This window comes from Polyodon spathula, chromosome 1 (genome assembly GCF_017654505.1).
Source record: "Polyodon spathula isolate WHYD16114869_AA chromosome 1, ASM1765450v1, whole genome shotgun sequence".
NCBI lineage: Eukaryota > Metazoa > Chordata > Actinopteri > Acipenseriformes > Polyodontidae > Polyodon > Polyodon spathula.
Genome location: NC_054534.1, coordinates 75,890,985 through 75,963,073, shown reverse-complemented (window position 1 = coordinate 75,963,073; position 72,089 = coordinate 75,890,985). Strand labels below are relative to the sequence as shown.

At 37.3% G+C, this 72,089-nt stretch overlaps 2 protein-coding genes across 3 annotated transcripts; one reads left to right on the top strand and one right to left on the bottom strand.

Annotated features, from left to right (window-relative positions):
- The first annotated feature begins 5,898 nt into the window (after window positions 1–5,898).
- LOC121322472 (pituitary homeobox 2-like) lies at window positions 5,899–16,836 on the top strand. Of its 2 annotated transcripts, XM_041262518.1 has the most exons (4): window positions 5,899–5,956; window positions 6,207–6,338; window positions 13,928–14,130; window positions 15,617–16,836. In XM_041262518.1, the coding sequence occupies exons 1-4, from the start codon at window positions 5,911–5,913 to the stop codon at window positions 16,175–16,177; spliced, it is 942 nt and encodes a 313-aa protein (XP_041118452.1). In that variant the 5' UTR covers window positions 5,899–5,910; the 3' UTR covers window positions 16,178–16,836. The 2 variants fall into 2 exon arrangements, with proteins under 2 accessions (XP_041118452.1, XP_041118462.1); XM_041262528.1 differs by lacking the exons at window positions 5,899–5,956; window positions 6,207–6,338 and adding an exon at window positions 12,652–13,168.
- Window positions 16,837–40,039: 23,203 nt separating this feature from the next.
- Window positions 40,040–69,843, bottom strand: LOC121322466 (glutamyl aminopeptidase-like). Its single transcript, XM_041262505.1, has 20 exons — window positions 69,001–69,843; window positions 67,633–67,774; window positions 66,990–67,121; window positions 63,681–63,801; window positions 63,329–63,483; window positions 50,031–50,144; window positions 49,266–49,400; window positions 48,685–48,750; window positions 48,016–48,081; window positions 47,395–47,546; window positions 46,375–46,457; window positions 45,708–45,841; window positions 45,328–45,383; window positions 45,001–45,151; window positions 44,116–44,189; window positions 43,911–44,015; window positions 42,297–42,467; window positions 41,863–42,003; window positions 40,840–40,921; window positions 40,040–40,743 (listed from the first exon to the last, which is right to left on the bottom strand). The coding sequence occupies exons 1-20, from the start codon at window positions 69,627–69,629 to the stop codon at window positions 40,600–40,602; spliced, it is 2,853 nt and encodes a 950-aa protein (XP_041118439.1). The 5' UTR covers window positions 69,630–69,843; the 3' UTR covers window positions 40,040–40,599.
- Window positions 69,844–72,089: the final 2,246 nt, after the last annotated feature.

The window sequence follows — 72,089 nt, the reverse complement described above, 5'->3', positions numbered from 1 at the left end:
CATCAGTTCGAGAGCTGTGTTTCCATCATCATATGCTTGTCACAGCAAGAGCTGTTTTTTTTTGTTTTTTTTTGTTTGTTTGTTTTTTCTTAACAGGGTTTTACTAATTTTAGCTCAGTGCACAAAGAACATTTCTGGTTTATTGGTCGCAATGAGAGTACAACTGTACTGCAAGAAGATAAAAAAATAGCTAATGTGCGAGTGAGGAGTCGTTGTTTATAGGGCTTCAGTTCGGCTGTGTAAACTGAAGGGCGGTGCACGATAATAATTTAACCTGCGCATCACTCACCCGCTTTATACCGATGTGCTAATTAGTTGTGATTGTGCATAAGGATCAGTCTTCAAATAGGTGTGGGAACTCTCCAGCACCACACTGATGATGTAGTCACTTACAGACAATTGTATTTAGCTCAAAGGTTAATTAAGCGGATAGTGCGATTAAGGCAGTAATGCAGGTGCTTTTAGAATATATAACGTTTATTGAGGATGCATGAAGCTGTCAGGGAGCTATACATGTTTTTAATATAGGAAATGCGTCCAATTTTATTTGATCAGAATGATGATTAGTTTATTTTACCAGTACACTTCATAGTAAATAGATTTTTAAATGAGTATAGGACGAGTAACGGCCAAAGAGTCAATTAAATAATTTAATTTTCATTCCAAATAAAAACTAAGTGTCGTTTTTTTTTTTTTTTTTTTTTTTTTTCTAAGAATCGAATGAGCAGCCCAAATTTAAGCTGCCCTCGTGAGTCTAGAATCCTTGAAATGTATAGAGTGATTTATTGTTAATCTTGTAGCACAACTCTGCGCTGTTTTTAAAATGATATCTGAACATGTATCGTTTTTCTTATGATTGTGTGGATTCGTTCATATTTATATTCTATATTTAATTACATGTTTTACATAAAGCGACTAAAAACATAGTACTTCCACCCTATATTGCAGATTCCACATTTCCCACTGCACGTGATAGGATTCCCTTGTGATTGTGAGCATTAATTAGTTGTATAATGGGGGTATGACTGACAATGTAAAATAAGGATTAGGCGCGCGAAACGTACGTTCGGCTCATTTGACTCACTCGAGATGCGAATGAAAATCACTCTGTATCTTATGTTTCTTTATAACACATTTGCATTTCCCACCAGCTGCTCACTTCAGCTGCACAAACTATCCCATTTAACACCTATGACAGAAAACACAGAGCCACGATTAATCTGATTCAAAGTTTACCAATAATAATAATAATAATAATAATAATAATAATAATAATAATAATATAATAGTAAGAAAGAGAGAAGAAGAAGAAGAAGAAGAAGAAGAAGAAGAAGAAGAAGAAGAAGAAGAATTTAAGCCTATATATTTCAACAAGTTAATTCGTTGATTGGGTTAAAATGTATATGTAAAAAAAAAAATAATACTACTACTACTACTAATAATAATAATAATAATAATAATAATAATAATAATAATAATAATAATAATAATAAATAATAATGGAAACGTATTGCTCTTTAAGAAATAACATATAAACAAATGAATGCAGTTTAGTTGTTGTGCTAGATCTACTATTTGAATTAAAAATGTTTTGCCTGTATTTATGCAAATATTGGCCTAACTGTGCTTAAAATTAATTTATGGTATTGGTATTTTTTGTCTTTATTTTATAACAATCATGTTAATAAAAATCAGTTTTTTTTAAAAAAAAAAACAATATAAGTGCGAACCAAAGAAGAGTCTTCGATAATATATCTGTCTCCTTGTGAGTGATTCCTGCTTACCTCTGGAAGAGAGGTCAACTAACTAAACTGTCAGGTAAACAAATGAACGTGACATTAATCCCAAAATATCTCAATGTTCACAAATGTAAAAACATGGAGAGAATTATAATCACAAACTAAATCAATCATCAGAATTATTATTATTATTAGTAGTAGCAGCAGTACGCTTTAAAAAATGTAGCTTAATATTGACTTAATAAAACTGTATTTGTAGTTTATTTCTACGGTATATTTCTGTATTATTTAATGTACTTTTTACACTAATATGAAACCACTTTTACCATAATTTAGAAAAACTGAAGAAAAAACAAACATGTCAATATTAAGGTTAATTTACCGTACAAATACGATATTTCACACACACACACACACACACACACACACACACACACACACACACACACACACACACACACACACACACACACACACACACGCGCACACACACACACACACACACACACACACACACACACACACACACACACACACACACACACACACACACACACACACACACACACACACACACACACACACACACACACACACACACACACACACACACACACACACACACACACACACACACACACACACAATGGCCTAATGGTGTTCATTGATATCGCCAAAGCTGTATATGCTAAATAACACCACCGACATTATTATTATTATTATTATTTTATTATTATTATTATTATTATTATTATTATTATAGTTTTGTTTCAGAGAAAACTTGCCAGATCTGCTTCCAATATCAGAAGAAATAACAGGCTACTGTAGACAATGTATTTTATTTTTAATACGCAAGACTAACCCCGACTTATTATAAGCAGCAACATTGCTATAGCTGTAATACGAGCATTGTTGTTTTGATAAAATAATAAGTGTGACATTACAGTTGCTACAGTTAAAAGCCCCATTGCAGAGCATGTAAATGGTCTGACTGATGGAGCGGCTCCAGTTATGTCAGGTTCAGTCATTCTTTCTAATTCTGCAACGAGAGGTTCACTGGAATCTATACGTCACGTCTTTCTCAGTGGAGACCGAGATTGAGAGAGATCGTCGCAGAATCAAAAGACATAGGCATCGTGCAGAATTTTACTTGTATGTTTGGAACTAACATTTTGATGTAATCGTATCTCTGCCGTTGTATATTGCTACTGCTTTGGATTTGTTTTCCCCCCACAATTCAAGCAAAAAAAGAATCTCTACAGCTGGAAAGTACAGAGGCCATCCTTGCAGCGATTTGAAATATTGCAAGTCAAGGAATTCGTTCCACTCTTAAAAATCTTCACTGGGTATGATGTGCAACTCTGGTCTGTCTTTCACCGCTGTTAAAGTTACAAAAACACAGTAGATAAGTGATTTCTTATGGGGTTTAGTTTTCATATTTGCCGATTACAGCGCCGGGTGTAAACCAGTTTCAATATTGGAAGTAATGTGAAGAGGATGCGATCTCTTTGTACCATCCCCCAATCTTAGTTTTCCAGTATACAGGTTCTTGCGTTTTTTGTTTAAAGACTAATACAGAAGGGGTCAACACAAAAACTAGAGTCCGCCTATTTCAAAACACTGCGCTGTAAATAATAATTGCAATAAAATGATATATTACCAGGTGGTGGGGCACTTACAAGGTAGGCCTTCATTTTATTTATTTATTTATTTATTCTTTTTTTCTTTTTTCAATAATGTGTTTTATATAAACTATTATTTTTAACCACTGGGCTGTCAATAGCATCAGTTCTTGTTACTTCTTTTGTTATAATTTGCACAGTTTTAAAAGTGGTAGACCTTTTTTTCTGCATCAAAAAAAAAAAAAAAGTTTTGGCGTTTTCCACAAACCCAACTTATTGTTTTCGGGATTTATGCAAAACTGTAGGCTATAAGCAATAGGATAAGCTTAAAATAGCACACTTTTTAAATTATTTCGGTATTGTAACGGTATACATTGCTTATGTATGTATATATGTATTTGTTAACAATTAAATACAGACATTGTACAATGTCAATATAGCTAATAACCACTTCTTTGTTTAGTTTGTAAATGTTACATATTTAAACGTATGCCGTGCATAACATTATTTAAACAGTTTGTTTTATTGCATGTATTATATTGACATATTACAAAACACAGCAGTGTTTAATGTGTCTATGGTGTTCTATTCACGTTTTATACAAAGTCAATATAATGGGCAAAGGGACAATAGTTCTCTTCAATGCCAATTGCATTACACTCAGGTGAACACACGTTTTCAGTTGTTTATGTATACATTGATTAGCTTGTTCACAGTTTCCAATGCTCTTTTTATTCCATACTGTGAAACTGCATTATTTGGTGGAAAAGTAACCACAAACTCACCTCTAATAAACTGCAGTGTAAAGGCGATAGGTGTTATCAGGAGGTCCAACTGCGGTTCAGTTGTCTTATGACACAATCGATGCATGTTTGGGGATTGAATAACAATTGGAATAAAAGTAGACAGAAATTTATAAATATATTTGATCTTTCGGATTTATGTGCAGATTTACACACTATGACGTGAAAATACACAGTAAAACTAAATTGAATTAAAAAATATAGATCATATGGAACACGTTATTAGTTCTGATTGTTCGAGAATTTAATTTAAGGCTGTTAAAACATCACAGTGTAAAATATAACAATACCAAAATGGGTTTATAATTTGTTGCATAAGATTTGTGCATTACAACGTATATTAGCACTCAATTGCTAACTCCGAGTAACGAGTTTTAAAGGCAGAATAGGGTGCTATTCCAAATGTAATAATAATAATAATAATAATAATAATAATAATAATAATAATAATAATAATAATAATAATAATAAAAGGTATGAACCCAACCTAAAAGGTTAGCATTCTGATCACTTTCAGACAGTAATTTTGAAAGTGCGTGTATAATCTGTTTGTTGCTGTTTCAAAAAAGTACAAATATAATAAAATGACAACATAACAAGATCATAGCGTTCAAGTTGTTATTATTTTGGTATTATTGATTAAACACAGCGTATCACATACATGATATGATTTATGAAAAATTATGAATTGTATATTATATAATTGTATAAGTTTTTTTGTTTGGTTGTTTTTTCTTTTCTTTTTTCTTTTTTTTTTTTGGGGGGGGGGGGGGGGGGGGGTAGAATAATATGCGATCCTTAAACTTTTATTTGTTTAAACCAACCAAGACAGCAATTATGCGCATATGCAGCGACAGAAGCAAAAAACGACTACCAGCATTATAACATGCAAATTTCCATCTAAAATTATCATAAGCAAACATTTGAAGCCTGGACTATATAAAATCCCATCTGTGTTACTTCATATCGAGTTAGCATAGAGCTGTGATGATGAATTTTGTAATATCCCACCGACAGACATCTCAATCAGACACTAATCCTGTCATTTTACTGCAGAATCATTAAATCTGGACCAGTCAAAGTGCTGCTCTTTGGCACAACAGAGGACCAAACCATTGCGCAGTACGTAGCTTCATCCTGCGTCTGTTAATCACATCAAACCTGTTGTCAACAGTAAAATAGATTTGAACCAACAAACAAGTTAGGCTTTTCGGTAGTACAGGAGATCAGTAACGACCAGCTTTGTTTACGCAAAAATATTGTGAACAACCGAAGAGTCTTACCAAATGATGAGAGGTTTTGGGGTGTACATAAATTATCTATACTGTATAATGAATGTGTTTTTTGTTGTTGTTGTTGTTGTTTTTTTTAACCATTAATCCCCAAATATTTGAACATTTAAACTATGTGTTACAGTTTCATTCCAATAATTAAAGGAGGTCAGGTATTTTTTTATGTATTCATTTTTTACTTACTTTGCTACCAGAAAGCCTTTTGCATCTAGTTCAATGGCATGTTGGTGTCAAATATATAAAAGCGGATTATTTCTAACAAGTGGCCCCTATAAGTATTTAAACGCAGGCCTACATAATTTTCATCACAAAATAAATACATAAATATAAATATGCAATATGAGACGAATTTAAAAAGTGTGGGTTTTTTTCTACAATTAATCAGCATGCAACGCCATTAACTGCACCTGGATCTCATGTTAATTTATTCTTTTGTAGAAGTGCTGAACTGAAAATGGATTCTGATTACGGGAAGGTTGTACCTACGTGTGTCGAATTAGGTAAGTAAAGGAAAATGCAGTGCTCTGTTCATGTGCATGAAAATTCCACACTTGGTCAGATAACAATGATTGTTTTGTGAGAACACAGAATTAAATTCGTGGCTGTCTTCTAACAACTGCTTGTACTTTCTCAAAACATGAATCAAGTTGTGGTTCCCCAAAATCTACTCAATTGTTATTTGCAATGGGTCATTTGTTATTTGCAATGGTTTGCATTACTGATGTGTATTTATCTGCACTCTCTTACCAGGGGTACACAATTCGACTGTTGAAAGCATGTTCCCAAAAGACTCGGATATAAAGACATCTGAATTATCAACTAGTGAAGCATCAAATGGCAGAAAAGACAACAAATGTGCAAGACAGCAGCAAGATGCAAACGGTATGAATATTGATTGCTACCAACTCTGATTGTTGCTTTTCGATTTCTTTTTATTTTCTTTACAACGAAGACAGTTTTTTGGGCATCATCTGAATTTCTCTCAATTTGACTGTTTCGTTTTACCAAATGCAGGCTACCTTGAACTGTATTAGAGTGGCCTCTACTGCTTACAAAGGATAGTACACCTAATTGCAAATCTCAATGGGTGTGCTTCTGACCGCATTTTAACTAGTGTATTTGTGTTCGAAGTGAACTCTTGATTCATTTTTCTGGTCTACACACTTAGCCAAGCAAGTTAAATATTATTTTTGTATGTAGACCTTTAATTAATGCATAATGTACATGCAATGCATCATTACAGCTAAGCATTCAGACAAATTTTAATCCAGATGTTGATAATATGAATATGATCACGAACTCTTTCTGCTAAATGCAGAAATATATGCATGATATGAAGATACATTCATATAAATAGAATACATTGTTTCTCATAACCTATATATTTAATCCTAATTATCCATAACATATTCAAATCGTCCTGGGCCTGTAAGTGAATTTAAAAAGTTAGCATATTTTTTACACCATTGTTTTTGTCTATTATTATTATTATTATTATTATTATTATTATTATTATTATTATTATTATTATTATTATTATTATTATTATTGTTGTTGTTGTTGTTGTTGTTGTTGTTGTTGTTGTTTTTATGGTCGTTCTGTGTTAACGAGCACGTGTCCTTAGTTGAATAACTTTATGGGTTGTGTGCTTTGGTAAGGAAGAAATTATGAGAATACACATTATAAAATATAATATGTAAATGTGATAGATTAACCGAACTTCCCAATATAGAGAAACAAAAACATCATAATTAATTTGCATTATTTATCTACACATATCATTCGCACAAGCACGCTTAATTTTCGAGTTGTCAGATGCAAAACTTGTGTTCGCCTATTCTGGTACAGAGCAGGTATTGGTATATTGAAATATTGAAATGGGTTTTTCTGTAAGCGAGGTTCTGTGATTTTTTTCTTATTCTTTGATCTTAAATCTCTCAGCTTAAATGTCAAGACACGGCTAGTCATGTCCATAATGTATTTGGGTGCTGGTTAATTTTAGCTGCGATTATCACACGGCAGGTACTGACATTTTAAAGACAGTTGTGTAAATTGAATCACTACCAAAATGACAACCTTGTTCTTAGGTGTAACTTTATCTAGTTTGTTTTTATAACAAAAAACATAAGATCTCTAAGACACATTATTAACGAGTAATCCCGCGCAGAAAAAAAAAAAAAGTTTTGGTATTTGCTTGATTTACTTTTTTTCTGTAAAAAGAATGCATTTTAAATGTATCCACTTTTGATAATAACGTTAAATTGTCCCATATATTTCTGGGAGTGTAGATATTTGTAATGCGGGTATTAACGTTGTATCTGGCATGGAGTAAACCAAGGACTGGACACGTGTACCACTTTCATCGTATGTTTCTCATTTATAAAATCATTTATGTTATGTGTATAGGAGTGATATTGTTACATCTTTGATTTTAATAATTTTGTGACACACACAAAAAAAAAATGTTTTAGACACTATTTACTGGGGACATCAACAAATAGAGAGTTGCTTACTCCTGATCTATTGTTTTCCACATCTTGTGTGTAATTTATGCGGCAGTTGTTAGATTGGCTCCAGGGAAAACTAAAAGTATAAGGAAAGCTTATTCGTGAGGAGGAATATACTAATGCAACAATTTGATGTCTTCTTAATCCTTTGTAAAAAGCTTTGTCGTCTTCTTAATATTGACTGAATGGATAATTAATGGCTCTTCATCTTGAAGAATATCCAGTAATCCAAAACAGGGAAAGAAAACAAGCCTACAAGAAAACAGCAATAACAGGAGAGTCTACCAAAGCACAATCTATACAATCCTCCTGATGCATATAGAAACCTAAAGAATAGCATAGGCTATATCCTATATGCTTAATAAACAGCTACAAAGAACTCGGGAAGGCTAATGTTTCAAAAAAGCGTTGTTATGTATTGTGTAGGTAATTAAGTAACATCAGACCAACTGCTTCAAATCCCGTACGTTTAGGCGGTGATCTGAATCAACTGTACACTATTCTCAAACTGTTTTGTTTTTGTTTTTTGTTTTTTCCACAAAACACAAAATACTTTTGACGCATATTTTATAGAATCACTGAAGGAATATCGTGCCTAGAGTACAATAATGAGGTTGTTTTGTCAGCTGACAGCCTGTTAAATATTATTTCGCTAGGGAAATAAAAGCTTCATCTCAGATTATAGGTGGGTATTTTTGGATTTATGCGATTTACAGGAACCATGACAACTAATGCTTTATCTTGCTACCCCAATGCTTGGGAAAGGGCTGGCAGAGTTTTAATCAAACTAAATGGGTTGCTGTTGTTTTTACCTTAAACCTAAATGATCTGTAGAATACAGCATAACATGCAATCCTGTGCAAGGTACCCTTATGTTTTCATGTTTTGTAGGGCGAGATATAAGATGGAAAGCGCAGGTATGGTAAAAATAATAGTAGTAACCAGGTTACAGTAATCATATTTTTTTAAAGCATTCCTTCCAAGAAGCATATCTATTTTAAAAGGGGCGAAGATTTTTGGTTCATACAATACGACTACGACCTCTGCTACTAATACGTTTCCTTGATAGTTAATTGATGCTATAGATAAACAAAGAGACATAGAAAGAATAATTTGAAAAACGTAATATTTTCAATTCGAACCCTTTGGTCACAATTCAGTTTGGTTTTGTGTTGAGGAAAGGAAGATTCAGGAAAACACTATCCACTAAATAAATTGTGAAAATAAAAGAAATATATTAATTTGATTCATTATCGACGATAATCTGATAAATCTAAATCCCTTCCTTAATGCCCTTTCCCTACTGACGGTGAATTGAATTGGGCACACAATTAAACAGGAAAATATGTTGTTGAAGTCTAAACAACGTTTCAGTTCCCATTTGAACTGGCAGGTATCCTATTTTTAAAACAATTACTGAGCTACCCCTTAAACCAGAGAGCAAGAAACGACCTGTCAGGCTGCATTACTAATTTGTCAGCTCTCGTTGTCCCAGAAGACTGTAAGTGAGGTGTATATCAAGGGTTTTCACGGGATTACGTCAATAAAGTATTAGTATCCACGAAGCATGCATGAGAACAGGCATGCAAGACATGTGAGGGCTGCATATATAGCAGTTGATAATACTCTAAGAAGTTCCGCCTTAAATACCTCTGTGGAGAATGCTAAAGAATAACGAAACAGAGAGGGCTCGCACATATACACCAAATACGTATGTTTTATTCCTATAGTTTGTGTACATTTATAAATTAACTTTTTTTAAGTATATATTTCTATATATGCCTATACGCACGTGTTTTATTTAGATCGTATTGTTATATATTCGCATTTCAGCTTTGTATATGTTTAGTTGCAGAAATAAAATATTCATATAATATGTTTTGCATCTATTTTCCACAAACACAATAAACAGAAAGAATGAAAACATCTCGCTGGTCAGCTTTTATACATTCATCTATATATTCCAATTAACATAAACAAGCCAACAAGGTTTTCGTTGGCAAATTGTTTATATGAATTTTAAGATGTGACATATCTCAACATTACCTTCGGCCTATCGATGAATAATATGTATTTAAAGGGTGTACATCTTTTTTACAGATTGTATTGTTTATTACACTCCCCCCCCCCCCCCCCCCCCCAAGAAAAAACGTAGTCCGATTGCCCAGCATAGTAAATACAATGACCGAATCAATTACTTGACTCGTGAATGTTTAAGCTAAATACATATTGTAATTGTTTGACTAGTGAGTAAGTAGAACGTTCTCTTAATATTTTACCTGTTCAGCAAATTCTAATATAAATATTAACATTTATTATATATTTATAACATATTTTAGCTAAATCCATAAAAAGGGAAAGTGATTTAAGGAGTGCGAGACCTGTGTTTAGTGTCATAAACTATTATATTGTTTTAGCTAAAAGTGCATATATGTTTATTATCAGTTAATAAGAAATACACGATTAACGCACCCAGTCAATATATTGTAAGTCTTATAGCGTTTAGAATGACTGCGGCCGACGTCCATTCTATTTTTGTCTATTATATTTATTTATTTATTTATTTATTTATTCTAAATGAAGGTGAATTGGTGATTTTCTTAGAATTGTCTTTCTTTATTCGTTATCTCGGTGTGAATAGCTGTAGGCAGAAAAGTGAGCACAAAAATGTATGGCAAAAGGCAGGTTGAGCAAAATACTTGCCTATATCAATGAACAAATATAGAGTGCCATTAATGGACCGCAACTACAGAAGGGAATGGAAAGGAGTCTTTATAAGAAGGCACTTGATTTGCTTGAGTTGCAGGTCAGCTGCTAAAATGTTAGGAAGGAAATATTTACTTTGAATATATGCTTTATGATCTTGGGGGAATGACAGAAAATTAAATGAGAAAACTGCTAAAACTCATTTAAACCCCCTGTTTAAAAAGACTTAAGCAAATTAGAGTCTTAGCAGATTAAAAACCACTACAAATGTAAGAGCATTGTCTCAATCAAAACGCTGTGGGGTCTGAAGGAGAGATACCCTGCCAAATCTCTAAATGTAAATTAATTAAGCGCTTACCACTAACAGGCTAAATAAGTGGAATCTAGTTTGTTGATGATTTTTGTTATTATGGGTAGCGTAAATATAAGCGGACAGGCCAGGGTTAGAATATATATATATATATATATATATATATATATATATATATATATATATATATATATATATATATATATATATATATATATATATATATATATATATATATATTATATATTGATATATTGATATATATATATATATATATATATATATATATATATGTCTGATTATATTTTTGAAACAGAAAAACAGGTATTCTAATTAGTATTAAAATGAAATTATACATTTGTCGCTATTCATTAGGAAGCTTGTGTCCATGCTTACTGTTGACAAGAGGTCAGGACCCATAGAACAAATAACGTATAGGTAAAGAAATACAATAAAAATAGTATTCCTTTTATTAGACCAACAGAGTTATAACAGAGTAACTCTTTAAAACCAAATGTTCCCGATTTAGTATGCAGCTGACAAAATAGGAATCTCACACACATCTTAATGTTTATTTTAACCGCTGGAGAACATTATTATACTCAGAACATTATGGAAATAGAAATGTGTCAAAATAGGCTGCTTGAGGTTTATGTTAAACTCTTAAACAATAGTTTTAACATGCAGTAATAAGTAATAAGAGGCTTTTGTCTTAATCTTGGAAGGTAAGGTTAAGCCCTTAGCTCTTTTTTCGAAAATAGCCAAATGCGTAGATTACCCTTTGCTTGTTTTACAAGAAGTTCTTAACAGACAAAAGGTAGTAAAATTACTATTTCCTTAATTGCGTTGCGTAGACCGTACGTACCGTCTTATTTTTCTTAATCCGTACGTTTCAGATGTTATAGGCCTATTGTTCTACTACAAAACTGAAGTCTGAAAATGAAACACAAATCTATACCTGCATTTTATTACATTTCTTATTTGTTTAGTTTCTGAACATTTTTGGTGAAGAAACTCGAGCATTCACAAAACCTCTCATTATCTCCATTAACTGATTATTTATGTATGTATGTATGTTTAAAAATTATTGCATTATTGCAGCTGACCTGTTTTGTATACAGCAGGTCTATTGCAGTTATCATAATATCTGACATGACAGCCTGTTAGCAGGTACAATATCTAAAAGAAAACGAAAAGGAAGCTTTACACAAACGGGTTAACACTGTTTTTTTTTTTTGTTTGTTTGTTTGTTTGTTTGTTTGTTTGTTTGTTTGTTTTTTAGTAGCCTAAGATGCATGTTCTTTTTTTTAAATGTGTTGAAATTTTCCCAATGATCGTAGTTTTTTGTAAAATATGTTGGTTTTAAGAACAATTGTTCATTAAATAAAGATGGACTATATCTCCTGTTTCTGCACCGAAAGTGGTTTGTTGCATTGTGGGTGCAGTATCGGTTCCTATAGGGTTCTATTAAACAGAAATTAAGCATTTCCCCTGGGGAAAGTCATTGGCAGGTTTTTTTCTCCTTAGTTCTGGTTGGTCAGGAAAAACGTCATTTCTGAATTCCTAACGAGTCTGTCAGGGAGTGGGAGGTGTTTTGTGACGTTTGGCTCTAGAAAGGTGGCTCTGTTAACTGAAGGCAAACAAGCAGCAGCTGAACTGAACAACGCATTAGTGTCTGCTTGTGGATATAATATCATCTACCTGTCCCTGTCACTCTGACACTACGACCACTAACACAGTGTCAGACAGGACATATACATATATAGGCTATATATAATTAATCCTATGTATTTTTTTATTTATTTATTTGCTTCAGCTTGCTTCAAAACACTTTTTTTTCAGATACAGATAATGCAAAACAGATAATGCAAAAGAAATCTTAAGCAGAGCGGTGTAAGCTATTTACTGGATGGGCTCCACCGCAAAACTTGATACACAGATCTTTTCATTGTTCTTCGATTTGGACGCTGTGTTGGTACAAAGAAGTTAATCTGATTATACCACCGAGTCTTTTATTTGTTTACCGATGAACTCCATGAAGGATCCATTGAATTTGGAACGACTATCCGGGAATAAACTCACATCTCACCATACCACATTAGCCATGGCTTCTTTGCAGCGGTCTAATGAGTCCAAACACCGACTGGAGGTGCCGGCAGTCTCAGATACCTCCAGTCCAGAGTCTGTAGGTAAGGTCCAGTGTTGGTTTTGTATTCTAGGAGTTGGTTGTCAGTTGGTGAAAAAAAGCATTTCAAACTGCAGGGCACTGTCGTAGCATGCCTATGTCTCACAGAAGTAAGGGTTTTGTAAAACTCACACTGGCAACAAGAATATCCCAACGAGACGTAATTTAATGGGTTTAACCGTGAAATTCTAAACGAAACATTTACGAAAGGTATACTTTCACGGGATGAAAATGTGTTTACTTATTTATTTAAATATGATGTTCCTTTCACTCTGTCAATAACGCAGCACTGTTACCGTATTGCTGAACTGTGGCATCAAATTGTTATGATTGCAGTAATTATCCGTGTCTGCTGTTTAAAACGGTGTTCTAGTTTTTAAATATTTGACATTCCAATTCTATGAAAAATTGCCCCATCTGCAGTCCTGCATTCATGTGATGTGATTCCAAAAATAAAATGAAGCACATTTGGTTCAAAGGGTCAGCTTTGTGTCATATTCTGATTTTGTTTGACGGTCTCAGTTCACACAGTAAATTTTAGTTTCCAGAATATATGTCAGGAGGTCACATAAAAGTGAATTTAAAATGAATGGCACTTCAAACCCAGGGTTTATTTCTGATTAGGCCTATATGCATGTTTTTGTATGCGTCGGAAAATAGCCAAACAAATAAAATCGAAAATGCTAATTTGATCGATTTGGGAAGATTTCGTGTGTAGTCATCGTTTTTTTTTTTTGTTTTGTTTTGTTTTTTTTTTTTTTAGAAAAAGAAAAAAGTCAGAGTAAAAACGATGACCCTGCTGCAGACGATCCTTCAAAAAAAAAGAGGCAACGACGCCAAAGGACTCATTTTACCAGCCAACAGCTACAGGAACTGGAATCCACTTTTCAGAGGAATCGGTATCCCGATATGTCAACCAGAGAAGAAATTGCAGTGTGGACCAACTTAACTGAAGCTAGAGTCCGGGTATGTACAAATTGAATGTGATACACAAAGAAATAATGACTACTTTCAAAAACTAACACGGCTTTTGTAAATTAATTGAATGAAAATTGACAGCGGTGAAGCACACTTTGAAATAAAATAATAAAATAAAAAAATCTGCGATCCCTGTTCTGGTCATTGTAATTAAGTTCTGGACGGTACATAGTTATGAGTTATGCATGGAAGGAAAGTATTTATGAGATTTAGCCTATGAATGTGTATTGGTTTGAGCATCCACTTGTAGTTGGGTATTTAAAACGGACCATAGGCCTATATTAGGTGCCGATTTGTGTGGCAGAAATATATATTAAAATGCGTGTGTAGTTACAACGACTATTTATTACAAATGCTCACGGGATCAAGGTAGGCCTAAATGTTTATTTATTTATTTATTTGTTTATTTTATTTTATTTTTTATAAAACGTGAACTGATCTTAGCGCGTGGAAAAGTTAAATGGGATGATGTTTCAGAATAAAGTAGGCTATATATTTAAGATATAATGAATAGTGTCTAGGACCAAATATTTTCAAGAAAAGCACGCGCATTTTTAGTACCACTTTTGCTAAATATACTAAAAAAAATGTAGTTTTGAATTACATAGGCCTATATCTATTTATTTATTTATTTATTTATTTTTAATAGACATACATTATCTAAATGAAGACCTTGCTATTAAATGAATTAAGTCAGCTACGGCGACTACACAATCAGGCGGTTATTTTAATAACGTTATCAATGGTGTGTGATTACGGAGATGGTGAGATTTCTTACGTAAAATATAATTTAGGTCATCAGGTTGTCTCGAATCATTCTGGAATACACAACCTCGGAATTGCAGGCGGGTGGCCAAGTGGCAATTTGGACAGAAAGATGTGTATTGGGATCCCTTTAAACCAGACAAGGCTGTGCATAGGCGGGATAAAACGCTCGATTAGAACGCACTTAGCACCTTGTAAACTAACAAACAAGCTACAGAGAATACAACACCACAAGATGAATCAGTTGGAAATGATTCTTGACCGACATAAAATTGAAATCAAGGTATTAAGCGGGGTGTTGTTTTTAGTAGGCCTACCCTTAACAAAACAGCATTCATGATTACAGCTTTACTTAGCAAAGCTTAATTAAATGATGGTATAGGCCCTATTCGGCTATAAACAGCGAACGTAACATTTTTAAAACAAGTGTTTTCTTGTTTTAATATCGTTACACTTTGTGTTGTGTAAAGCAAATCAAAACACAACCAATTGAATGAAACCGCAAATTGAATGAAACCGCATAGATTCATATAGCCTATTGCCTCAAATTACAGTGGATTTCCCCTTAATGTTTCCTAAAATAAAGATACATTCATTTACAAATTAATGCAAATTAATGTGGTATTGCAGTACTGACTAGTCGTTTTACATGAGAGATGTAATGGACTCCCGATGTTTCATTTAAATTAATGTAATCTCCTCTAATTAGGTATGGTTCAAGAACCGTCGGGCTAAGTGGAGGAAGAGAGAAAGAAACCAACAATCAGAGCTATGCAAGAACGGCTTCGGTCCCCAATTCAATGGCCTTATGCAGCCCTACGAAGACATGTACCCTAGTTACACCTACAATAACTGGGCCGCGAAGGGCCTGACGTCGGCCTCTCTCTCCACAAAGAGCTTCCCTTTCTTCAACTCGATGAATGTCAACCCACTGTCGTCGCAGACAATGTTCTCATCACCGAACTCCATCTCTTCCATGAGTATGTCCTCAAGCATGGTACCCTCTGCAGTCACAGGAGTGCCGGGCTCCAGTCTCAACAGCCTCAATAACTTGAATAACCTCAACCCTTCTCTCAATTCTGGCGTGGCAACGTCAGCGTGTCCTTATGCCCCGCCAACCCCTCCTTATGTATATAGGGACACTTGCAACTCCAGTTTGGCCAGCCTGAGACTGAAAGCCAAGCAGCACTCCAGTTTTGGATATGCCAGTGTTCAGAACCCAGCCTCTAACCTGAGTGCTTGCCAGTATGCAGTGGATAGGCCAGTGTGAAAACTGAAAAATCCAAAAAGGAATAAAAGGAGAACAAGAGACTCCAACTGAATTTTTAAAAGGGCACTACAAACTAAACCACTTAATATAAGCAAAACCTGAGACGGAGAATCTAACTTAAAGGAACTAATTAAACATAGGCAATCCTTCCTTACAAGTATGTTTTGTTTATTTGTTTCTCAAAAGAACAGTGCAGAATTCGACTGGGTGTGCCATTGTATTCCTACATAGGCTTGTTACTTTGAAGTTTAGCATTGTGGACACTAAATGACTGAAAGGATGTATATATTAGAATGTCTAAATAATTTTATAAAATCAAATTCTAGTACTCTCTCAACAGTGTTTTCGAGGTTTAGTTTAAAAAAAAAAAAAAGCATGTGGAAACGTAAAGGAAATTTGTTTTGCTTGCAAACAAGGGAATGTATATACTTAATGCACCAGTTGTATGTTTGTAACATTATTATTATTATTATTATTATTATTATTATTATTTATTATTATTATTATTATTATTATTATTATTATTATTATGTCTGTGTGAATATTGGTTTTAGAGTAGCACACCTAGTAGTAAGAAGTAACAATGATTCTGCAAAATGAAATATAAAATTTACCCTGTGCATAATATCTGGTACAGATTTGTTTCATTTTTTTTTTCTTTTTTTTTTTTTTTTTTTTTACAACAACAACAAAAAAAAAGAAGAAAATATTGTGTTTTATTTCATGGGAGTAAATATACTGTAAAACTATTCTTGAGCATGTTTTTTTCTGTTTGCACTGCATCAACACAAATATATAAAACTAGTGAATTTCACAGGTAATAAAAAGCACATGCACTGTTATTTACAGCAATAGCTTAACAATATCAGTTTAATAGAAATACGCACTTCAATTAGCCCAGACCAAGCACCAGTCTCTCCAATACACATGTGCCAATTTTGTCACAAAGAAGGGTTTAAAGGTTGTTCCTACATTTCCAGGCAGTTAAGCAGCAATGTGTAGATCGCATGTAAAGTTTTGGATAATGTTGATCTATTTGTTACAGCTGTTCGTACATGAAATCGTGTACGATTCCAAGTCCAATAAAACCCAGTATTGACGCTGAGTCGCTCTATATCATACCAGACACGTATTGATATTGAAATGAATATTATTAATTAGATGCAATAATATTTAATAATGTGAGCCTTTAAAACACCTGCTGGATAACGACATAGTGTATTATTAAAACAGCAAAACAATGAAGTGTATGAAATAAGTTTTTTTTTTTTTTTTTTTTTACTGTAAGTGTTTCAGAGTAAATATTTAATCTTTATCGCACCACTCAGCAGAAGAAAAAAAAAAGTTATACATTTTACAGTTTTAGAATTACTTCTTAAAATGTATTTATTTGTTTTATAAACCTTTAGGTTGGTTTGCTTTATTTATTTATTTGTTTATTTTTGGCACTAGGAACCAGGTCGTCATGTTTGTGGATCCGACAAGTTTGTCACTAAGTACACAAGCGAATATTATTCAAGCGAACGACAAGCAAAAGGAGAAAAACAGTATCTCCCAGGCGTTTATGCAATCCACTGCATATGGGCGTTTGGGGAGCAGGACTGGCTGCAGAGGCGTGTTCAGCCCTGACTCCGACCAGTTGCCTATTAGTGACCGCGTAACCAGATGAAAATGGAAGTTAAGGACTCTGATCTACATTGACTTGCAAAGTACGTAAGGCACTGTGATTTCTAACGTTTTATGGAAGGATCGAGACTGATTAGATATAATTTATATTTTAGCGACTATTAAACAGATATCTGAAGTGTTAATAATTTAAGGACGGCAATAGAAAGATTAAAATGGCTTCGCCTTTGTAAATGTAGCCCGTGTATTTAGTTAGTCATTATAACAATTCTTTACAGCCCCCTCGTTATCTGTAAATTGATGTTTCTACTTCTGTGGTAAGTTTAAAATCTTTTAAATTATTTTTTACTATAACATAAAGTTTAACTAAATAATAGGGTAATTCTAATATTGGGTTCGTAATACGAAAATGGCGAGCTGTTGTCTGCTAACGTGGTTTTAGGAATACACTCCTGATACTACAGAAGAACAGAAGTCTCGGATAACTGAAACAAGTTGAATTTCTTTGCCCGGCTAAAACATCGATTACATTTTTTAGAGAGTTGTGGCGTAGTTCTTATTAAAATACTCGCATGTTTTGACTCTTTGAATTATACAAAATATTGGGGAGAGGAGACAAAAAAAAAATCCGCAAAAACGAGGCCTTAAAATGATGTATTTGAGAAGTGCTAGCTATTGCTGAAGTCTGTTAAAATGAGGAGATAATAATGGCTGACAAAGGAAACTCCTCTCAGCGTGAACAAACAAATGTGTCTGAGTCCCAATACACATCTCATTACACATCTCGCTGAGCTGCCCGGTCGATCTCTGTTGGAAGAAGTCTGATCGCTAATGAGAATGGCCAGAGGGGAGCTTGGACTGCTCACTAATTCCCAAATTTAAACTCAAGGTAAGGAACATTATCCTCGTTGGTGACTGTTAATGACCAGATTATACGCTTTTGTTTATTTTAATACAATCACGTAATTATATGTGTGTTTATTTTAAATGTGCATTACAGTCCGTTGTAATTAAAGTATTTGTGGTATTTGTGATCTATAACAACAAAGTTGATTTCTAAAAATAAACGGAAGATGTAACAATATTTTAAAAGGCACAATATAAGCTAATTGTAGCCTGAGAGATTTGTTAATTTTAATCAAATGTGTGTGTGTGTGTGTGTATATATATATATATATTATATATATATATATATATATATATTATATATATATGATATATATATATTATATATATAGTACTTTACCTATACATAAGGTAATGCGCAGCTGGACAAAAAAAAAAGTTGAACAGTTCCGTTTTCCTATAATCATAAAACAGATAAATACCATAATATAATGCTGGCTCGAGCTGCAGAACGCTATGTGCACAGCAAGGTTAGTTCATTGAGAAATATACATTGAATTACTCTGAAAGTTAATAGCAATGCATTTAACCTCTTAGTGGTGCATGGAGAAATATATAGATATTTGAATTTATTTATCAGGGTTTAATAGTGGGGAATAATGTTTATTGTGGGTGTAATTATGGTGTTAAGTTAAGGGGGGTTATGGGTTACTATCCTGTTTAGTGTTGGGTTGGGTAGTTGTGGTTTTTAATTGTATGTTGTTATTGTATGGTGGGGGGTAGTGGGGTGGATGGGTGTAGTTATAGTATTTACCTGTTAAACGAGTCATAACAAGTCATTTGTTCTGTTAAAAGAGTGGGTGCAACATTTAAAGTAACCAACAACTTTTGAGTATTGCTACAATTAAAATACCTATAGGATACACAAAGTGTAGCATATCCCTTCTCTCTTTCAACTTACTCGTGTGCCGTTGGCTAACAATTTAAACACACACTACATATTCTCGTTAAATATGCAATACTTTTACTGGACTTGTTTATTATTTGCAAAGGGCGTTGGTCCGTATCGCCTCCGTAGCTGTAATGGATTTAATCGATGCTTTGCCCATGTACGCGCATTTACTTTGAACACTAAAGCATCTGTTAAACGTAGAATAAATTTGGACCTATCATGCTCGCAACTGCTTAATTACAAAGTTGATTGGACCCATGATGGGATATTTTCTTGCTACGTGAGAATACATTAGTATAAACGTATTCGTCTAATTTAAGATGTGAGGGCAGCATCAGTGGTCTTGAAATTTAAAAAGATCTGTGTCATGTGAAATGACAAATCACTTGGGTATTGATTGATTTCTTCATAAATTAAAGCCTCGGGTTAAAGCCGTGAAGATGTGCTCATTAACTTTGTTGGGCCAGATCTGTGCAAACCACAGCCTCAGGTACAATGTAGCCAAAGCAATGTAGCAAAATGTAAAGCTAGACTCAAGCAAATCGCTTTTGGTTAAACAGCAAATCGACAATGCCGAAGTGTTTATGTGAATTTCTGTACAATGTCTGGTCAGAGGTATTAACGAATCTCAATTGTTTCTGTTGCAGGGTCACAGGTGTCATTCGACAGGCCCATAGGGATCTGAGGGGAAAAAATAGATTGCCTTTGAAATGCGAGGCTCGCTTTATTCCACCTTTTACCGGCAAACAGGACCATTGGACAATACAACAAAAAATATACAACACCTGTCTGGTTATTTATTGTCTCATAACCTGACAAAATTATATGCATGACTGGTTGTACAATGTGAACTATAGTTTATTTGCTATATTTAGTGTTCATGCAGTCTGTGATTTACCATCTCTCGAAGGGATAATTGTGACGGTCACAGTGTTTACGTTCTTTTCAGAATATGCTTCAAATGCACTGAACAATACATAATGTTTTGTGCAGCCCTACCTGTACGCATGCTATTGATATTGATCCACTCAGCTAATGTCTTTTGAAATAATTTCCCAGACTGGCGCCAGATACCGAATAGAACATCTGTAGCAACGTTTCTGTTAAATCAACATAATTAAAAAGGGTGGCGTAATTGCAAGTCGGGCGCATATAGAATGCATATAGAATAGCTGCAGACTCCCTTAGAATTGTTTAACAAACCTAGTAAATGTTATGTAGGCAACAGAACCGGTGTGTATAACAGGGGAACATCCTGTAGTCCACAAGAGCCGGTGAAGTCCATAATAAACCTAAAACATCCAGAAGAAATGATCTAAACAAGGCTTATTGGAATGACAATGCATGCTATATATAGCGGATGCTATATATATATATATATATATATTATATATATAATATAATATTATATGCTCTGTTTAAACCATACTGTTTTTTTGCTTTGCGATGTTAAACGTTGTACAGTTGATGTCAACAACATTGGCCCTATATTATACTAGATTGTCAATGTGAACGCATTATGTTTTTTAAATTCTAAAAAAAAAAAAGATTTTTTTTTTTTTTTTTCAATTATAAACTATACGATGAATTGATGTAGATTGACTGTAATTTAATTGTATGTTTTTTTTTTTTTGTTTTGTTTTGTTTTTTTTTTTTCAAAACATATAGGCATACACTGCGATTTTAATTTTGAGTTGAGCACAGACGGAACGTTCATATATTAAAAAAAAAAAAAAGTCAAAAACAACAGCTTAGGCATAAACCAAAGTTAGCAGAACAAGTAAACAAGAGAAAATGTATTTCAAACTATCAGCTTTGTAGGTATGGCTCTTGAAACTCTGGATCAAATGCAGTTAAAAAAAAAAAACAACATGACGTTCATAAATAGACTGCACGTTATTAATAAATATATATATATTATATATATATATATATATATATATATATAACAATTGATATGTGGTTCAAAGTATTTAGGATATAAAATTATATAATCCGTGTTTGTTTGACAAATGTCAAATCACACCTGTCAATTGATATATGGAATTTATTATTAAGTAATAATATATAATAAAATATATAATATTAATAGAGCTTTATATTATTACATTTTATATATATCTCAGTCAGTCAAAATGTCGAGAACACACCTGTTAGTTTTAAGTGTTAAGTGTTCAGTTTTGGTAGACGACTAGAGAAATTATTAATTGCAGGTTATTACATTATTTTTTCTCTCAGTCTAAAATGACCAGATAGACCAAGAAAACCAACACTTTGGCTAAACAGCCAATAACACAGTCAGTCTATACATTTACGTGTAAATTATACTTTTTATTCCGAGTTTGGGACAAGGAAATATATGTCAAAGCATAGGATTTCCATTTAAGTCAATGTTAAAACGAGAAAAAATGAAAAATGTATCGGTAAATGTTTCAAATAATATGGATAATATGAATAATATATATATATATATATTTATATATAATGATATATATAATATATATACTATATATATAAATATATATATATATATTAAGACCTGGTCCTGCTGAATTTGAGTAGACGTTTGAGCATGTACAAAACATCCAGATTTGTCTGTGTGATACACAGTAGCGCTTAGCATTACTTGATATTTGTGGTTCGCGGATCTGGTGCATCTTACAGTGACACACACAACTGTTAGTATTTATTTACAACAGCCTTTAGACAGCACATGAACTACTTCAGCCCCACCCCCACCCCGATGTCTCGGAGCAGATAACCCGACGTTAAGTGAAGAGGCGGTGGTGATCTTACAGCTAAATTTTAATACTGACCAATGCACAACAAAACAACAACAGCAAAAAAAAAAGATATACCTTTCCGTACAATGCAGCAAGCCAGTAAGACCAAAGTGTGGGTTTTTCGGGCGCATGGGAGTTATATTAAAAAAAAAAAAAAAAAAAAAAAAACATTTCCTTTAGTCCCACCCATCTTGTAATCACTCGACCAACCCCTTTAAGTTCAAGGGAACCTATTTGCTTATGTAGAACTCGCATTATGCCAGGATTTCAATCAAGTTGCTTGATTGTCCAATTTGTTTAATCCTTATTTTGACACGAAGCAACCGAATTGCTCTTAAATGCACAAAAGCCCCATTTATTGCATTGTTTGCCATTAACCTGAGGCACATTTCTAGGCTTTGCTGTAGTTGTTGCTGGATTTATTGCTTAAACAAAGAGAAAACGTTCGCTAACCATGTCCGTCAAAATTATTTAAGTTACTTATAATAAAAGCATAATCAAACAGAAAATAGAAACAGATATATATATATATATATATATATATATATATATATATATATATATATATATATAGATAGATAGATAGATAGATAGATAGATAGATAGATAGATAGATAGATAGATAGATATAGCCATTGGCTATGAAAACCTCTAAAGACAGTGTACTGAATTCAAACAGATTATGTTTTTAAAAATGAAGATGGTGGGATTATTCAGTAGGACACATGGCATTTGGGAGCAAAAGGAGAATTTACAAAGTTATACATTTTCGTGTTACATTCCAAAACCTGCACAATGACTGAAGTAAAATAGAGACAATTCAATGAGATGTAAAACATTGCAACGTCTAAAACGAAACCTATTGGCAAAACAGCAAAAGTAGAGATGAGAAATACATAAACTACAAGACATTACAACACTTTAAAACTCGTTTTTCAATTTGGATCAAATGAACAGCAGCTGCTTTTTATTTTTCACTATAGCAGTGACTACAAGCCACAGCGTAAGGAGGTTAAAATATATTAGGATTAAAACACAATATAGATGTATATGTTGAACCATTTCAGGTAAACAGGTGGTGGTACTAGAGAGCTTCAAAAAAACAAAAAAAAAACAAAAAAAAAAAAAACACCTCACAGCTTAAGTAATACGTAGCACAGCACACAAATCAACTGATTTTCAAGACGTTGAAACATCCATATGCTTTACAAGGCAATGTTTGTTTTGGTAACGGCTGTTTTTCTTGTATGTCTAAAGTATACGCTAAACATTAAAATAAACACTATGATATGTTTAAAGTATTTGCACTATATTTGTTTATTTTTTAAACATTTCGTTTACAGAGGAGGGTAGGGTACAATATAAAAATCAATGCTGTGTTCACAATGTTTATCCAGATCCTGTATATTTCCTGTTTAATGTAACAATAATGAAAGTGAAGCTGTATGTTGCATTATTATGTAGCTGCTACCACTTATGATGTGTGTCATAAATGTTCACAAGTAAATCATTATTAATTGAATAAATAAAACAAAACCTTTAGTGTTGAAGTTTACACTGTCAGTGACTACAACTATAAATGTCAATTTTATACAAACAGTTGATATCTATGCATGTGGACCATTCCATCGCAATGTAATATTTGTTAACTCATCTATATCAAACTACTGACAAGCCACAGACTTCTGTTTAATATGACAGATCCATCACTGCAAAAAGTCATGATTTATCAGTGCATTACACCTAACATATCATTTTTAAAGAACAGCCCATACAAGTTTAAGCATATAAGAAAGTAAACTGTTACCAAACTAATTCTAAATAATTTATTGACATGCAATACCTATACTAGAATCCTGTATTGTGCTATCCATCATGCAGTTATTAATTACACAGACAAATGTCTCTATTAAATCAAAATGATGGCAGTGCCATAGCTTTAATACAGTATAGTTATTAACTAATCTATTTCAGAAATGGATCCTCATAGCAGCTGTGCCTTGCAAAAGACACCAGGCATCACCGACAGTATATTAGATGGATATAACCAAGTTGTTTTTTTTTTCCCCAGATCTGTAACAATACAAAAGTTTATCCATATTTGATAATTAATTCTAGAATCAGAATATTCAGTAGTACAGGACAACAACAGACATTTTGAATAATTACATTTTTATTAATGAATAAGTGAAGTACAGATAAACATTAGTCTCAAAACAAGCTTGGTTTGAGGGTCCAGCAGACTCAAGGAAAGGTAAGTTACCTGACTATTTTAGGTTTTCTGATAGGTCAGCACTGGAGGACATAATGTGTGTGTAGGGGGTAGACCTTACTCCAGAACCTAACTTAGGAACTTAATTTTTTTTGAAAACAGAAGATTGGCCTGGTATTCCATCACCTTGACCTGGAGATGAAAATAACAAGGTGTTAAGGTGTTTTATATTTAGGACACAAACTAAATGAGACATGATTTCAGTTGGTACATGAAGAAAAACATAGACTAATTAAACATAGACTAGCGTTCTTAAAACTTACACTTTAAAGTTATTGTCCCCCAATTGATGAACTACACAGATCCAGACCATGGGTAGACATGCCAGTTTTTCCTACTCTTAAAAAGAATACCTGCATAATTTACAGCCAGATGAACAAAGCTTCAGCTGTTGTAGCCTACAATATCTGAACAAAACACCAGTATTAAACTTCACTATTAAACATATGGCATGTTAGTGATATTCGTCCTCTGCCACAGCTAGCGGTAAATAATATTAGAGCCATCAGTAACATGAAAAAGTTTATCATCATGACCTAATTCAACCGCGTGCCCATTTCAATATGTAAGTGTGACATACAAGCTGCTGGACAGCTGACTTCACATACTATCAGAATCTGATACTTTCTGGATAAAGTATATCCAGACCAAGTGTGTGACTGTACAGACAGATGGTCGGACAGACAGATAGACTGTTTCCATATACCACCAGGTTATGTTACACTCAATATTAGCAAGTTTGAGATTAGGATACATTATATTTGTGCTTAAGACGGTCCTTTTCTAGTTTTGTGACAGTTCGACAAGTGGTTCTCTTTATATTTGCAAAATATCTACTTCCAGCAGTTACATTAGGCAGGGATATGCATCTCCAGTGAGAGATAATAAACAATGGACCACCAAAAATGTTATGTTCTCAGCACTTGTCACACAGAAAAGCCACTGTGACAGGATAGCATTACGGCCCAAGATGTTACCGGCAGGAAAGACAAACTGCAGTGAAGCGCTGTCACACACTTCATTAAACAAAAAACACAGGAACAAATAAAAAAGACACGAGAGCCAAAACAAAACACAGGCTGGGCATTTACCTTCACTGTAAAACTTCACAAATAATACAAAAAAAAAAAAAAAAATCACTCCCACACTCCTCTAACAAACAAAGGACTTCTGGCTCCTTTTATACATGTGGCCACTCCCCAATTAGCACCAATTACCTAATTCTCCTGCTACTGTCACCCTCCTTGTGAACTTAATCCAGTGCCCTACTGGAAGCAGACTTCTGCAAACAAAGTTCCACTAGTTATCAAAAAACAGATGTATAGGGTCCTGTGACTTTGCTTCATCTCAAGCCCCAGATAAAAGTAGAAACATTTGTGTCGGTTATGAATTATATTAATGTTACCTGATGGGAGTTGAAAAGTTAACATACTTGCCACATCTTGTGATTGACCCTATTTAAATAGACAAGTAATTAAGCAAACAAGAGATGTCTGCTTATTCCAGATAGAAGCCGCAATGAGTTCAGAAGCGACAGGGCTTGAGAACTAAATGAGTATGGCTGGTAAGTAAACCTTTCTCAATGCTCAAAAGAAATAAAGAAAAGAACAGGTTACAGTCACCACATCTCTACCTGTCACCAACATGATTTACCTTTGTGAGAAGAAGCCTGCCTTAACGATGGAGATGGTTTTAATTAATGTAGTAATGGTCAACAACATCAGGGTGTGCTGGTTACTGTTGCCGCTTACCTCTGAGGTAGTCAGAGGGCTGCCCTAAGGTTTTGAGTGACCTTTGATTGAATGTGTTTGTGTGCAAGTGTTCAAGTAAAAAAAGGAAGTGTTGTGAAGGTTATGCTGTTGGATTTCAAAATGGAAGCAACTCAGGTTTTTTATTTTTATTTTTTTTTTTGCACTATGTTTGGTGAAAAGGTATGTGGAGTAGCTTTTATTGTAAAAAAAAAAAAAAAAAAAAAAAAAAAAAGGTATAAATCATGTGCAAATCTTTATAATTTACACAACAACGATGTTAACAGAGAGAAGCTGACACCAGTTGTGTCTTGCTTAATTTGTAACATCACAAAAGGGGGAAAGACATCCATTTAATTGCCAGTTAAATTAGATTTAGATTTGTATTTAGAGAAAGATTGAAAATAGGCCAATGGTTAAAGTGGCTTTCCTGCAAAATAGGCTCCAAGAGGGGGTATATGCTCCGTGTTCATTCATGTTTAAGAAACATGATCAAACCCAGAATTGGTTATGTACTTAAACAAAAACCTAGCCACACAACAAGGGAGAGACAATATGTTGACAAGTAATATTGCAATATAGAGCATGTCCATGTTGTACCCACCCCCAGTCTCTCTTACAAACTGTTTTTTTTTTTTTATGAATGCTTTTAAAGTAGTGCAGATGTGCAGGGGTAGCAGTGTTGTGGATTATGGACAAACAAACGCAGGGCAGTACTGGAATTGCCTCCAACTGCAGACTACAGCAGGACACCATTAAAAACAAATGTTAATTTTGTTGTCAGTCTCAGTTCTTTTCAACCCCAGCATGATATAATTTGTTTGTGGTAGAAATAATTGCATGTAAATATATAGGAATTTGATCTGAAAATCTATTTTTCCTCCAATATGGTGACTATTAATAAAGCCATCAATTCAAATGATTTCACAGTATAATGTACATAAGAGCCGCCTTGTGTTTTGTTGTGCAACACTTAAAAAGGACCCCACCTTGTGTATGAGGAGGAGGATGGGGAGTTTTTGTACTGCTGCACTCGGACACAACTACTTTTGCTTTACTGACCAGTCACTAATTAGATGAAAATTTAAGTTTAAAAATAGTTTTTCAAGAAGCAGTATGCATATATTGGTCATCATGCAGAGCAGATGTTAATTTCAGGTAGTAACAGGAAAATAGGTTTTAAGCACTCCCCAAATATTGCCATAGATCAGTGGTTCCAAACCTTTTTCAATGTACAGACCACCTTGGTGTTTGGATTTTTTCCACTGACCACTTGTCATGCATTTTTCACAACAGCATTTTGAAACTAATTTGTACGTGTACACATTTTTTTTAAATGATAAGTATATTATTACACCGTGTAACAAATTTGTTTGTTTTTTTTGGTTCCTGGGTAGTAAGTGTTATTTCCTAATTGCTTATGCCTCAAAAGTATAGAAAATGGCTATTATTCCCCACAAACTTTGCTTTTGTGACCAGGACAGTGATATTTTGAAATATACCTATTTTCCAGAACATTCCAGATAGATTCAGTGCTGAGTAAACTTGGAGTAACTTCTAGAACTTTCCAGTAATATAAATAGTAGTATAAATACAGGGGCCTTAAGCCCACCAGTTCAGTTTAGTTCCAGCTGCCTAAGTGGATACATATCTGCATTTTTCTGAGATGGCATCAAGAGGCTGCAATGGTGGCATTCCTGATGGGTCTCCAGGGTGGTTTTACCAAGTTTCCCTGCTATCTTTGCCTTTGGGACAGCAGGGACACCAAGGCGCACTACCACAGCTGGGACTGGCCACAGCGGACCGAGTTCTCTGTAGGGAGAAACAACTTCAAGTGGGAGCCACTGGTGGACCCCCGGAAGGTGCTGATGCCACCACTGCACATCAAATTGGGCCTTACGAAACAATTTGTCAGAGCTCTAGATAAGGAGTCGGCAGCCTTCAAGTACCTTCAAGACTTCTTCCCTAAGCTGTCTGAGGCAAAGGTCAAAGCCGGTGTCTTCGTCGGACCACAGATAAAGAAGATCCTGGAGTGCAATGAATTCCGCAAGAAGCTCACTAGTAAAGAGAAAGCGGCTTGGAACTGTTTTGTCGCAGTGGTTCGGGGCTTTCTGGGCAATCACAAGGCCGAAAACTATGTGGAGCTGGTTGAGACTCTGGTGAAGAACTACGGCACAATGGGCTGTAGGATGTCCCTCAAAGTCCATATCCTTGATGCTCATCTTGATAAATTCAAGGAGAACATGGGAGCGTACTCGGAGGAGCAAGGCGAGCGCTTCCACTAGGATATAGTGGACTTTGAATGCCGCTACCAAGGACAGTATAACGAGAACATGTTGGGAGACTACATTTGGGGGCTGACTCATGAAAGTGATTTACAGTATAATCGTAAATCCCTGAAAAACTACTCACTTCTAAATCTTTTGTAGTCATTTTTGTATTACTTTAGTATAAAATACATGTTAATTTGGATTCATGTGTTGTTTTTTTCTGACTTTATGTGAACGAAAAGATCGTTTTCTCATTGGAAATAGGTACATTTCAAAATATCACTGCCTGGTCACAAAAGCAAAGTTTGTGGGGAATAATAGCCATTTTCTATACTTTTGAGGCATAAGCAATTAGGAAATAACACTTACTACCCAGGAACAAAATTTGTGCTACATAGTATTATTATTATTATTACTATTATTTATTCTGATTAAAGATACATGTATACAATGTGTAATTTTAAAGACCAGAGGGACCTAACAATACTTCTTGAAAGTTTTATCGAGACATATTGATGTTTGGGCAAATTACAGACATATTTGCTTTCACCTGTGTGATTGGAATGACATAATACACGTTTGTTATCAGGGTCTTTAAAAAATAATGTGACACTGCTAACAATTATTTTCTTAAAATAAATATTTATAAATAGTTCAATCATTCAATTATCAGTAATAAATAATAACGTAGCAGACAAACATAATTGGAGACAGAATAATGGTCTAATATAAACTAGAAGTCAAATACATGAGTTAGTGTTTTCACACTGTTTTTTCTTAGCTGTAATCACATTCTTGTGGCATGTTTCTCTGTGCTGTTGAAAATGTTTCCACCCTTTAAAAACAAAATGCCCATCTCAGTTTTATCCCAGAATGACACTACAATGTGATCATGTTTACACCATCGGGAGCTGTCTGTTGTGTTGTGAACTGGGTAACCACATTTTGGGAGTTGTTTTCAGACCACCTGAAGTTTACTCGTGGACCACAGGTTGGGAAACACTGCCATAAATTGTATGGGGTTATTAACTTTTCAAACGCTTACACATTTAAAAATAAATAAATAAATACTGCTTTAGTTTAACTCCACAGGCTCAGCTACAGTTTTGCCTTATTAGATTTTGACAGGTTATTCAGTGCTATATCTGTTTTGTCAAAAAAAAAAAAAAACTGAGAATATAGCTGGTGATTTATAGAACTACAAGTTGTTTTTCTGTATTTGTATTCACAGATTGTACTCGCATAGAATAAAAAACAAAACTTTAAGCAGGGGTATGCAGGTACTACAATTAGCATTGTTTATTTTCTATACAAGTAACAAATGCACTGGGATTTTAAATTTGTCTTTGTAAAATGTTTTTAACCGACTACAAATGGTTGATGTTTTGCAAGTGCAACACTAGATGTCACCACCACTGTTACATATAGTACAACTACAATCTGGAAATTTACATAGTAATACATGAAAAACCACCAAGCAAAATCTAATTGTTACTATTGATGCTAATGTGGAGTCTGCCGAGGTTACAGCTGAGAGAATTTAAAGTAGAAAAACCTTTTGAAATGTAGTTTAATACACCCCAAAACATACGCCACCCCTTGTTTATGTAGAGAGCCAGGGGGTCTCTAGGTCGTGACCAGTGTATGGGTTCCCTCACACAAGCAGTTTAAAATTGCCTTTACAGAGCAGTTTCATTAAATAATAAGAACAGTATAAAAAGAGCACCACGGGGCTCTAAGAGAAGTATCTGGTTTTTATTTAACAGGCGATGTTGAGGTTCAAAAAGAAATACCAAATATTTCAGGTTCTGTGAAGAAGTTAGAAACTATACAAAAGACAACCACACGACGGACAGCACGACAGACACGGGAAATATAAAATGTGAAACTAAATGGGAAATGAATATAAAACCTCGAAAACACCAAGTGTAACTTAAAACAATTGTCCAAACAAATATAAAATCGCCCAAAAAAACCTAAAAAAAAAAAAACCGACGTGACTAATTACTGCGTCTGGTACGTGCTGGTCGTGGTGGGTTTGTACTTTGTTAAATTGCAGTGTAAAAGGCACATGCAATTAATAACGCTAACCTTGTATAAAATAAACGAAAAGAGAAATTATATTCCAGAAATAAAACGTTAATTTAAATAAAGAGGAAGGTCAGTAATCAAAAATAAATAGGCAATAAAGAGGATTGGTAATCATAAAGACGCAAATAGACAGTAACTAAACAGTATCGGTATTAAAGTTATCGGCGCTGACTTCCTAACACAAAGGACAAAAAGTGAGCGCATATAAATATACAACTTGAAAACCACACACTGTGTAATAAAATTAAAAACAAGACCTCGGGCAGACTGGCGTGTTCATTAGCCATACAACTCCCACAGCTTGTCCTACAATAACTATAAAATATTATATTTTTATATATAATAATTATTTAAACCAGCAGAAAACACAATAATGGGAAAACAAAAATATAACTCAAGTAAGCTGTTAATATACATACAAGCAGGAGAAGTCTCACACAGCTCACAATTACCAAGCATACATTTATACAAACAGCTGTTTAAAAATATATTAAAAAGTAAGGACTGCGGTGGTCCGTGTGGTCCTAGTGTCCCTCCGCGATCAACCCCTGCTAAATAAATCGATGCCCCATCGATTTCCCTTAATCAATCGATTAATCAATCAGTCAAACAATCACTCTATATTTTAAATAGCGCCTTTCACAGTTGAACACCACCAGAGCACTTTACAAGATGCAGTAAATACAAGAAAATCCATAATAACACTAGAACCTCCGAGATTTTGTATTACGTACAACCGCCGCACCCGCAAAATTTGCGGCTCCATTTTAAAAAGGCTTCGATATAAAAATGAAAAACAAACAATCGGATACAACTTAATATTTTAATTTATGAACATCATACATAACATTTTCTAAGCAGAAACACAGCATTAACATTGTAAATTAAACGTCTTTCTTATTTTTTTCAAAAAGAGCACATATACATAAATATGAAAAAAACTGTAATAAAATAAACTTTACGCAATAAACTTCTCTGTAAACAGGTGTAGAAAGATGATTGGACATATAAAATTATAAAACATACATAACTAGTTATAAAAATAGCATAAAACAAAAATATAACATAATTTACGCGACGTGAAAGTGCTTTGAGTGAAACAGAGTTCAAGGCTCTGTTTGTCTATTCAGAGTTTTACAATCTATGCAGAAAACACGCTTTTCAACTGTACCAGGGCATTTGCCATAGACTGTCTTTTCACAACAGGTGTAGACATCAAAAGTCCTATTTTTATTGCATTTAGCAACCTGGCATTGTCTTTTATTCTGTGTGCCAGTGGACGCAGTGCTGGCTGAGGGGCATTTGCCAGCCGGCTTTCGTGTCTCTTATCAAATTGTTTCTGCCGTAGCTCCAGGGCTAGTTGCAAAATGAAGTCCCTCTGGGAGATTATGTTCCCCGTGCACTCCTTGTACAAAACAAAAGCATGGTCCAAATAATTATAAAAAAACAGCCACAGGGAACCTGCGAGCACCGCCTTTGACAGAATAGCCGTGCCATTTGATCCAGTATATCCTCATCGTACTTGGTCGCATTGTAAAATGCAACAGTCTCTGGCTTTTGTTTAGCATCAGTCCCGATCGTCATTGATTTGTCCAGAGAGCTTAGAATAACCACTTTTGTACTTCTTTAAGTAGAATAGCTATGTCACACCGTATTGTGATTCAATGTGTATATTTTTTTGACAACAGCTAATAAAATAATAATAACAATAATATACGATGTGTAGAATGACTTTCATTAGTGTTCCAGCACTCAACAGGAGTATATAATAAGGTTCTTACACAATGACTTTGATTTTATTACAAAGCACAGACTAAATTGTTGGCTATATTGTATTGGTTTCAATATGCTGCATAAACTGCGGGTCTGGTGGTTGAAGAAGTAAGTGCTTATAACTATTCTTGTTTACAATTCTGCAGCTAAAGCACTGTATGGGTATTTAATTCAAACATTTAGTAACACTTAAGAACAGACATGCACAAGTTACTCACATATGCAGAGATATTTCAATTTGAATTGCAGAAGCCGTTTAAAAAGCAGCTGTGGCGGTGCTAGTGTTAAATAGACTACTGTCAAGGACAAAAACAAGTATAAGGGACAGTATTACAATTTGCTAAGTAACCTGAACTCAGGAAGATTCAGAACCTCAGATTTCATCTCTGCCCCTATTTGCTAGCCCAAAGACATTGTAGCTTGTGGAAGGTGATGTGGGTTGGAATGGTAACCTGCTTTGGTCCTCTGAGTTTGTCTAGGGGCCAGTCTTTCAATGGGGTCATGTTCCACAGTTGGCTCATTCACCACAGGGCGCTCTTCAGTGTCAGCTGGTGGGTCAGCTTGTGGGTCAAGTGGCATCCTTTCTACCTCTAGATTAAGGAAATCTTAATCGGAATCACAGCCCTCATTGCTAAAACAATCAAATGGAATACCTGGGTCTAGGAACTCATTCACATCTTGCCCAGGTAGTGAGCAGTCTGCTGGACACAGCTCAATCCGATGAGCTTGCTTCACTGGTCCAGTGACATCCACTGGAGAAATGGAATGCACAGATCCCTGGTCAGCTGGGCATCGTACAATTCTATAAGGGTAGAGTCCCAGAAGCTGCCTTTCTTGTAAGACACCGCCCCTCACTTTGCTGTTATGAATCCTCCCCCTCTGCTCAGCTGCTCTTTCCATACAGTGTTTGGCACTGTGATACAGTCTTTAGGTTCTACTGATGTTCTGCCATCCAGTCTGTAACTCTTCTCCCTGCTAGCCTCTGGTCACCCCTTCCCAGCAAGTAGTTTACAGGTAACTGAGGTCCTCTGCCAAACATTAAAACATAAGGAGACTGGCCAATAGACTGATGCTGTTAGGTATTATATGCAAAAAGTACCTGAGGTAAGCATTCTGTCCAGCGTCATTTCTTCTCCAAGGGAAGGGTATGCAGAAGGTCATGCAAGGTTCTTTTAAAGCATTTGACCATTACCTTGAGGCCTATATGGCATTGTCCTAGTCTTTTGAATGCTGTAAAGTTGACACAGCTGTTGAATGAGTTCTCCCTCAAAACATCTGCCTTGGTCAGAGGGAATCTGTTGTGGGACCCCAAAATGACAGAACAACTCATTAACAAGAACTGTAGCAAGTACTAGCACATTGGTCCCATGTATTTAGAAAATACGTCAGTCGTTACTAACACATTTTCTCTCCCATTACTCGAAGACTCCAAGACGGTGAACTCTATGGCTAGAATGTCTAGTGCTCTTGCTGCCACTAGATGGCCCATAAAGCTACGTACTTAGGCTGAACTGCTTTTCAAGAGTACATCATTCACAGTATTTGCACCACTGCTCTGCTGTCCATGCCATACCTGGCCAATAGCATTGGCAATACATAAAATTATTGGTGCGTTCCACACCCTGATGCCCAGGACCATTATGGAGGCCTGTCAGTACTTTTTGATGGAGTATTGCAGACAGACGAAGCTGATGAAGCTCCTTACCTCCATCTAGTGTGTAAATACCGCAGTAGAGAACTCCATCTTCTTCCAAAATCTTATTGCTCTGCCGGAAAAACTCCACCACCCCCCAGGACAACCTTTCCCTCTCACCACAGTTCAGGCGCTTTCTTTGTTTCCAGAACTCCAAGGAAGGTCCTATAACTGGATCAGCAGCCTATAATAAAACAAGACTCCCTCTCTGGTCCACTGGGAGTGCCATAATAGTCTCTTGTGCTGCTACCCCCTGCCCAGCATACCTGGTCTGATCCTCCTGGATGTGGTATTGCAGTTCCATTGGTATACATGTCATAGGCACAACATCCTCCACAGAGCAAAGGGTGGATTCAACGTATTGTCTTGTCAAGGCATCTGTGTTCCCATTCACTCATCCTGGCTGATACTTTATCTCAAGGTTGAAGAAGGCAAAGCTATGCTGCCCATCTCTGTTCCAGTGCTCCTAGTTGAGAGGACTATTGTCTGTATACACTGTGCATTGATTGCCTAGCAAATATTCTCTGAATTTCTCTGAAACTGCCAACTTGAGTGCTAAGAACACAAATTTCATGGAGCTATAGTTATCCATATTGTGCTCAGACTGCCTCGGACTCCTACTGGCAAAGGCAATGGCCCTTATTTCCCCTTCATGCTCTTGAGAGAGAATCACACCCAGCCCTCTATGGCTGGCATCGATCTCCAAAATAAAGGGCTTCATAAAATCAGCATAGGCCACAACTGGTGCTGTTATTAACTTTGCCTTGAGGGACTGAAATGCCTGTTCGCATATTTCAGTTCTGACATTGGATGGTGTAAAGGTGCAGCAAGTTTAGCAAAACCTTCAACAAAACATCAATAATAGCTGGAAAACCTGAGAAAGAACCAGAGCTCCCGTACATTCTGAGGTTGTCTCCAGTCAGCCACTACAGCAGTCTTCCCTGGACCTGTAGCCACTCCCTGTTCTGAAACAACATGCCCTAGATATTTCACCTCCTGGTGAAAGGAACAGCACTTAAGTTTCACTTTTAACTTTTGCTGTTGTAACCTGTGCAGCACCAACTTCAACCTCTGCAAATGTTCTTCAACTGAAGAAGAAAAGATTACAGCATCATCTAGATACAAAAGAAGACACTGGAAACTTTGATCACCAAAAATGTGTACCATTAGCCTTTGTAATGTTCCTGTGGCATTACAGACCCTAAATGGCATACAGGTAAACTCAAAAAGTGGTTTTACAGTGGTCAATCTCAGCATTCTACATGTCTAACCTGACCTGCGTTTCCATTTTTATTCTCAATTAGTGATTGCAAAAATTGAGCTACAACCTGCATTCTACGTGGTCCTAGTGTCCCACATGCTACACTAAGGTGACCAGATGTCCCTTTTTTGGATGGGACAGTCCCACTTTTCGAACACTGGTCCCAGTGTCCCCAGAACCTTTCTTGGGACACTCATTTGGTCCCGTTTTTTCCTAAGAGCATCGTCGCTCCAGTAGAATATTGTATTTTCAGGCTGCTATGTTAGTACAATATCTGTTGCTAAAAAGAACTGGCGGCTATCCTCGTCTGAATAATCACTCTCACTGCCTGAAGAGGTATTGTAGTCTAATAACGGTTCATATAGGTACCATTTATTGTGTTGGAATTATTCTCTTCATACATGGTATTTGTATCTCTGCGTACAAACGACTTTGCTTCGTGTGTAGCTATAGGCGATAAGGGAAATAAATGCTGTCATGTCAAATCACAGTGCCATGTTTACAACGCAGTGCACTGAAGCTTGTCATGATTTGGTACACTTTTGTGCATCAAAATAGCTCCTCACAACAATAGCAGGGTCTGGAAAATATTATTAAAAGTATTTGGAAACATATTTTCTATTGAAATAAGTCTATATTAATTTTCTGTTCACTACAGGTACCCTCTAAGAAATGTATGTTAGTGAATAATACAAAATAATTAATAAACTAGTTTTTTTGTTTGTTTGTTTTTTTTCACATTTCTGAAATTCATATTGTAAAAATTTTAAACGTTTCAGAACATTTTTTTTAAAATACACATTTTATGTTTTCTTTAGAAATAATGAAATATAATCGTTTCAGGTCTCCAGGTGCCTATTTTTCTCCCTATTTCTTTAAAAAATATGTTTACATTGAAAGTTGAGTACTGTACAGGATGGAGCAGGGTAAAGTGAGATGACTAAGGTTTGTTTACTTTTTTTTTTTTTTACATTGGTATGACCCAATCATTAAATATCTTATTGAACTCTTGTAAGGTAAGTACTTGAAAGATACAAAGGTTTACATTGGTGTTATGTCAAAGTGGGAGTGGTTTGCTCTATAAGGAAGTCTGGATCATTTTAGCACAAGGTAAGCACATGGGAATTAGAAACCGCAGTGGAGAATCGTAAGGTTTTGATTCAGAAAAAAAAATAATGCAGTTAGGTTTATTAAGCTGTGTTTATTGAATTATCAAGCACTGCTTCAAAGAAGCAAAAATTGTCGTGTTTTGATTTCTTTTAAAATTAAACTTTTTTTTTTTCTTGTCCCAGTTTACCAGAGTATGATAGATAATGTGGGACAGTGTTTTTCAGATAAGGTGGATCACTGATATAACCATAAATAATAGCCATTTTCATTCAAATTTGGCCTTCAGACCAATTCAAATATTTTTTGTGCTTAAGCATATGAAATTTGTGCACATGCATACATTTGTATCTAATGTTTATCGTTATCACAGGCATTAGCACGGCTAATAAGCTCAATATTTAAAGGGCCATCACATATTCTACGGAATTCAAACAAATGTATCTATGCTGTGCTGTTTGCTGGGAAGTGAGTTCATGATTTCTCTATTTATGTCTCCATAATTGACAGGTGTCGCACAAATATGAGTTTATGTTATGTATTCTAATTCATTTACATTTTTTGACTCTTGTTTTCTGTTACAGTACCACCCGTTTTCTTTCTTTCTCAGTATTAGCGTGATCTGACTGATCTGATTTTTTGTAATGTGTTTTTTGTAACTTGTTTTACAAACCTGGGGAGCAATTAGTTCAACTTCTATAAAAGGAGCTAACACATATTTGGCGGCGCAGCGCCTTTTATAACTTGGCTCCACCCCTTTATGCTAAACTGGGTACAGGAGCATACACACATTCCATTAGTCCTCAGTTGGACACCAGGACCAATGGGCACATACAGCAACAAGCAATCACAGGTGAAGACACAGACAGCACCACACGCGGTACACATAGACACAGAGACAGTTAACCAGAAAGTGCAGGGAATACAGTGAGACAGGAACACAATATAGCAGGAATTACAGTACATAAGATACATTGGAAACAGCAGGATTACAATACACACACAATTCCATAAATGCACTGATCGCTACAGTATGTACTTTTTAAATTATTCATAAATAAACATCTTAAAAACAAAACAAGGATCAATATAGGATAGCTAAGCACAACTTTGTAGGTTATCAAATCTCTATGTAATATTTTTAAATTACGTATTTCTTTTTTAAAAAACGATTGCTTGAACACAACGCACTTATCTTTAATTGGTATAAAATATTTAAAACTATATAGATTAAACAGATGCTTACGTAACTTATTACTAATATATTCGTATTTAGCGTAAAATATTAAAATAAAAATATCATCTGGTCCTTTTAAAAAAAAAAAAAAAAAAAAACGTAATTTGAGGAAATGGACATTTATGATCTATTTTGTGTTTTGATGTTTACATGCTGTTTTGTTGTCTAAAATGAAATATTTAATTTGTAATACTGAAAGTTTACGGTAAACCACAGCGATGAATAAATGAATAGCTTAAGTAATCACATGAACAAACTTCACGCATGCGCATATCTCAAAGTAGTGCAAAATTCAGCACAGGTTAAAATTCGGCACAGCCTCGACACTGATACCGCTGGCCACAGTATGATGACATTTCCTGCCTTATCTATGCAGTTTTTCAGTAGGCTAGCAACCAATTATATGCTTTTCAGTACCAGTCAATGATAATGAGAAAGTGTCTCTTGACAATGTGATGGGCTAATGCTTACGCGTATCTTAAGAAGATTAAATAGTAGTCCTTTCGCAAGTAAAGAAGTGACAACTTTTCATTTGATCAGAAAAGGATTATGATTTAATCATATTACACATTGATCCATGTCTCAGCCTATTCTGTTGAATCAAAAAATAAACTCCAGCCAAGATCAGCAAGGCAATTAGCTTTCATAGTTAATTTAGATTGTAAGAAGATGCCGTCTCATAATCACTGATTGGTACCAAAATATGGAATAGGCAGGAAATTTCATCATGTTATTAACCATTTTTTAACAGGCTCCTTTCGGATTTAAGAGAAACCCATCAGCAGAGAGAGAGAGAGATGAAAAGTGGAGATCAGAGAGGCGATGCAGTTTCTTAGGCAGAAAAGGTGCTATATTTAGCAGTAATCAGCAATAAAATAGAATCTCGGAATTTGATATTATTGATTTGCTGTGTAATGCAATAATTATACGTGTTGTGTAGAAATGAAATCACAAAGACAATAAGATCATTTATTCACCAAAAAAGTTTTTGAAAGTAAAAGATTCCACTCTGAATATCACTACGAGTCTGCATTCACTTTCAATATGCTATTAGATCAAACATTGCCAAAGTGAAAGATCCCATACTGCCCCAGTTTAAGGAACTAAAAATTATATTGATGCTCAAAAATCAGTTACCGATAATTCAGTAGTTCAGGACAAAACCACAATAAATGTTTTATTGATGATTATCCAATGCATGAAAGAAACACTTTGGCATCAAACCTGGGGCTCGTTTCCCGATAGAAGTACTTGGAGCTCACGATCTTTGGCACATTGAACTTGCAACTGCTTCCAGACCCTCCGTTTCCCAAAACGTCACATGACAGTGCAGCTTTGTTCGTGATGTTCACGTACATCATTAGGATTTGAATAGCTTCTTCAGGCCTTTGTTGGGAAACACGTTTGAAACTAATTTATGGAGTAGCAAGACCATAGCCAGCTATGAGGCACGGTCCTTGGTTAATATCATACTAAAAATTATTTATTTAGGCGTTGCTTCCAACTTATTAATATTCCAATGCCCATGGTCAAGGGTCAGTCATTTTTTATTACCGAGTCTCTACATAAATGGTAGTTTTCTTGTAAATCAAATTAAAAATTCATGGCAGGTAGCAAGAGCTGGCAAAAGAAGTGAAAAAAACATAATATATATTTACCCAAAATTAGGTATAAATATTAAATTAAGTAAAATTAGACAAGGCTATATTATTCTGTAAGCTAAAAAAAATAACGTAACAAATCAAACAAAAAAAGAAGTGGGAAGAAACTGCAGTGAAAGTAAATGTTTCAAACACTTGTCCTCCGCGAGATGGCAAAGAGGGTCGGAGGAAATGGCAGGATTTCGCATATGTGAAAGTTCATTGCATCGAGTTGACCACGAGGGCATCTGCTGTGTTGCTGATGATTCACAGCAACAAGCAGCCCTTTCTAAGTAGTAGTACAAGAGCGTCTGGAGTTACAATGGTGTTTGGAAAACACTACCTCCTCCTGAACTTTAGTTTATAAACTTAATTAAGAAAAATCTAATTAACCTTTCAATGATGCAGCAGAGTTAAAGTCCAATTGATTTTGCTTTTGAGAAGTAAACTATAAGGTTCACTATCTTCACAACCATCTTGACGATACTCCTCGTTTTTACATTAATTTACATTGGATACACATGAAAGGCATGGCCCACAGTTTATATTTGGTATGTATGTATTACAAAATATCATTTCTGAATTTACAACTTTAAAATGAATCATTCGCATTTTGTAAGTATTTGTTAACATTCATCGCCAGAACCCAGTCCTTACTATCTTGTTAATTCATACATGGCAGTGATTATACAATATTACAACACAACCTCTATTATTATATAGATGAGGTCCCTTAACAAATGTTATATATATACTTTTTTTTTTTTAGTTTCACGTTTTTTGGAATTCCAGTTGTGTAAATTAACTTCCTGAAATTAACAATTGACTATAAAATTGTAAAAATGAGACATCCACAACTGTATTTTATTGGATTTGTTTTTTTCACATTAAAAAAAAAATGACAAAGTATGAGGAATTTTAACAGGATTAACTCTGGTTCTTCACATTCAACACATGGAGACAGTCAACTACACCTGAAAACACCAATACTATGTACTGTATACATAATGTCCATGAAGAGACACACAGGTAACAAGGAAAAGATCATCCAAGCTGACGATTATATCTTTATATTCGTTTCTGGAGTGCTTCCGTTGTACAGCAGGCAATTATTGTGTTTTTATTAAGCAATGGTGTCCAGCCATCTTAGAATCTCATCCTTGTTTCTCTTCACCCATTCAATGTTGTTATTCACAGTTTCCAGCGCCTGCTTCCGCTGTGTCTCTCCTGCGCCTGCTTCTGGATGTTTCTCAAAGAAGTTGTGCATCTACAATGTTTAAAAACAAGTATAAGACAAGATTTTGTTTTTGCTTACGGCAAAGAAATCAAATGAACTCGACTGGAAAAATGTTTTGCTTTATACCTGCCACAACTCGAGTTCTGTATTGAATGTTCCTGAAATTGAGCTTATCAAACGACCCAACTTTCTGTCATTAATGGTAAATCTGAAAAAAATTAAAATAAAACTAAGCAGATTGGAACCCAAAAACCAAAACGCTGTGTATACCATCTTTTCAACAGCTATGGTTATTAAATAACTTACACAGCATCCCTAAACCAGTTAAAACCAAGGCAGTTGCTTGTTTTATGTCAAGTCAACCTTTCCAGAATGTTCTAGAACACTCCTATCCACAGGAAAAAAACTATTTAACCATAATTCAATTACTTGGATAATAGCTGCCTAAAAGTGTATTTGGGAGTCATCCTCAAAATTACATACCTAATTCCGGGCAGCTTTTAGAATCTGTTAATAGCCTGAATAGATAATGGACTAGAAACCACTATTACCTTTCTACTTGAGACTATTCATTCTACTGAAGTATCTGTTTAAAAAAAAAAAACTTGTTTTGCCATTTACAGGAACCTATGACTTTGATTGGTGCCAGATAGAGGGTATGTTTTTTTGTTTTTTTGTTTTTTTGTATACATGATTTATTACCAGGAGACTCCCTGATCCCTCCAACCTGCCCCATCTTGCAACTTGCACCGACTTTGGGGTCATTGGTTAAACTATATATAAAAAGTTACTGAATTTAGATATTGCTTCCAGTGTTCACAGTTCTTAAATAGTTCAAGCTATATGGGTCTAAGGTTAAGGGTGTGGTTTTGGTGGACAACCTTCCTTACACTTGGTAAGTCTTTTTTCTCCAAGTAATTGCAATAGGGTAAATCTGTTTTGGACAGGATACAAAACAATTTGGGTAGCTTTGTCTGAATCTGAGAGGGTGGAGTTGGAAGATCTCTTAAATTTGTTTGAGTTGACACAAAATAACTAATATATTCTTCTTATACATGTCATAATGAAATCAGAAGTCTCTGTATTACTGTTAAATAATAATATCCTATAATATTCTTTTGCTCCACGATATTACTGAATATGACGCACCTGTTCACCAAGTAATCCCAATTCAACCGTGTCCAGTCCCAGGCCATAGTATTTCCATATGCGTTATATGAGACATATCTTATAATGGTAAACACATCTTGACTCTTGACAATACTTTCATTTTTGATGGATTTTAAGAACCTGTGAAAAGGCAGCCAACAATAGTAACACAGAAAAAAAAAAATGTTTGGTTTTATTTAATCTAAACATTAGAATTATTGTCAGAATCATACATCTATTCCTGAGATTCATATACGCTTAAGAATGATATCCAATTGTATCAGTTAAATAAGTGGTTCTCTAGATATATGTAAAAATGTAAGTTCTACATGCAGGTACCTCGTCAACTCTATGCTTATCAAAACACAACCAAACAAATCAAGGTAGTTTTCAAATGTACTCTCTAAAAACCCCACTAATAATAGATAATGTACCTGTCCAGAAGGCTGATGTCCTGCACGGAAGCTAATCCATTCAGCAGCTTGTCCTTCTCCTGAGCAAGAGTTGTGTTGGTGTATATTTCAAACATAGCATTCCAAGTTTCCTCGTCCCCAGAATTCTTCATTCCATAGCGATATACCAAGAGTCTAAGGTTAACTGGAACGCTGCAATCATAAACAGTATTCATGACTAGAATTATGTGTGTGTAAGGTGGCGAGCGCATACTGTACATCATACCTTATCAATAAATCCAGGATCCAGGAGTGAACATAGATTTAACCAAGATTATACAATTTGTGTTAAGCTGCATGTGTTTGGTTCAGATTGATACTTTCCTATTACTAAAATATCGATTTTTTTTTTTTTTTTCCCCATGGAATACACTATGATACCCTGGGTGACTAATGGGATTTCCTTATACTCTTTATATTTTAATTGTACTAAATTATCTTGTTCAGTTATTTTATATAGTTTTGCCATTCTTTTATTTTAGTCTAAATAAAGAAGACCTTGTTTAGGTTTAATGATTTAATTCAATAATAGTTTACAAATACATATTGTGACCCATCAATTTGTCCAATACTGTCAGTAATGACATACCATACCTTCTAATTGCAATTACCTATCAATCCCCAATTCATTTTTAGAACATGTTCCTTTTTATAGATATCACATCTTTAGGGCTGATCTAACTGTTCTTTTTGTACACAAGACATTTTGTTGGTCAGATTACAGTTGCGCTTGTGACAGAAATACAATGATTCTTGGTTGTAAATCTCCCTCCTGACCTGTGAGGGCACTAAGCAGCGAGAAAACAGTTCTTTGAACGGGCTGGTCTGACAGTTCTTTCCCAGGGTCGGGAAGTGGGCCAGTCTGCAAGAAGGCGAGACTCCGTTGCAATAACGCATAGACCCGGAAGGGAAACGACGTGGCAGCCGCAGATTGGAGAGGCGGTTGCACTCATTTACCAAGGGGTCATGTGTGACGGCATCAAAGAGAACAGAGAATCGTAATCTGTTCCTTTGCATTGGTTTACATAGAGAGAACCGAGAAGGACTGAGAATGAACCAGGGATTTAAAAAAAATTAAGTGTAACAGTATCGTGAGTGTTTTGTGTTTGTTTGTGTGATTAATCGTCTTGTTTGTACACTAACACGACTAGGGCCAGCACTAAAGCCGGAACGGCACTGCACTAACTGTCACAAAAACTAAACTGTATCACCCACCAAGAGCACTACTGCACTCGCCCAGGACTGGTGACTGGCTACGTATAATTGTGGGGGCGGACATGTTTAGTTTATTATTGTTTTGGTTTGCAAAACACATTACTATAACTGGTCACCAGACCTGGAAATAGAAAAAAAGAACCCTTTTCCAAAATTGATTGTCTGTTTCATCACCCCTGCACCTGAATCCACTCAGTCACTTTGTCACACACTGCAACAGTATTTGTTTTGTTTTTTTCACACGTTGCAAAGTTAAACTTGTACATACCTATATATTTTAATATAAAAGATGAATAATATTTTTAATTAGCACAGCAGTTAAACCATATGTGTACATGTTGGAATGTATGTATATATTTGTAAAGACGTGTTTATGGTCACCTTTTGCCATTCTTAAGCCATTCGTTAAATAAAGCAGAGGCATTATTTAATGTATCTCGGTCATCCATCAGGCAAGCAATTCCCAAGACGGTTTCCCTCAGTAACCTTGCAAAGAAACAAAGAAAAAAGATTGTAAAATCCTTCAGACATTCTTTTTTCTCTCTCACTTCAGATTTAGAATTAAAAACAGACACACAAAAATCACCTTTCCAAGTGGGTTCCTGTGTCTTGCCATCCCAGACGGTCAGCAATTGGCTTAACTTGATCACGGAAATAAGACTCCGGGGAAAAAAAAAAAACATGTTATTCCTTTAGCTCAGTCCGCATCAGCAGTTCTTCAACAGAGATCTTTAGTACAGGAAGTACTCAGTGTATTCAGGTTTTCTTAAATACCAATTTGCTATGGGCATGACATGTCAGAATTTGCTACTAATGTATTCTTGTTGTTTAGATTGACTTTGGATGTCATTTCCTGTCTGTCGACACATTCTGGTACTCAGAAGTTTAAAGTACCCCTGTCACCTCATAAAGATTTAAGTACAACTGGTACAATGGAGTGTTACTATTACCTGTCCCCCTGCAACAGTATATCCCTTGTGGATGTAAGAAACACCACATAGAAGAAATGTGGTGTTTCTTACATTCACTACCAGGGATATCGTTGCAGGGGGACAAGTTAATGGTTACTCGCTGATGTACCAGATCTACTCTGAGATAATATAGATTTTTGAGATATATATATATATTGAAGCCACAGTAAGTCTTTAAACATCTGAGATTTTAAAAGCTGGCAGGGTGTGATGACTAAAACAGAAAACAAAACAACAATCTTTACATTTATTGCTGGTATCTTTATACCCTGCTGAGTGGCTTATAAAGAAACAATCATGAAACAAACAATATTATTACTGTAATAAATGAATGACAACACTAAGTGCTAAAAAAAACAACTGCTATCTTTGTAGCTGTATTCATCAAACTGGGCAATATAAAAAATAAAACATTCCTTAAAACTGCCTTTAAAGTTTCGTGAATCTGGCCCATGGTGTTATTTCTCAAACAGCTATATTGATTCAGTGGTCTGTTTTACCTTCAATTTGTTGTAAAGTGTATTGTCATTCATCAGCATGTTTGTCACATATGATATGGAGGAAGACACTCTTTGCCACACTAAGTATTCTGTTTCATTAGTCAAGTATTTCGTGAGGTTTAAAGCATGTTGATAATCAAGAAGATCTGCCCTGCAAGGAGAAAACAAAATTCATTGCTGTTACAGAGCTGTGATCCATCATATTGTATTGATGGGATAGGGCATGTGTGAAAAAGACATTATACTAATTCACATTGTTCAATATTTTTATTTGACTGCTCTGTGTGTATTTGCTCATCAGATCTAAAAAATGTTCTGTGTACGTACCTTGCCAGAGAAAACCCATCGTCTATGAGCCCAGCTCGGTCAGCAATGCTATACATCTTTAAAACAAATCAATAATTTGACTTTAACAATTGCTTCATACCAATACATTATGTTCCCACAATAACTGGACAACAGTATAATTAACTACACGGTATAAATAAATTAAAGCACCATAATATTTTAATGAATATGTTAACAAATGTGCATTGCAAAAATAATAAAATTCTTTCAATACAGCATATGACAGGTGTTAACTGAAGTTACTTACAATCAAAATATCAAGTACAATGTAAAGTTATATGTCAGATATAATAATAATAAATAATAATAATAATAATAATAATAATAATAATAATAATAATAATAATAATAACAAATACCCCTTTATCTGTGGACAGCTGGAAAGCAACTTTGTCCCACAATTCAGGGTGATAATTTACTCTGTAGAATCCCAAATGATCTCTATTTACTTTTAACTGTCCATCAGCAGATGAATATCCAGGCAATGTGATTGCTTTGTATGGAAACAAAACAGATTTTTTTAAAAAAAGACATTGTAACAATAACATATTTTTAACATAACATTTATAAAAAGCATATACAGTAGTGTGTATTTGTTGCTAGCAGTTCTCAAATGTAATATAATAATAAAAACCAGATTGAAGTCCCTGCAAAGTAGAATAAATGTGATGCTTTACACATTTTTTGCAGTAGAGGTTTTGGTCCAAAGTATCAACATTCCCACATTCCCAAATAAGCATAAGGCTGAACATAGTTTGGATGGTATATTATTCCAGGAGAAGAAATAACTCCCTAAACAGAGGTATTCACATAGCACCTCATTTAAAAAGCATCTCACATACATTTTTTTAAATGAAAATACATTTTACAAAATATATTGGTTTTCCGCATTGGTAATTGCCAGTAGCCCTCACCCCTTTCCACACCAATAAGAAACTAGTACAATAAAAATGAATTCTCACTTTGTAATAACAGTCATGTGAAGAACAGAGATTTTGTGTCTTAAAAATAGATCCTGTACTTTACCATTTTGTGACATATTAAAGATATGGGTTCCATTTTCTCCACTGGTCACTGCATACCACCGAATAGGGATAGTCCATTTATATCTGAAGAAAAACACAAGGAATCAGTATCCCTACAGTAAGGTTTAAAAAATGTTTATGATTATGGGTGGATATTGACTTGTCAGCTATGGCCAAAAGTTTTGCATCACCCTATAGAATTAACTTATTTTGATTCATAAAGTCAAATGAAACGTGCTGAATAATGTTATGTTAATATAGTGAATTACATACCGCTTTGTAGTTTTCCATATTCTTAACAAAAAACTGGAAAACATTGAAAAATGTGACATTGTGAAATCTAACATAAAATAGTAAACTACTATTATGGCTTCTGGTAGATTTTAGTGATATCATTTTGTAATGTCTTTAATTACACAATGTTAATTAAAAGATCTAAATTGTGTTCATATATATATATATATATATATATATATATATATATATATATATATATATATATATATATATATATATATATATATATATATATATATATAAATGTAAGGTGATGGAAAACTTTTGGTCCGATTGTATTTCACACTGTAATTGAAAATCTGCTGTTCTATGACCCTGCAAATACAATTATTGTGTGTGTACAATTATTTTAGAGGACCACTTTAAACAGTTTTTTTCATCTTTACCTCATACATGTAGTAAGAACTCACTCACGTACGTGTACGTTCATTTGAATGTTAATGCACTCAAAATGCTTTGAAGTGAGTGCAATGCATGCAATAACTACAATACGTCTCAAAATGCTGAAAAGAAAAGAAAAAAAGTTTTGACTTTTGCAAAATTTTACCCCAAGCATGAAAACTAAGCCTATATAGAAATCAGCAGGCACTGCCCTCAGCAACTGTCATTATGATAACCAACACAACATTATTGTGCACAAATAATACCGTTCCTATTTACCTATAATACCCCTTAACTTTATATTATATTGCTATTTTTGTATGATTAGAATAAACAGCATTACCCCAAATCTGTTGGCGGCTGAGTGATGTCTGCTTTGGGGTCTAATAAAAAACGTTTTTGTGTCATGGAATAACTTTCTGTTACATTCAGTAAAGGAAACCCCATCTGCTTTGTCCAAGTGTCCAGCACTTCTTTCACTGGCTTTCCACTCACCTAAACAACAGAACAACAGAACAGCACACCATCACTTGCACACGTTTGTTTTAACATTATTATGAAATGATATGGCACAGACAGGGTTGCTGTTTAAAGTAATCACAGACAGTCAGCATCTCGGGTGTGTAGAGTGGATTGTGTCATCACTACTGCACTCCTTCAGTGTTCTTGTATATATAAAATGGTCTAGAAATATAAAGCAATATATTACATAATACTAAAGGGTGAATACCAGAGCCCTCCAACTGTACTGGCAATACTGCGTTGGAATTCTTTTCAGACAATCTTTGGCAGAGCTCTTGACTTGTCCATATGAGTTCAGGACTACCATACATAACTTTACTTAATTCTTTGTCATTGTTTTTGAAAATAACCTTCAGGGTTCCTACACTGAGAGAAGCATAGAACTGCATTTCAGTATAGGATTTACTGCATTTGTGTTCACTTCTTTTCTGCAGACACATACCTTAGCAAGGGATTCCCAGAAGTTGTCAGTTTTTGCATTCTTAAAGTGAAAATCCTTTAAATAGTTCTGTAGACAAGATACACAATTTAATAATTGTATGCACTTATTTTAGAGTAAACTAGTGTGTTTTAAAACAAATAATAAAAAGCATACACTTTTACTTCATTAGATCACTTGGTATCTAGTAAATGTACTAACATCATAATACCGCTATACTAGCTATTAATGATCTTATTACCCCTCGGCCATAGTCTGCACGAGTTTAATAAGAATGAGTGACTGTCAGCTAATTAAAGACTGATCAGGGTTAGGGTTAGGGTTAGAGTTGGCTACACAAATACAAAACAAACAAACACAAATAATAACAGTAACGGCCTACAGCTTTTGTAAATAATAATAATACATTATAATACCGGCTTTTCGCCAGTCATATATTTACAATAAAACATAATACACAATACACACAGTAACAACAACAATCATATAGTAATAATAATAATAATAATAATAAAACACTAAACCAACATTGATTTTTTTTTTTTTTTCAAGTGCCTGATTAAGCTATGATTTATACAAGATCAAATTATTTAATCAGTGGATCATTAGCTTTCAATAATATATTGTGAAAGAATCCGCACATTCATTGACGTACATTAACACTGTACCTACCTGACATCCCGTTTGAAAATGTTCTGGACTAATCCAATCCTGAAGCATACGTAACACTGATGCACCCTGTGGAGAAGTGTATGAGATTTGTTCATTTGGTCTTCCCTACTGGGGAGGAACATATGAGTACTAAAAATAACATAGGGCATAGGAACTGAGGATAGAACGCTTCCAGTAAAATAAAATCTGAAGCTGTTACTTTGAGGTTTCATATGAGCACCTGGCATAAGCTGGCCTGCTAGTTTTCAACATTAATTGTTTACTTATTTATTTATTGTTTAGAATGTAGTTGTGCAAACTGCACTGTAGCATAACTGCATGTGGTAAGATTTATATGGCCCTTCCTTAACAAAAACATGTTTGTAATAAAGCTCCAGCTCCAGTAGATGGCACTGTTTATGCATAATAATCTTTTTTTTTTTTTTTTTTTTTTTTTTAACTCATTGGACATCACTTTATCTCCTTGTTCCCAATACACCTGTTTTGGTATAAAACAAATAAATAACACATTAAAATAAATAACATGATTATTTTGTATATATGCATTTATTTTTGGTATATTATTTAATATCAGTGATTACCTTGCTGTATGATATACCATCAAAAACTGATGTTATTTCAGCAGGGGTTGACACATCTACTATAATGGGATGGGAGGATAGCAGGGCATCATCTCGCATTACTGGTAAAACATCATTGATGACCATCATATCAAGCTGAAACATAAAGTGAAATTGGTGTAATGTCACATTAGTTTACAGTAAAGGAAGCTATGCCTTAGTTGGTGCTTATCTTGGCGAGAGCTGAGTCCAATATCAGCATGAAGTTTTAACACTTACTCTCATCTCATAATAAGAGAACCAGATTATTCTACCAAACAGATTAATTTGTATTAATGCTTAATTGTTTTTATTATACACTGAAAATAAACTGTAAAGTAAATCTGCAGGGTAATTTTGCAGTTAAGCCATGCTTTCCCCATGGTTATACTATGTATTTAATGTAGTTTACCATGGTGAACCATAATTTGACATGTTTTTTTAATTTGCTTTACCATACCCCTCTGTGCTCTACAATGCTTACATTTGATTTATTGTTCTTTCACTATGCGTTATTAAACTTTGTTTTGGGTTTCCCAGAACACCCCAAAAACACACCTATGAACCTATGTGCATATTCATTTTACGAACACACATTGGCAAACACTCATCCAGTCAGAATTTGGAGAAAATTAAAGAAACGTCTTTGTCTGGTAGATATTTCAACAAGTGTATTGTTCAATGTCTGATTTGACAGTCCACACCACTAAAAACAGACTAACAGTAAGAGTTTGCCGTACTTCTTACCATTTTCCAATCAGGTTCAGCTTTATTCACTCCACTGTATTGAAAGAAACTGGCAAAGCCCTCACTGAGCCACAAATCATCCCACCAATCCATTGTCACAATGTTTCCAAACCACTGTGGGCAAATTTATAGACAGAAACAGTAAAACAAAACATCAACACATTTACTCTTTCCTACCATACCATGGCAAAGTTGGATGTTCCACTCCTGGACTTTGTTGCAACCCTGTTCTAAATTGTTTAATTGAACCAAGCAAGCCTCCATCCAGACCATGAATTAGTTAATCATTTCCTTTTTCCTCTTAAACCTGGAGTGGAATGGCCCTCAAGGACGGTGATTGAACACCCATTTTAGAGCTTTTAACCTCATCTTCTCTCACGGACAGGGGACAGAATCCGTAATGGCAGTGTATCATCTAACACCTGTTACACTTATATCTAAATACCTGCTAATCTGTCCATTGAAGAACCACAGGAAGTAAAACAATAAAACATTTATTGAAGTTATTTAAACCACCAAATCTTTATAACTGTCTCTTGTTAACAATTTAAGTAATTTAAGGTGGTATTTTATGTTACTGTTTTAAGGTAGTAAAAACCTAGCAATAGTATCTTAAATTACCTGAAACCACTTTAGTGTTCATATAGGTCAAAAGCCAACATGCATCTAGGCCAATTGGAAGATGTTATTTTTTTCTTCTACCCAGCTGGGTTCCCTTTCAATTCGAAGACAACCACCAGCATTACTTTTGGGATATGCCTGCCACAGGTCAGGTACTTACCGAGCATTTTATGTCAGAGCTGCTAATAGGCCCCTCTGTGGGGTGATGTCCTGGGTCCCGCCTACCGAGGGAACAGTCAACTCATGGACACCATTTTCTCTTTAGCCTCACACCTACGGTATGGTAAACTTCTGTGTTACTAAACTGAGTGTGATTTTGAAAGAGCACTTCTGAGTTGACTACAGTTCCCTTGCATTCGTGCTGAGAGCTGTCTTGCTGTTTTTGTGGACTCAGCGGCTCTATTTTTGAGTTTCTTTCTTGCTCCTTTCTTTTATGGTCTGCCTTACTTGCATCGCAGACTGCCTGTACTATGACTGTCTGTCATGTGTGAGCGACTGCCTATACAGTTTTGATTAAGTGCGTGTATTTCTGTGTTGTATGTTGCATGTAGTGTGTTAATGTTGGTGTATTGTCATTGGTACACGGGATGTAATATGGGTTACGAGCAAAATAAAAATAAATATTATTTCTGTAACTGTTGTTGCTGTGTGTCCACCTGTGTCTTGACCCTATTGCACAACCCCGCTTTGCCTGTGTTGTGCTATGACTTTTTTCTGTGTTGCAGTTAATAAACTTCCTCCATCAGGGCTGTGTTTCTACCTGCCCCAATGTTGAGTAGACATTACTCCGCCTTGGACCATCCTCCTCGGTTGGTTGGGCCTTCAAAAAAATAAGTGTGTTATCCCCTCTTTTCTTCTTCACTCTCCCGCCGTGGCTTCCTTCAGCCTGTGTGTCTCTGGTGTATGCTGCACACTGACCGGGTGTGTGACTACACGCATTTAGGGTAGGCACCGTTGCATTAGCTGCCCCCTTGGTGCTTCGGTACCGCAGTGCACGATCAGCCCTGTGCTCGGTGCTCTCGGTGCCCGGTGCACACAGTACTTCAGTTCCTTGGTGTGCGTAGTGCCTCGGTACACTCGATGCACATGGTGCTTGGTGCACGCAGCACTCTGCACTCGGCGCACATGGTTTCTAGTACTTCAGTGTGCATAGGACCCACGGTGCTCGGTATACAAGGTGATTGGCGCACACGGCATTGGGTGTGCACAGCACTCGTGCACTTGGTGCTCGGTGCACGTTGTTTGATACGCACAGTGTCTAGCACCTCGGTGTGCATAGTGTCCTTGATGCGCGATACACTCAGTTCACCCGGTACTCGGTGCCCGCAGTGCTCGGTGCACTTGGTGAGCTTGGTGCACATAGCACCCACAGGGCTCGGTGCACACTGCTCCCTGTGCACTCTATGCACGTTGATTGGGATCAGTGTGTGCAGTACTTTGGTGCCTCGGTGCACGTAAAGCCCAGTGCATTTGGTGCCCTCGGTGCTTCGGTACTTCAATGCAGCAGTGCTTAAGTGCTTCTGTGCCTTGCACTCCATGCAGGGCGGTGTGCAGCGCCTAGGGTTTACATACCCCAGTGATATTGTAAAGTAACGGCAGGCATGTAGTAGTTCCATGCGTGCATGTTCCTCAGGGCAAACATAGCCTGGGAGGATGGGCATTCATTATGTGCCCAGTGCTTGGGTGTCAAGCACACCACTTCAGCCCTCTGGGACAAGACTTTCTGCGACATCTGAGCGGCTTTTCAGCACCGGGTTCTTCACAATAGGCTTCATCCCCTGTGGCTGAGCCGTCAGCGGCCCTGAGGGCCCCGGTCCCCCAATTGTTCCAGAGCACCTCACAGGGTGTTCCCTGCACATAGGCTCAGTTGCCATCCCCTCGTAGCAGCTACCCATCTCCTCAAGCGAAGCGTGTTAAGTGCTAGAGGCAGATGAGGGACATAATGGACCTTAAGGCACAGGTGGCCCAAGTCCTGAAGTTATTGGAGTGGCAGCAGGCTCCTGCTGCTCAACCGCAGCTCTGCCTGCACCAGTACCAGCTCCTGTCTCACCAAAGGGAGAGTAGGGTGAGTTAGAATCGCCTGCACGGATGACAGAGGAGCCCTCCTAGGATGAGAACTCTTTTCCTACCGAGATGGAGGAAGGAGATGAGCCTGTGCTCTCTACTGAGGTGGAGCCTCGTTCTGATGTTGCCTCAGAAGCTAGTGTGCCCCTGCTTTCGAGCTGCATATGGGCACTGATGGGACACGCTGCAAACTTTTTGCAGGTCCCTTGGATTACAACGGCTGAGCCACGCCGGTCCGTGTTCCGGATGCAGTCTGCAACTCCCAACCTTCAATCTTTCCCAGCATTTCCAGATTTCATAGAGGAGGTGAGTTTCTCCTGGGATTGTCTTGCATCAGCACAGAGTGTGCTGAAGCAAATGGCCCCTCTTGCTTCCTTAGAAGGCGCGGAGAAGCTGCCGTTGGCAATCTCCTCCGGCACGCACTATAACCTGGATGGTCCCAGTCCCCACGGCTCCATTGGTTGACCTGAGGCATTGCCTGCAGTCCATCACAGCAGCAGGCAACCGGACCATCCAGCAAAGCTCTCCTTAGCTCCTTAGTGGTTGCTGGGGATCAGCATATTGAACTACCTCATCGACTGGTTGATTTATTCCCAGTCATGAGAGGGAGCAGTAGCTGGGGATTGTGACAGAGCATAAGGCAAGGGTGGCCTCACCCTCAACGATGCAGAGTCGGCCATCAAGCTGGGCCCATACGCTCCACAGAGTTGAAGTATCTGTCTGTGAAGACAGCCTTCCTCTTGGCTATCACCTCCACAAAGCGGGTCAATGAGCTACAGGCATACTTTCTCCAGATTCTACGGCCTTAATGTGGTAGATCCTTCCTTGCCTTCATTAGGCAGGAGGGTCCTTGAGGTTGCATGCTCATACTGCTAACCTTTGGTTTATGCTGTTCTGATGCGTTTTTCAACTGCTGCCCTTCCTTCTCCCTCACGACTGCTCTGTTATACTTTCCCAAAAGTAATGTTGGTGGTCGTCTTCAAGTTGAAAGGGAACGTTAGGTTACTTACCGTAACCCTGGTTCCCTGAAAGAGAAGACGACAAATCAAAATGTTATTCTCAACTTAACTCGATACTTAAGACATCCTCAGTCCAGTTATTTGATCCAGATGTTGATATGCTGGTTCAAACAAAGGTTACAGGTATCAGGAGCAGCAGTAGCAGTCACTAATGTTCTTTGCCTTTATTTTTTTGTTGAGTGCTAAATAAAAAAAATTGATCAGTATCTATTTATATTTTGCAATTTTTTTTTTGTTGTGCTGGGACGAACATGAATTTTCATGTTTGGAAATTCGTTCAAGATTTGGATATTTGTTCGGATATTTGTTAAAAACATTATCAAAGCCATTTTATGTAGCATTGTATTAAAGTTGAAAAATATTTCAGAATTAAGAAGGGCCTTACTTTACATTCGTGAATTAACTACAAAACAAAGAAGCAATACAGTAGTTAAATTGTGTGTGTATTTCAAGTAAAAACACTTTTTTTTTTTTTTTTTTTTTTTTTAAATAATCACTGCCCTTGTTCTGTCTTGGCAATAAAAGTGGTCATAGACTCTTTTTTATAAAGTAATAACATTGGTTTTTAACTTGAATAAACACTTAAAAAGACGGCTTTGTACAACATAAACAATATTTACTCACTGTTTATAGGATTGCTAGGATTTCATCATAAAAGAAAATAAAAACGTTGATTAATATACGAGTTTTGCAAGTATGACCTATATCATAATATTGCAGACAGAAACAGACCCCGACTGTAGCAGCGGTAAGAATCCAAGCGTGCAACTTGCATCTTCCAAAATAGAAAGCTTTTTTATTTAACAAATAGAGTGAAGAGCAACATTCGGGCTGATCTTAGCTGACAGTCAGAGCACACCAGGAGAACACCCCCCAGTGCTCCATGCCTGCCAATGCTCCATGGCCCCCTCCCCTCACAGCAGCAGCAGTCATGAGGGAAAGTGAGCAGCGGCTCCAGCAGAGTAAATCTCGCTGCTGACTTTGGCGACAATATATACATATATATATATATATATATATATATATATATATAGTGCCTTGCAAAGGTATTCAGACCCCTGACCAATTCTCTCATATTACCGAATTACAAATGGTACATTGAAATGTCGTTCTGTTTGATATTTTATTTTTAAACACTGAAACTCAGAATCAATTATTGTAAGGTGACATTGGTTTTATGTTGGGAAATATTTTTAAGAAATATTTTGCTTGCAGAAGTATTCAACTTATCCCTGTGCCGTAGAAGCTCCCAGTTTGCACCGATGAAAGCAATTGCCCTAACGAGGACACAATTACCTTACCATTGGCCTCCACCTGTGAACCATTAAAGTTGCTGTCACATTTTCTTGATAAAAAACTCCACTGTTGAAGGATCATTGGTAATGCTGTGAATCTGAAGGAAAATGAAGACCAAAGAGCATTCTACAGAAGTTAGAGATAAAGTAATACAAATGCATAAATTAGGGAAAGGATACAAAATAATATCCAAGTGTTTGGATATCCCAGTGAGCACAGTTGGATCAATAATCAGGAAGTGGAAGCTGCATCACACCACCCAGGCACTGCCAAGAAAAGGCTGTCCCTCAAAACTCAGCACTCAAACAAGAAGGAGACTTGTGAGAGAAGCCACAGAGAGGCCAACAATCACTTTGAAGGAGCTACAGAGTTCAGTGGCTGGGAGTGAAGTAATAGTGCACCAGTCAACCATATCAAGAGCTCTGCATAACACTGGCCTGTATGGGAGGGTGGCAAGAAAGAAGCCTTTACTCAAAAAATACCATCTGAAAGCACATCTGGAGTTTGCCAGAAAGCATGAGTGATCCAGCTGCGATGTGGGAAAAGGTTTTGTGGTCAGATGAGACCAAGATAGAGCTTTTTGGCCAAAACTCAAAGCGCTATGTGTGGTGCAAACCTAACACTGACCATGCCTCAGGACACACCATCCCTACAGTGAAGTATGGTGGTGGCAGCAGCATGCTGTGGGGATTCTTCTCATCAGCAGGGACTGAGCATCTTGTTACAATTGAAGGAAGAATGGGTGGAGCAAAATACAGGGAAATACTGCAAGAGAATCTGCTTCAGTCTGCTAAAAAACTGAAGCTTGGGAGGAAATTTACCTTTCAGCAGGACAATGATCCCAAGCACAAGGCCAAAGCAACATTGGAGTGGCTCAAGAACAAAAAGGTGAATGTCCTACAGTGGCCCAGTCAAAGTCCTTGATCTCAATCCCATTGAGAATCTGTGGCACTATTTGAAAATTGTGGTCCACAAGGTCGTCCAACCAACCTGAACAACATGGAGCAAATCTGCCAAGAAAAATGGGCCAAAATCACTCCGACACTTTGTGTAAAGCTGGTACCAAAAGACTTAAAGCTGTTATTGCAGCGAAAGGTGGCTCTACCAAATATTAATGTGTGGGGGTTGGTTACTTATGCAAGCAAGACATTTCAGTTTTTTATTTTTCTTAAAAATACTTCTGTAACAGGGAGAGATCTGTGCTGACTCTGCTGGCGTGTTCACGGGCTGCAGGAAGAGGGCGGCAGTCGCCCAACAACCGCCTGTGAGTCATGGCAGTGACACGGGGAGGTGGGAAAGTGTGAGTGTGGACTTTCCCCCTCTCTGAATGGCCGAGAGGCGGGTCTTGGGTGATTGTCGGTCCTATAAAATAACGCTCTGTTGTTTCCTCAGGTCTGCCCACTTAGACGCGCTAAAGGTGCGGACACTTTGATTCGGGACCGGGAATCAGCGAGACAGAGAGAGAGAGCGGGGAACCCTTGGGCAGACCCCGGCGTATTGTGAAAGAGCAGGCGAGATAGCCGAGAGAGTAGGACGGTGATCCGGGTCGTGCGGGTAGCGGCGACCGGGATAACGCTGCCGAGTGCAGCACCTTTTATTTGTAGTTTTATTACTGTTTTATTTTCCCTTGTTCTTTTCGCCTTCTGTTTTCATTATTATTTCTTTGAGCACCTGCGAGTGCATTTGCAGTTCGTGTACCAGCTGTGGTATTTCCGTGGTGCTGTCTATCATCGTTGATAGGCAGCCCACGGTCAACAGTGCCCTCTACCGGAGAGAAAAATACAAGAAAAAAAAAAGAGCCGGTCTAAAATAAAACTGGGCACCTGTGTGGTGTTTCCCAAATACACCTGTCTGTCTCCTGTGTCAGTGAATTACCCACACCCCTTCCACACGTGGTGTCAGAAGTGGGATTCACTGGCACTGCCCCAAGCAGTGCAGCTATAGAAGGAGCAGACGAGCCATGGATGCTACGCAGTTTGCGGCGATGATGGACCTCCTGCGCCAGACGCTCACCGCAGCAGTGCAGGGGGCGGCAAGACCCGCAGCTCCAGACCCCCAGTTGCAACGCCCCACAAAAATGACGGCAGAGGATCGACCTGACGCCTATTTGGAGGTGTTTGAAGCTATGGCGACCTCGGCCGGGTGGGATCCAGCCCGGTGGGCTAGTTACCTGCTTCCTCAGCTCACGGGGGAGGCGCAAGCAGCAGCGAGAACGCTGTCCCCGGAACGGATGATGGATTACCCCACGCTGAAAACCGTCATCCTTAATCGCGTGGGGGCCACACCGGAGGGGTATCGGAAGAAATTCCGAGAGGAGCAGTTTGCGGTAGGGGAGCACCCACGAGCCATCGCCCACCGTCTGAAGGATTACGCACTGGGTTGGTTGAACCCGGAGCTGAACACCAAAGCCAGGGTGGTGGAGATGATCGTGGTGGAGCGCTTCCTGGAATGTCTAGCCCCGGAACCTCGGCTGTGGGTCCAGCGGCAGGCACCAGACACGCTGGACCGGGCGGTCGAACTTGCCGAGCAGTACCAGGCAGCAGAGCCAACGCCTGCGAAACTGCCCGGGAGGAGTGCGGCTACTGGATCGTCCCCTCAACTGGCCCCAGAAAGGGCGAAGGGACTGGGGGGAAGGGGTAGTCCAGGATTTGGTCGGGGGGTGTCGGCGGGAGCTCCCGGCCCGGGTACTGGGGCAGGGTGGGGATACCCACGGGCTGCTGCAGTGTCGGACCGGGGTCTCGCGCGGACGCCTTATCGGCGAGCCCCTTTTATGGCTCCAGTGTTTCCCCCTCTTTTCAAAACTTCGGGGAGAGAAACCAGCCCACCGAGGTGTTGGACGTGCAGGGAGGTGGGCCACCTTTCCCGGGACTGCCCCGTGATGGAGTGTGATCTCAGCCGACCAGGTAGGCACGTTCAATTACCTCAGTCACTTCAGCACACGGGTTTTGTTATTCCTGTGACAGTGGATGGTACAAAAACCCAGGCTCTCCTGGACTCAGGGTGTAGTCAGTCTCTGGTACAGGAGAGCCTAATCTCACCGGGGCATAAACGTATATTGGGACGGGTGCATATTAAATGTATTCATGGGGATGTCCGCTCCTATCCCAAGATAAATGTGTGTATGACTATTGGCCAGCAGGTGACGCAGGTGCAGGTAGGATTATGTCCTCGATTGCCGGTACCAGTAGTTCTGGGACGGGACTGTGAGCAGTTTAAAGATTGGTTGGCTGCTCTGACAGCCCCGTCTTCTTTATTGGCTAAGAAAGAGGAAGTAATTGGAGAGATTTTTCCCTTTCGCGATCCAGAATGGTTTTGCCATAGATTTAAACCCCGTAAAACTAAACGGGAGCGCCGGATCGCTAAGAATGAGGGCTGGCAATGGAGGGAGTCGGAGAAGTTTCAGGTGGGGGCGGTTGGTGAAGAGTCCGGGGGGGAGGTCGCGGAGCCAGCGCAGGGGTCTGGCTCGGCTGCCTCTGCTCGGGACCGACCTGACCCCGAGTTGGAAGCCATGGGAGCTGATTTCTTAGCTCGCTCCCGTGACTTCCGACTCGAGCAAGGGCGTGACGACGTGCTGGGCAGGCTCTTTGACCAAGCAGCGGTGGTTAATGGTCGGGTGGTCGAGCCCAGACGCGCCGCCACGTACCCCCACTTTGAAATTGATCGAGACCTACTGTACCGTGTTGATAAATTACCCCAGACCGGTGAAGTGCGTCATCAGTTGCTCATTCCTCAGCCCTTTAAGGAGGATTTGTTGCAGCTGGCTCACGCTATTCCCCTGTCTGGTCATTTGGGAAGGGATAAAACTAAAGCAAGGCTTGTGTCACGGTTCTTCTGGCTGGGGCTGGATGGCGATGTTAAGCGGTTTTGTGAGCGTTGTGGGGAATGTCAGAAGGCCAGCCCTAGAGCCGTTCCACGAGCCCCTCTGGTGCCTTTGCCCCTAGTGGAAGCTCCGTTTGAGCGTATTGGGATGGACATAGTTGGGCCACTAGAAAGGAGTGCGGCAGGATACACCCACCTACTTGTCATTCTGGATTACGCTACGCGTTATCCAGAGGCAATTCCCCTCCGATCTATGTCCGCTAAGTCTGTTGCCAACGAGCTTGTGAAGGTTTTCTCCCGGGTGGGGATTCCCAAAGAGATACTAACCGATCAAGGCACCAATTTTATGTCCCGGCTAATCCGCGGAACATGTAAGCTTTTGGGAATTAAGACCATTAGGACCTCGGTGTTTCATCCTCAGACCGACGGTTTGGTGGAACGCTTTAATAAGACCCTTAAGAACATGTTGCGCAGATTTATTCGTAGTGATGTGCGTTACTGGGACCAGCTGATTCCTCCCCTTCTCTTTGCGATCAGAGAGGTTCCCCAGGCTTCCACGGGGTTTTCACCATTCGAGCTGCTGTATGGGCGGAGACCCCGGGGCGTGCTCGATCTGGTCAGAGAGATGTGGGAGGAGCAGCAGGACAATTCGACCAATACAGTCCGGTATGTGTTGGACCTGCGCAAACGTCTTGAGTCTGTTGGGAAATGGGCGCATGACAATTTGCAGCAGGCGCAGCACAGACAGGAGACACAATATAACCGAGGAGCCCGGTTGCGCACATTTCAGCCGGGGGATAAGGTACTTCTTTTATTACCCAGTTCTGAGTCGAAACTCTTGGCTAAGTGGCAAGGACCCTTTGAGGTTACACGCCAGGTTGGGAAGGTGGACTATGAGATCTGCCAGCCGGAGCGACGGACAGAGAAACACATTTACCATATCAATCTTTTAAAGCCTTGGTTACAGCCAGAGGCGTTGTTAGTGGCGCATGCAGATGACGTCACGGACCTGGGACCTGATCTTTCTGTGTTGGCAAGAAAAGGATCGGTACAGATTGCTGAGAATCTGACACCAACGCAGAAATGTCAGGCTCGCGGTCTGGTGGCGGAGTTTCCTGACGTGTTCTCTTCAGTCCCGGGGCAGACTCGAGTAGCCCATCATCACATTGATATTGAGCCGGGGGCGCTAGTTCGCCAGAGGCCGTACCGTATACCTGAGCGTAAAAGACAGGTAATAAAAGCGGAAATTGACGAAATGCTGAGACTGGGGGTAATAGAAGAGTCCCAAAGTGACTGGAACAGTCCGATCGTTTTAGTCGATAAGCCAGACGGGTCAACTCGATTTTGCATTGATTTCAGACGAATCAATGAGAAATCGAAATTTGACGCTTATCCGATGCCCCGAGTAGATGAGTTGCTGGAGCGTCTAGGCACGGCTCATTTTATGACGACACTGGATTTAACGAAGGGGTACTGGCAGATACCCCTGACTCCGGAATCTAGAGAGAGGACGGCGTTTTCGACTCCCTTCGGGTTGTACCAATTCAGGACCATGCCCTTTGGGTTGCACGGAGCCCCCGCCACTTTCCAGCGGATGATGGATCGCATCTTGCGGCCCCATCAGCAGTACGCCGCTGCTTACATAGATGACGTGGTTATCCACAGTGAGGATTGGCCGAGTCATCTGTGTAAGGTAGCGGCGGTGCTGCAATCCTTGCGGGAGGCGGGGCTCACTGCTAACCCAAAGAAGTGTGCCATTGGGAAGAGTGAGTCGGAGTATTTGGGGTATCGAGTAGGGGGCGGCCAGATCAGACCGCTAGTTGCTAAGGTGAAAGCCTTGGCTGACTGGCCGGTTCCTACAACCAAAACCCAGGTGCGCTCATTCTTGGGACTAGCGGGCTATTATAGAAAGTTCATCCCGAGTTTCGCTACGCTCGCTGCTCCCTTGACAGACCTCACCCGGAAGGCTGCCCCAAATACGGTTCAGTGGACGGAGTCGTGCCAGAGGGCCTTTCTCGCCTTGAAGCGGAGGCTGTGTAGTAAGCCAGTACTATGCAGCCCGGATTTTGGTAAGAGGTTCACCCTGCAGACGGATGCGTCAGAGACAGGTCTCGGGGCAGTGTTGTCTCAGGAGGTTCGGGGAAGCGAGCACCCGGTCCTGTATATCAGCAGGAAGCTCCTTCCCCGCGAGAAAAATTATAGCACCATCGAGAAGGAGTGTCTCGCGGTAAAATGGGCAGTCGAGTCACTCCGGTACTACCTCCTGGGGCGACACTTCACCCTGGTTACAGATCATGCCCCCTTAGCATGGCTTCACCGGATGAAAGATAGCAATGCCAGAATCACACGGTGGTACTTGGCCTTGCAGCCCTATGCCTTCAGGGTAGTCCACCGAGCAGGAAAGCTGCATCAAAACGCAGACTTTTTCTCTCGGGAAGGCATGGGGGTGTAAGATTTTCGAATGAACCGGTGGTGTCATTCTGAGGGGAAGGATATGTAACAGGGAGAGATCTGTGCTGACTCTGCTGGCGTGTTCACGGGCTGCAGGAAGAGGGCGGCAGTTGCCCAACAACCGCCTGTGAGTCATGGCAGTTTTATTACTGTTTTATTTTCCCTTGTTCTTTTCGCCTTCTGTTTTCATTATTATTTCTTTGAGCACCTGCGAGTGCATTTGCAGTTCGTGTACCAGCTGTGGTATTTCCGTGGTGCTGTCTATCATTGTTGATAGGCAGCCCACGGTCAACAGTGCCCTCTACCGGAGAGAAAAATACAAGAAAAAAAAAAGAGCCGGTCTAAAATAAAACTGGGCACCTGTGTGGTGTTTCCCAAATACACCTGTCTGTCTCCTGGTCAGTGAATTACCCACACCCCTTCCACAACTTCCCAAAATAAAACCAATGTCACCTTACAGTAATTGATTCTGAGTTTCAGTGTTTTAAAATAAAATATCAAACAGAACGAAATTTCAATGTACCACAATGACCACAATTCAATACAATTCAGTAATATGAGAGAATTGGTTAGAGGTCTGAATATTTTTGCAAGGCACTGTGGATATATATTGCCCTCCGGTCACACGTTTTTCTTCTCCAAATTTTAGACACAGAATGCCATGAACACCGTAGCGTGTGTTTATTATGTACAACAAAAAGAAAATAAACAAAACAAAACCTAACCTGATCTTGGGCCGTAAATAAACAAATGTTTCCCTAAATAATAACAAGGCAGGCTATGCCTGATCCTTGTCACCAAAACCAAATCGTAATCCAAATACCTTTTCTAACAGTTAGTTTTCCCGTTTCACAATAGCAACTAGATCTCTTTCTCTTTCTCTATCTCTATCTCTTTCTCTACCTCTTTCTCTTTCTCTTCAACTCTCCCAACCAACTCCTACTATCACCCACAATGAAACACACACACTCACATCCTTTTAAACATACTTAATTAGTTTATTGAATCAGCCTGGAGTTGGTTCCGACTCTAGTAATCTGTATTGGGTCCTAATTGGTTTAATCCCTCGGTTGACAGGGCCGAGAACATCACCCCAGAGGGGCCTATCGGCAGCTCTGACATAAATTGTTCGGTGAGTACCTGACCTGTGGCAGGCATATCCCAAAAGTAATGTTGGTAGTTGTCTTCTCTTTCAGGGAACCAGGGTTACGGTAAGTAACCTAACACTAATAGACTGAAGAGGATAGTAGTCTGCAGCTCTCCTAACTGAAGCACCCTATAGTTACCCACACATGCATTTTGTTAGTGAACTCATGTACAGCTCAAAGCAAGCTCCAAGCCCGGTCAAAGAAGATATAGAGAAAAATTATAATAAATCACTATTGAAGCAATAGAACCCAGAGCCACTCAAATAACTGCAAACATCATAAAATAAAGGTAAGGAAAATGAAAATAAAAATTTGAAAGACATTTTAAGCTACTGTACTAAAACAGACTTTAAACTCATCAAAGCTTTATAAACAGGGCCCAAAGCTAGCTACAGCTTGGCTGTAGCAGCAACACACTTTTAAAGTAAATGTAGCTAACAAAATAGTGCCATAAATTTTGTCTTGCACTTCATGGGTCATTTACCATGACAAGTGAAATTGTACCCAACCTTTCACTGGCTTCTTCCCTATCATTAACCAAACAGATGTTTCCTCTATTAACTGACATGCATTCAGCTGGTAACATGCTTTGACCCAGAAGACATTGCTGAAGTGAAATTACTCATGAAGTGCAAGTGCAGAGAACCTAAGGATAACCTGTATTGGGAATGGAAGAGCAAAATGGATAAGATTTATGGAATTAATCTGCTAGCTTCAATAACTTTAAAGATATGTATATTGACTAGATGAATAATTTGCGTAAATTACTGACCTTATTGTACTTTTGAATGTGTTGTTTTTGGTACAAATGTATTGTCGTTGTATTCTAAACATTCAACAAACTGTTTGCAGTGATGTGGGTTGTAAATGTTTAAGCTACCTGATGAACAAGCTCGTGAGCAATGACGCTGGCTACCCTTTGCTTGTTGTATGAGGAAGATTGGTCTGGATCATACAGCAGATTGTTTTCCCTGTATGTGATCAGACCCCAGTTCTCCATGGCACCAGTTCCAAAATCTGGAATAGCTATCTTATCTATAACATAAAGAGAGAAAGAAAGAGAAAATAAGTGATTTAAAAAAAAAAAACTCACCAGCATTAATTAATCAAATGTGTTTTAAAAAACAACCCCAAATGAAACACATTAAAATAGGCCTTTGTGTTTTGTGAATAGCATATTTTAACTTTAAACTTTAAATATAAGTGAATACTATAAAGTATAACAACATTACCTAGCTTGGGAAGGGAGTAGTTCATGTTGAAGTACAATTCAAAGTAGTCGAAAATGATCTTGGTGGTGTCTGCTGCGTACTCAGCAGTGTGCCTTTGCTCTGGCTGGACATAAATGTTGAGCTAAAATTGAAAAGATGGCAGAAATTCACATTCAGCTTTTGCATACAGAGGAAAAGCAATACAGAGTTTTCTTAATATAAATTGCTTTAAATGAAAGAAAGTTTTAATCTCACACAACTACTGAGAAATTATTGATGCACATATTCTTAGTCTGTTTTCTACTTCTCACAATTGTTGAATGTTGCTCTTTACATCATGTTAACCAATACATACATTAAGATAGTATGCCAGTTGCAAAACACACTTATGTTTATAGTCTTATCTTTATGTAAGCACTTTTAAATACACCAATGATTGTTTCAGAGCATCTTGGAGGACTGTTCCTTGGCCATATCAATACTGCTGAATGACTTGGTACAGTATGTCACATTTTAGAGTGTTGCTTATATATACATCACAAAACTGCTGAGTATATCATAATCTGTGTCAGACCCACTTACATAGTCTACCGATCAAATAATTTTGGGTCAATGGGAACATGGCATGCAGATATGGCTGCTAGGTACACTTTCAACATAGAGGTGGATCGACCTGCCGCCAACAGATCTTGCAGAAACTGTAAAATAGCGCAACAGGATCCCCCAGTATTGGCCTTGCATCAGCTAGCAGAGGTTTAAAAAACAGAATCTCCACGGCCATCTAGGGGCCACCAGGAGAACAGTCACCTTGTCTCTCCTGACCTTCTCAAAGAAGGCATGGAGCAGCGGTATTAGCAGGAAAGCATACAAAACACATTTAGCCACTCGTGGGATGCTCTCAGCTCCCACGCATTTATGTGCAGGAATGTCCAACGATCCAACTGGGGTCCGCAGACTCCTCTGCCTGCCCAGACCGCCCCCCAACCAGAGTTGGATATGTCTGTCATCACCAATTGACGGTTGTGTATCACTCCCATCCTTGTGCCTTCGCTCAGGTGAGAGGCTTGCCTCCACCAGCGTAGAGCTTCTGAGTATAGGAGAGACACTGTCAGTCGACAGTGTCTGTCACGCTTGGGCTGCAGCCGAAAAGCACTGACCTACACTTGGAACAGGAGCATGTAGGGTAACACTAGTTGGGTGGGTGATGAAGCTGCGGCCATCAAACCCAATAGTTTAACACAACACCAATTTTACTGTGAACCCTTGTTGAACAGGGCCAGACAGTTGCGAATGACAGCTACTTTGTAGACCGACAGGTAGGCTCGCATCATAAGGGAATCCAGCTGGAGACCCAAGTAGACCGTACTTTGCACCAATATTAACTGGCTCATCACATTTTCTATGTGGTCCACTGCTGCTTCCTGCGACTGGGACAAATCAACCAGTCATCCAGGTAATTCATCAGCCTGATCCCGGGCAGCCGCAAGGGAGCTAGGATGACATCCTTGCACGTTGAAAACATGCAGGGGGCTAAGGAGAGAATGAATGGCAACACAGAAAACTCAAAGGCGATACATACGAAATACAATAGGCCTAGTCTCGATTTCTCTAAGTTTATTTTTTTTTTACTGTGTTTTTTTTTTTTTTTTTTAGCATATTGTATAAAAACTTGGAAGAAAAGATACTGGTGGGTTAGAGGTCTTATATTAACTTTCTGGCTTGTTTGTACAAGGTTTGTAACAAATTACAAACTGCAGTAAAAACAGGTCCTATGTCCATAAATGTGTAATCTGACATATCGTATCAATTGCTCTTTTTACTCTCAGAAAGACAATTGAACAGTAGTTTTTGTATCCTCAAAAGCCATTTTCTTATGGTGGGTCAATTTGTAGGTTTTTCTTATCTAAAATCTAAATGAATAAAGGGAACATGTCCCACATAGCTTCAGGCTTCCCTTGGTGCTTTACACTTGAGATTACAAAGAAAAATACAGTACAGGTAGTCTTCATTTATAAAATTTTCCAAAAGCCAGTTTCCAAGGAATTTTTCAAGATGTCAAATATAGCTTCATTGAAAAGGTTCACTGCAGTTTTAATATATGTTTAGCACATGTATCTTTAATTTGAATTTACATTCGGAATTCAAATCTACTGAGTATACCTTTACTCAAAAATAAATAAGAAAAACAACTTAAAATGTACACACCTATAAAACCATAGTATCTCCTTATAAAAGTGTATCATAGCAAATTTGCATGGTAATTTGTAAAATTCCCATGATTTCCTCTTGGTTATACAGTACTGTGCAATTACCATCATTTACCATGTTTTTACATATGAGTTACTATACTTCTCTGGATTTTAAAATGCTTATCTATGCTTTAACTATTCTTTATTATATGCTTTTACTATGAGAAACATTTAAAAGGGCCAAACTAAAGGCGATCCATTATTGATTTGAATGTACAATACTGACAAATTCAGGATTTAAAGGCTCAGTATGTACCAAGCCGTCTCTTAATCCATCAGCATCCTGAAGTACAGTACAATACAGTAAAGTACATGAATGCATCCATTCAAACCTAGCAGCTGGAACTCTGGGTACTGGACCAACAGATATAACATCAGGGGTGTGGCACCCAAGCATAAGTACTAACATATATTTTTAAAGTAACAGTTCTGTCTGCAGGCTCATTACAACATAAACTGTTTCTTGTTTGTACCATAGAATTACACACAATTCTAGGAATTGTTTTGTATTATCTAGTGCCAAACTATAATTGATATACATGAGAGGTTATTTTAGATTATACATGCCTCCATATAGAGAACAGTGTGAAATAGTGGATCAGCGGAGAGACAAAAAATTATTTGATCGAAGTTTCACCCTTGTGGACCTACATTTCATAGTTGCTTTTTACCATGAAACAAAAGATTGTCTCCATTTAGATGTATTTTTCAACATTTCAGCCAAGCATTTTGTCTCATTTTCCCTCCTTTTCTGCATTATTGCATACAATATCAAGTTTCTGTTATTTATTAAGATAAGAATTGAACAACCCTACCCAAGAATGCCACTACTTTATCGTATTGTATTTATACTTTTATAAAGGGTTGTGACAGGCAAAACATAATGCCTCTATTTGTCTAAGAATGTGGAAGAACTGTGGTAAACAATATCTAATGCTAAAAGACATAGAGAGACAGTAGATGGTAGGCTTTTGAGGAGAAAATACTTCATTGTTAGCCTCCAGAAATAAATAGCCCTTCCCTATGTTCTTTGTCCCAGTGCAGAAAAGTTGGAATACAATGGAACAAAAAAATAACTTACAGGTATTCCTTTGGCTGATGTTCTACCCACAGCAACAAACTGGTGCACAGCAAAGCACACCAAATAAGTACTCATTGGTACTGACTTCTGGAATGCTGTTTTAACAGAGCCATCTGGAAGTATAACATTGCTCTGAAAATGCAACAATAAGATGAGTTACTGTCACTATTATGTTATTAATACTGAATGTTATAGTTCAAAGACAGGACATAAATTCTTATCAGAGTTGCATGTTCACCCACACCTCTTCTTTCATTAAGACTATATTCACTCCCCTGAACTCCCACAGCAGATTTATAAAATCTGTGTTAGTTTTACTGGAGTCGAACACCAGGTTATGCCAAGAACCAGATTGCAATTTACTGTAAGTATTTGTAATCAGTAGAAATTAAATGCACTGGTAATTTAACTCTGTTGTACAAGGAAGGCCAGTCATAATTCCAATTAACCAAATATTAGTCACAAAATGTACAATAAAGGGTTGTAAAACAAATGTACTTGAACTAACTTTAGAAACTTCAACAAGTTTATTGGATCTTTTTTCCCCCCTAGGCTGTTTTGGCCTTGGGCTTTAGCTCATGGACCCTATTATATCAAGCTATTGCTACTTCACAGCTTCCCTTGTATACATCAAGAACATTACCTCCACTGGCATATTGGAGAGTGCATTGTAGTCTTTGTCATGTATTATAGATATTTTGTAGGTTGCCTTTTTGTTGGGTTCGTCAAAACACGGGAAGGATTTCCTGGCATCTGTGGGCTCATGGTCGGTTGCAGCAATCTTCCTTGAAATCACGAGTAAAAATAAAATACATTCCTGAGACAATACTTTCTTTTCTTGGTCTTTTCTTGCTGTTTTATGAGTTGTCAACTTTTTACTCTTTTACATATTAGTCTGCTAGAATAATTGTATACAGTTTTTGCTCATGATAAAAGACATCCTACATGCGACTTATTATAAATGCCAAAAGGGAAGTTTATACTCAAGAACTACTGTTGCTTCTCATGTTTTCTGTGGGCAGACTGATATCTGTGCAAAGGATAATGTATAGTGGAATTCTGAAAATTGTTAACTGGGATTGCTTGATTTCTAATACATTTCTAATACATGATTTACAATAATACACAGCATGCTTTGTTAAATAGAGCGAAGAAAAACAAAGGTCTTCCACAGAAGGTATGGGTAAGCATACCACAAACAATACAGAAAAGCAGGCACACAAACCTTTCATACAAACCGAAGTGCAACTAAAGTGTAAAATGAATTTGCCAGGATATAAAATTTTAAACAAAACATTACAGAAATGCAGCTTAGAGCAGCAACAATATGTGAATAATCTAACACTATATTTTACTACCCCTATCAACTTGCTGTTTACTGTTTAAAATAACACAGTTACTGAGGAATATATACAAATTTGGAAAGAGACATTCTGAAGAATAGGATTCCGTCATCATACACATGGCTCAAAACGTATATATTCTCAAAATGTTTTACTCCAAATCATCATTAGCATTATTTTATCCAAAAGGTAATTAATTAATAATTTTAAAAGAAACAGAAACAAACAACTTAATTTCAGCATTGGTTAATAGTTTTAAGTTGTTTCTTATTAGTTTTAGAATGTGTATATATGGCTTGCTATACTTACGCTAGGTCACATATAACAAAAGTCAATAATATGTTAACTATCCATATATGAAAGCGCATATTTGTTACACTGATGAAATAGACTAAAATAAGCTGACTAGTGTGTTTAATAACGTTTTTCAATGTATCAATTATACTTTAGATATTTAGCCTATCTAAAGTATAACTGGAGAATCCAAACAAAGATACATATTATCTAGTTAAAGTTGTATACATTATTTGCTGTTGAGATCTTATGCTTTGTCTACATTATAACAAAAAAAGAAAGCATAGACATACTTTATACATTCACAAACACACTTCAAGTATTTGCTATAGTCATAAACTGACATGCACTCAATGGAAAATTGATATAATTACTTTAGAACTCCTTTTTCCATGTAAGTGGTTTTATAAAACCCAACCAGGGATCCATTTAATCGGCCCTGGAACTCCAGTGTCAGCAGGTAATGCTCATCATTCTCTGTTGGTTGCAAACTTTCTTTCAGTTCTACAACTACATACTCCTGAGCCTTATACTCAAAACAACTGAACACTGCAACATCCTGCTGAGTGCTTCCCGATTTCTTCTGGAGCTTGGGGATCTCGGTTACAAAGGTCTCTCGGATGTGAAGCCACAGGTGTTTAGTGGCCTGCTTGATGTTAATGGTTATGGTTGTGCTACCTATATAGATGTCGTTGTCCAAATTTGGTGCCAGCTCCAGGTCGTAATGGACTGGGATCACGTAGTCAGGCAATCTGAAGTTGTTCCAAACTCCATCGCTGTTGGAAGAGGTGCAAGGTCCTCGATCAACTGGTCGGTCAGGGCCACTTGTTGGTTTTGGGGTGCTGGGGGGTTCCTCTGGAGCTTTGGAGGCCTCCGATTTTGAAAGTCCTACTCCCAGTCCAACTGCAAGGGCTGCTACCACCACCACAGCGCAGATGATGGCCACATACTTACCTCTCATGCAGTACTCAGATTTAACATTTTCATAATCCATACCCTGCATGGTGATGGTCTGTCAGCCCTCTGAAAATTACCTCTCTTAGAGTCTCTGTGGTCCACAAGAAGCTCCTAATCTGCAGCAGACTGCACCCCTTGCAAAGTTAAGTAATGTTTTCTTAAAATGGCAGCTCAATTTGTCTTTTATCTTTCTTGGGGTAGGGAGAGGGGGGTCAAGCAAAAAGGAAAGCGAAGCGCACAGGCTGAAGCTTAGCCCCTGACAGGAGACAGAAGCACTGCTGTTTCTCTATTCATACCATACTCTGGTTAAATATAAAACAGTGGTATGTTAATCAGCAATTGGGAGTTCTCACATGCCAAGTAGCTGTCAACAGCTCAGCGAAGGATAGACGACCATAGTGCACCCTGCAGTGAGAATGGAATTGCTGTATCAGTTATAAAAACCTTTGAGCTAGCCTCTATAAAATAATAACAATTTATATTTCACAGTACAATGGTCCAATTGCACCTTTACTCGCAACAGTTTTGTAACAAGAAAGGTGGAGTTACAAGGAATTTTGAAGAAGATGATTTTTTTTTTTTTTTTTCAGATTTTTTTTTTTTTTTTTTTACAAAAACTATATTTGATAGACATGTAAATAATGAAAAAAAAAACTGCTTATTGTTTTAAAGCAGTGTTTTCGATATTCGAAAGTATTTTCTCCAGACTCCAGGAGATTCTTACTTTATACAAAATAAACAGTGGCACTGCTGATCTTTTGTCCATGAAAAAACTTGGCATGGTTAAATTGATTTGACTGTGTATGTTTACTTACATAGGGTTTTTTTGCTTTGCATGAATGAAAAGCTTTGTCTTTCTGTCACACAGCTGTCAACCATACCCATTGAAATTGATTAAGTTGGATAATTTTGTCAATTTCTAAAAAGATGTTAGCATGCCCTCTCCTTAGTACTGGCTGACGCTGGTTGGAGGTCTACAGCTTCTTAGGAAAATACTGTTACACATCAGCATAAGTATAAACATGAGCTGTATTTGCTGGCAAATGTACAATGTTTTCAATTTGTTAAAGCAAACCCCAAAAGACATTTAAGTTTACACCGAAGTATACTTCTGTAGTGGTAAACAAAACAACTAAACACCTTACATTGGTGTTACCCAAAAGATGTTGCATAAAGACTGGGGGGAGAAGAGAATAAAAGCATACTGTATAACTTAAGTGTTTACAAAGCAGGTTTGTAGCAGTGTCTCTACTGACCGTCACAAACGTGCTTTGATTCTTAAACTTTTCATAATATCTTACAAAACTTTGTATATGTTTTATACCATCATTGTCTTTCACTAACAATGAAATATACATATACATATATATATAATCACACAAAAGCACCTGCAAGCTTAACATATAGAAAATAAAAGTTAACATATACAATCATTTCTAATCCTTTAAGGAGTGCACTTTTTCTGAATAAAAACAAGCAGTAATACTGCCTACTTTGAATCTACAAAACTTATAATAGAACCTTTTAAACTGCATTCCCTCTCTCTCTCTCTCTCTCTCTCTCTCTCTCTCTCTCTCTCTCTCTCTCTCTCTCTCTCTCTCTCTCTCTCTCTCTCTCTCTCTCTCTATATATATATATATATATATATATATATATATATATATATATATATATATATATATATATATATATATATAATTAGGGGTGTGGGATATAATCCCACATGCTGTAATGTGAAACATGTTAGAATTAATCAGCTTTGGACCAACTTGTGAAATTCACGTTCACTTGTGGTCACAAGCATTAACATAAACAAATGCATAGGCCCCTTGAACTAATTAACTCTGGCAAAACTCAACATCTTACACTATGTACCTATGTTCAGTAGTATATTCAGTAGGAAAACACTCAAATTATGAATACATGATTTTAGGACTTCAGTAAAAGGTTTACAGACTCTCAAGGCCAGGGAGATTGAATTCAATGTTGTATTAACACTATGCATTACTCCTGGAGCAGAATCTTGCTGTACTCTAGATGGAAATGTGATCGAGTACAAACTAGCTGATAAGATTCATAGACTAAGTTTATTTCTTCCAAGTATTTTTCTTCTGTTTCTCTTGGTTAGGTATGCACAGAAATCATTTTACATGTCATCTGGGAACTATCTAAAAATAGAAAAACTCTGGAAATCTGTTTTTGATAAAATTGTTAAGCTTTTAAAAAGCAGTTAGGCCTGGCAAACCCCATGCTCCTGTGTTAACATCAGAATAATGACATTTACTGATAATAATATATCTTCATGGGATAAATCAAAAGAGAGTCTCTTCTTTAACATTGTTAGTCCCCGAGATATATGTAAAGAACAAGTAGCTTCATATAACATTTGTTTTTATATGTTTCTTTACCTTTTTATGGTACAGTATTTGCAATCATTCTCAGTACTTCTTATAACATGGGTGAAATGCTTCCAAAGTTTTGAACTGCCCAGCTTTAGTTTATAGTT

Bases quoted from the DNA above. Each gene is read 5' to 3' on its own strand.
- LOC121322466 (XM_041262505.1), bottom strand. From the start codon at position 69,629: ATGCAGGGTATGGATTATGAAAATGTTAAATCTGAGTACTGCATGAGA. The intron at 44,190-45,000 runs GTAAAACAGACC...TTTTCCCCGGAG, and splicing joins CACTTTACAACAAATTGAAG to TCTTATTTCCGTGATCAAGT. The intron at 42,004-42,296 runs GTACATTATCTA...GCCTTTTCACAG, and splicing joins GACATCAGCCTTCTGGACAG to GTTCTTAAAATCCATCAAAA.
- LOC121322472 (XM_041262518.1), top strand. From the start codon at position 5,911: ATGGATTCTGATTACGGGAAGGTTGTACCTACGTGTGTCGAATTAG. The intron at 5,957-6,206 runs GTAAGTAAAGGA...CTCTCTTACCAG, and splicing joins ACCTACGTGTGTCGAATTAG to GGGTACACAATTCGACTGTT. The intron at 14,131-15,616 runs GTATGTACAAAT...TCCTCTAATTAG, and splicing joins TAACTGAAGCTAGAGTCCGG to GTATGGTTCAAGAACCGTCG.